This window comes from Spodoptera frugiperda, chromosome 13, assembly GCF_023101765.2.
Source record: "Spodoptera frugiperda isolate SF20-4 chromosome 13, AGI-APGP_CSIRO_Sfru_2.0, whole genome shotgun sequence".
Taxonomy (NCBI): Eukaryota; Metazoa; Arthropoda; class Insecta; order Lepidoptera; family Noctuidae; genus Spodoptera; species Spodoptera frugiperda.
In genome coordinates, this window is record NC_064224.1 from 7,126,228 (window position 1) to 7,198,316 (window position 72,089).

Below are 72,089 nucleotides of genomic sequence, written 5' to 3' on the forward strand. Positions count from 1 at the left end.
TTGATTCGGAGTTCAAAGCTGAAAATTACGCATCAATCATATTTGATACAACTGAAAAATATAAAAAGATATGTGAAGACAGTATGTTTTCGTGTAAATTGTGAGAGAAACATTGATTAATATTATGAAATAAAAATTATTTCTTGTAACCGCGCTCGCTATTTATAAAAAGACGTAATAATGCGATTGATCTATTTCAATAACAACATTTGTATCTACAAACTAACAAGACTTCTTTGATTTCAGTTAAAGAAAATACGTTAAATGACAATTTAAATTTATTTAACAACAAAAAGACCAGACGTTTCACTGACAAACAAAAAAAAAATCATCAAAAATAATAAAAGTAAAAATATATTCCAATTTAAATTCGGCCATCATGAAAATATAATATAATAGCTCGAATAACAAACGTTGGAATATGAAAATGTGAATGTGGCAAAACAAAATGTAATAAATATAATTAAATTAGGTGCAACAGAAATGGCGGCTATAGCGTTGTCACGCGTAACGCACGCCAAGAATTTTAATAACCAATTTGTATTTAACAAATCTGTTTCGAACAACGCCACCGTCGATTTAGAGTTCCATCTGTTTATTTTTACTTGTTTACTGTTTCATACTGAAGTTGTGAATGTATTAAGCTGCCCCTATTGCTTCTTTAGTGATTAAGTAAACAGTATTTATTTAAAATCCAGTGATTTCGTACCTATAACTTATACGCAAGAAAGTAATCTCGATTATCCCGAGATTTTATTAGTTTTTTTAAGGTCTTAGTCGCTCGTGCGGTTATGAATAGGCCCCCGCGTGTCTTGAAACCAGTCCAGTTATGTCGTACAACATTTACGTGGGTAGGTAAACCGTTGAAAATAATTAAATGTTTTCTTATACAACGCGTTATTTGTTACTGTTAGATTTTTTTCTAGGCTTGCTTGTCTCAATGACAATTTTAGAAAATAATTTTCTCTGAAGTGTGTTTTATCAGTTCAATACAGTATTATGAGATTACATTCGATTACTTTCCGATACTAATTTACTTCGTACATAATTAGGTACGGAACCACACATACAAATTAATTTCCCGCCGTCTCAAATCTTACTCAAGAGTCGGGAGCTAAATTACAAATGGCGTCTTCCTGAGTTAATTGAATGTTCCTTGGATAAATCAGAATTAATATGCGCGCTCTGAAACCGGATTGGATTGTTATTGCTCTGTTAGCTTGGCTTTGATGCGTTTGAGTAATGGAACGCACGCGCGCTCGTACGTCGCGGCCATAGAGATTGCCGCGCTTTTCTTTCTTTCTTTTTTCTAAAAATACAAGGCAGATTGTCTTTTTCCTAAATTGAGTTCTTATTTTGAATCTGCTGTCATATTTGTCTCCTTGTTATCGTTTGTTTGGGCGGACTGTTCGTTGTTAACTGTTGTTATTTATAATTTCAACAATAACAACAATGGCGCCCATCCAAAACGTATTTTATTAAATTGTACCAGTTGTTGTCATAATTACATTTGACCAGTTATAGAAGTATTAGGTTTTTCAGAAATTGGTGCCTAATAAGTATATCAAAAGTAAAACAATGATTAACAGCATAAATGAATGCCAAATAAAACGTCACTGAATGTAATTAGTGCATTTATTTTATTCGAAAATAGTGATCAGCCCCCACTGGAGCCCGTGGAGGTAATTTGTCACATACAAGCAACCAGACGCGTCACGGGCCCAAATGATTTATCGCCGTCCGAACAGACAAAGACTTCTCCAAATAGGCCCCCTCGTAAAGCAAACACTCAATTTAAAGGTAATTACTAAAGGAAAATAACCCCTAAAGAGTATGTGCAAAAAGATTATTTTCGTCGGCAAAAATTTCGGCGTAAGTCGAGTGTCAACGGGTGCGGATGTGTTCGGAGACATTCCTCGACTAATTGTATGTATCGCGGCGCACAGAACACATTTGTCAATTGTCGCCCTCCTCCCTTGTAACGGGACATAATTAGTTACTCAACTATTTCGGGAACGCTTTGACGGCTTATTAAGATTTCAAATTGAACACAAATTAGGTGTCATGCCTCCATGATTACTAACCTATGATTTGTTCTCGTTCGGGACATTGAAAAAGTCGTATGTCGACGCGTCGACAGTCTCGTTTTCCGGACATCAAAAAGCTATCTTTTAAACGGGATTTGTTGATTGTTGGGGCTTAAAAATAGATGATTGTTGTGTCAAACATGCTGTTATCTGAATATATCAACCAGTTCTAGTCAGCTGGTGCGGATTTGTTAGACAAATGTGTAGTTTTCAAAACATGGAATTAATAAAGGTACATTAACAACGCTAGTTTGTTTTCACAGGAGCTGGTCTATTCAGAAGACCCGGTGCTCTGGTGCTAATGGTAGTTTTGGTGAAGCAAGTACCCCACACTCCTTAGTCTCTCTTCAAAATCCTTTGAAAATTTCCCCTCATCATTGCAAAAGGGACTCAACATAACTAGTGAAAATCACCTCTCTGCTTGCCTTTTCGTGGAATCTGAAACGTAACGTTATGTTAAATAACTATTCACTAAATAAATCCCATGTTTACCAACACAAACACGTGTTTCACCAATCCAAACCTAATTAAAACACAATAATCTTTTTAAATTGAGCCAATGTTGCCACATGTTTAAATATCACCCAACTAATCAGGGAACGTCATTGATCGATTCAACTCGATTCTCGATTCCCAAGCAGTGCCATCTGTGTACAAACGAAAGATCTCTCGGTGACAAGCGTACAAATCGATCCGACGCATCGACTTTTTATAGAAACACTCGATTGTTGTGAAAACGAATCGATTAATTTGTGTTCAAGATGGAACGAAGTATTCGATTTTTCATTCGATACTTATTTTTTCTGATGAAAACAATGTATTGCTTCGAATTGCTTTAAATTAGTTTAATTTAGGTGGTAATCGAGTGATCGAGGAATGTTTTTCAAATTGCAAGCTCTATTTAATTTTGTTTTTGTATTACTTTAAATGCATCGTAAGTACATTATTGACAGTGGTGGGACAATTTCAACAATTGGATAAATCTATAACACATTTATTAACAACTTGTTCACGTGGCTATGTGTTTGGCCAGGGTTCGGACCTCAGAAACTTCAAAGTCGCAGAAATAGCGCATAATCTAAAATTAAACCCATAGTTTGGTATGTGCTTGTCTTTACAGGCTTACACTATTGTAAGGACGAGCATACGACGGAAAGTACAAATAACTATAATACATCTTCAGTAATCAACACTCGTGATATTTAAAAATGCCACAATCTAAGTAAAACCACTATAAAATATTGCATCAACCACAACCACACATACTTCCATCCTACAAATTACATTCGGTGCACCCCTATCCTTTTTTTTTTCAAATCCAATGCCTTTACACGGACACCGCAACGAATCCGAACTCCGGCCCATCAATTAGTGAATACTCTCACAACACAGCTATCGGTTCCCGATTTTTTTCAAAAACATACGGCTTAAACCCAGCACGAAACAAAACTAGGAAGAAATGGGAAAACGTTTGCTAGAGGTGGCGAAAAAAAGTAAAAAACACTAACCATAGACACTCCGGAAATCGTTATACCGCCGTTTTGATTGCGAACGCTTGTGATCCGTTCGATTTGATTGAAAAAAAAAAACATTCCTTTTTGTCTATGGATGCGAGGATGTGAAAAAGAGGTTTGATTAATCCATGCGATGAGTGTTGGTTTGTTTAATGTTGTGTTCTTTATTTTGTAACTGTAAGTTTGTTAGTTATTGTCAAACATTTTAAATAATAAACTTTATATCATAAGTACACTATGAACTTCATACATAACTGTTATCAAAGGAGTCCTACTTAGGTACATTATTATGATGTAACTCAATATGTCACTTAATATAGATGTTTCCCGATTTAGTTGTGGAAGTTGCAGCAGCATTGGACCAACTACAAGGTGGAACGCATTTCGAGAGTTTCGCTGCAAAAAGCTGCGGATACTAGCAAAGCTGAGAAAGGGAATGTGAACAACGTCGAGAATGCCTGAAAAGGCAGTGATTAGCTAATCAATGATTACATATTATGTCATTCGTACAGTACATGCATGGTCACGTTTTTTGTACCCTACTCTACCGGGGTAGGTGCAGCTCTACCTACCCCGGTAGAGCTGCACATAAGGACACGTAATGTAATTTGTAATTTGAACAGTACTTTTTTTCTGGCATACGCAAAAACAAAAATTTTAATGACTTATGAAACAATCGAACGCTTTGAAACTAATTATAATAAGGTAATAAGTTCAGCAAAGTACCCTCAATAAATTAATATGAGATCACTGAATGCTCGGTTAGCGCTCGTAGCGACATCTGTACAGTTTTAGATAGAAACATTGCAAACCGAGGGTCATTGGATCGGCATGGCAGTTACCTTGCGACCGACAACACTAACTGAGCTTTACATTCATTCAAATACAATTGAATAGATGGCACTACTGTTGCGTAACTGAAACTAATCGAATGACTTTTTTTAGGGGGAAATTCATCTCATGACTTGTCCCATTTGGGTGAAGCGAGAGGAAATCTTACTACTAAAAACCACCCCGTTCCTACTCCTACTTTTCGAACGGGAACCCCGGTAACCCGCTCGGTGGTCGACAGCTCCGGGTCGGCTAATCGAATGGCTGGACCGGTGCTGTGCAACTTGTACTCGTACTCGATCTCATCTCATTCGCACCGCTATATAGCTTAATATCGATTCCAACGGTTCCATAGTTTTACAGCTTAGCAATAACATCTGCGTAGCATAGCTACATAGCAAAAAAACTACATAGTAAAAATGGCTGCCGGAATCCAAAGACAACATGATAGCGTCTAAGAGAATATTAGCGTCGAAGATTCAGTTTACACCGTTCAGCCCAATTGTGTCGGCTAACAACTTAACTTGCGCTAATTTGGAATTATTAGTGTATTTTGTAAAATAAGACTGGCTTTTAAGTATAAAGTACTTTTTATACCTACATCTAGTCTTGGCTCAATAAAATTAATCATATAACTTATTGAATTAGGCCCTGCATTTTATGAATAAATCTTATATATTTTTTCTTAATTTACTGTATCTAGAATGTATGAAGTGTGGGAGAGCCATGCTTCGGTACGAATGGGCCAGCTCGGAGTGATACCACGCACTATTTTTTATTTTATTTTTTATTTATTTATTAAGGCTTACCAACTAAGATACATACAGACAATCTTAAAAATATGGGAAACAACAGTTAGTGTATGCTCTTAAATTAAAGGTATTTAAGGTAGGTTTACTATCCTACTAAAATTATAAATGGGAAAGTTTGTACATTATTTTATTTGTTACACCTTCACGTCAAAACGGCTGAAGGGATCGAGATGAAATTTAGATTAGTAGATGGTCTGGAATAACACAGGCCACTTTTTATCTAACAGGAACGCGGGCGAAGCCACTGGCAGAAGTTAGTGGTATATAATTGTAACATAGTACCTATAACAAAGCAAGTACCACAGTTACCGTAGGTAGATAATAATCAATGCAACACCGGTTTTGTGAATTAATAACGTTTATTAATAAATAGATCTGAATAATGGGATCACGATCTAATGTTTTATTGACGAATATGTAAACAAGAAACATAATATTATACTTAACCTCAGATTTTAATCTTCGATGCTTTTGTTTAAATCTTTTTTTTATGCAGGAGTAAAATCATCTTATGATTTCTCCCGCCTTGGGTGAGGCAAGAGGAAGTGTTTAAGTTTTTACTCTTTCTGAGTAAAAACCACACCGTTCCTACTCCTACTTTGCGAGCCGGAGACCCGGTAACCCGCTAGGTAGTCCGCCGCTCCGGTTCGGGTATAAGCAGGATCATAGGCTACTTATTTTTCGTTTGATCATGCGGAGGAAGCCGTAAGTAAAACATAAATTCTGTGTAACAGGAGTACCCGGAGTTTGGTGGAAAGCACAGCTTAAGTTATATCTACTTAAGATTATTAGGATTAACATAGGTAATTATCTACCTATAGAAAAGGGGGATTGCAATGTAAATACTTTTCATTGTGTACCTGTTTCTAGACTATAAGAGCTAATTTTACAGTTATAGGTAAAACTAAAATCCTTTCATTCTATAAATATATTCCAATTCTTCAACAACAACTAACTTTATCCTTGATAATGATTGCACAAATCTTTTACTACTACCTAACTAGCTAAATCTTAATCTTATTTTCTAGGACATAGAATTCAAATTTAATTGTATTCCTGTCCTAACAGTAATGTGCCACAGATAAGGTCTACTGATCTTTGTAATTGTTTTATTTTTTGTTTGTTTAAATTGATTAAGTATTGTTTATTCTGCCTATTGCCAGCCTATGTAGGTAAATTCGAGTATTGCTGACATCAGTGTGGTTTATTTTTTAGTACATAGGTAATAGGTAAGAAGTAGTACCTAACTTTTTTAGGGGTAGGTATAATCATCCAATGACTTCTCTCGCCTTGTGTGAGACTCTTACTGACAAAAATCCACCCCGTTCCTACTCCTGCTTTTCTAGTCGGAGCCCCGGTAAACCCGCTAGGTAGTCCGCAGCCCCGGATCAGGCATCAGCCCTACTGGGCCCCATCTGTGGTGGTCTGATGGCTACCTGGTACCTAATTAGTAGCAGTGAGTAGAAATAAATTCTTCAAAGCATAGAGAGACAAAGGGTTTTGAGCACCTACCGTTTACATTTGTGCCATCTTTAACCCGGAGCTAAGTATTAATGAGACTATTTTATAATAGGTCATAATATAATTTTTTTATTAATAAACATCTAATTTGAGACATCGTGCTCAAAAGTCATCACTTACAACCACTTATCCAGAGAAGCTACTAATCAATCAATGTTTTTCTATCAATTAAAATTACTATTTAAGTAGGAATGCTAAGAAAAAAGCCTAAATACTTTCTAAAAAAATCTCAAGCGTCTCTAGTAGATCGACCTTCATCTTGACCTTACGTAGTAATCACTATCACACTATCACTGAATTAAAACACAATTAAGTTGCGGATATTTTTTCTCTTAGAAAAAAAAAATGTGAAGGGAATCGGCTTATACAGTAATTTGTATATCACATTAAATCGATATGGCTGACAGCTAAGACGTCTGTGCCTATTCTAAGTTAAAGAAAATAAAACATTATTGTCTTTGTGTATATTTAAAAAGTGAATCTCTTTGTCTTTGTTGTTGCGGAAAAGGAAAGTGAGGGGCGTTCGATATTCAAAAAGTGTAGTATGTTCGATAATTTGACGGAGCATTTTAAAATAAAATGGCGCCAATATTTAGCGGCATCGTTAGGTAAGGTCCAAAAGTTTTAATAATGCGTATTTAATTAATTAAACTACTATAAAATGAATAAGCGAAATGTATATTGGTTCGTACCTAATTCTTAATTACTGCAAAAAATTACATTACTAGGTACTCTATTTATTTCCGATAAAAATATACACAAAAACATTTAATTTTGAGTAATAGAAAATAATTAAGTACCTACAGTATGATAAGTAAAATGTATTTTTGTAAATTAATAAATAAAAAGTTCTGCCTTTTACTCCAAAGAAGCTCTCAAATACTTAAAAATATAAAGTAACTTATTTCTAGACCCTATAGCCTCTATGTGCCTAGGTATATGACCTAGGTATTAAATAATTCCATAATAGTCAATACTAACACAGCTGTGGAATGCGGACTTTAGATTAAATCTATGTCTAAGAGCTTATAGCAACGACAAATCCTGTATGTTTGCCTAGTAGGTACTAGTAGTATGCTTTTAGGCACAACTTACCTATTGCCAAAAAGATTGGTAGTAGTTGTCTGTTTAAATAATAGCTTTTTTTAATTTGATGCAGAAGAAACTACGCCTGCTTTGTTTTCTATCTGCCAGAATATGTAATATACAGTATGTTAATATTAGGACTCACACCTTATTGTCATTAAGAGTAATATAACACGGTAAACTTATCTATACAATTGTTATTTCAACCCTTATAACACAATCTGGTTATAAAGCACCAACTTCTGCCAGCGGCTTCGCCCGCGTTCCCCTGGGATAAAAAGTTACCTATATATTATTCCAGACCATAATCTACCCTTGTTCCAAATTTCATCTCGATCCCTTCAGCCGTTTTGACGTAACGGAGTAACAAACAAACAAAGTTTCTCATTTATAGTATTGTAGTACGACTGTACTTCCTTAGATGTACAAAAAGCATTGTTTAATTAAGTTTGTAATACGGTGGACATTACGTAGCAATATATTGATGCTATACAAAAGGACACGCGCTCGGCAGCCTTGTAAATAATAATTATTGTAATCTTAACAACTACCTGTATTAGAATTAAACAGTGATGCTCAAACATTTCACACTAATTTTCGCACTCAGAGACATTTAATTATTACTGTTGGCAGTGGTGCACATTACCGCATGTAATACCACTGCACACCAACTTTTCACTATTTATTTTATGTTATAAGTTACATTTAATAGGGGACGAATCTAATGCTATATACTGGACACGCTAAGTTACTTCATATAAATCCCAAAGCTAATAAAAGATAGTTAATAATTATCGCGAGTTTTACTAAAACAATAATCAAGAATTAAAGTTTAATCACGTAAATATAGAATATTACCTACACGATTAGTTTCAAGCCACGACAGGGGCTCATGAGTTCGCGAGCAAATTCGTGACGTTCGCTACGTCAATCATCGTCGTAGTCGAACAGTCTCCTCAAACAGTTACGTGAATAAACTAAACAGTAACGTCATATTATACGTTATACCTAACAGATAGATTAGACTAATTTCGATATTGTATGGCAGTCATGAATCATTCTATAAATTAACTAAAGCTACATATACATATAAGTTGTTAAACTGACATGGTTACTAACATTAGAACTTTTTGCCCGCGTTTTGCCCTATGTCTCATTCCAGAGCAAAATCTATCCCTGTTCCAAACTTCATATCGATCCTTTCAGCCTTATCAAACAAACACAATCTCACAAACGTTCGCATTATCAATATTAGTAAGATAGTGAAGTAAGATGATTTGAAGCGAAAAGTTTGAGAATCGCTGCAATCGTGACAAGCAATAGGTCAAGTGGGAAGTATTGCATTAAATTAGTTGCTAACTGCAAACTGTTGTAGATAATCATAATTACATGTAATCTATTAACTGATCCATTTATTCATGTTTATAGTCATTTAAGTAGTTAGTTATTTGCCTGATTACCTACGTTAAAGTAGTAATAAATTCGTTAATTAGATAAAGTAGTTTCAAGTTTTTTGTTCTCAAAATCTAATTCGCCGTTAATGAAGCTTAGCTTCAATCTTTTAACTTGTTAATGTTACACTTTTTTTCAATCTGAAACGAATTTAATGAATTTTGATACAGACTACGTAGTGTCGACACAAGTAGGATGTAGAATCTTTTTTGCGAAAATAACTTCCAAAATGTAACTTTCAACTCTAGGGCAGTACCTACAGGTGTTTTAGATGCAAATATAGCAAAGGACGACATCGCATTTTTTGGAAATTGAAAGAATCGACTTAGTTTACTGGTTCCCTTTCATTAACCGTGTGTGAACGCGGATCCACACGAGTCACGATGTGTTTTCTTTTGTTGTTGACGAGAGGTTAAAGAGACATCCTTTTGGTTACAACTAATTAGCTCACACTTGAGAACTCACGACGAGGTCTATTCAATCGGTATAGGTACCGAACCTTCGCAAGATAAATATTCTTCTCCGTCTAACTCCGGTAGTGACTACACTACGCACTAGCGTATCGATAGGCAGCGCCGATCGCTTATCATCTGGTGAAATATTATACGCAACGTCACGCCTTTTATCCCCGAAGGGGTTAGCAGAGGTACACATTACGGCATGTAATGCCGCTATACAATGTACACCCATTTTTTACCATTTGTGTTATAAGTCCCATGTAATAGGGGGTGAGCCTATTGCCATACATTGGGCACAATTCCAGACTCCGTGCTACTACTGAGAAATATTCGAAAAACCGAAAAAAGCTCAGTAATACTTTGCCCGACCCGGGAATCGAACCCGAGACCTTTTCCGCCAGTCGCACTTGCTACCACTCGACCAACGAGGCAGTGATATATTATGTCTAGGTACACTATCAGTACGATATAATTATGTCTAGATACTCAACAGTTGTCTAAAGATTTTAGACACAACATTTAGACCTTTCAACAGCCAGTATTGTAAAAGCTTAAATTATGCTTTACAGCAAGCTACGGGAGTCTGTGTACGGGGATGTCAATGGGCTGGACGTCGCCCGTGCTGCCGCAGCTGCAGCGCTTGGCAAGCTCCCCTCTGCCGGCGGTGCCCACCCTGCAGCAGGAGTCCTGGGTGGCCTCGCTGCTCGTGCTCGGAGGACTTTTGGGTATGTACCTACATTTACAGCAGTCTTCTCGGGAGGCAACAATAATAAAGGTCAAAGTAAAATAGAGGTACCTCATATCTATGAGAGACGTGGAGCGTCCAGCAGTTATTCATTACCTAATCAGAAGTTTGGCTCTTAGTAATAACTTTATTAAAGTCTCAAAATTAACTGACATTTGAATCTCGTAGCTAATTGAAGTAAATATCTATTTTATATTATAGCTTTCAATCATAGATGACGGCAGAAAATTGACACGATATTTTCTTACATATCAGACATAATCTCAATTTAAGAGCAATCTCAATCAAAATTATATAGGTATTTGAAATCTAAAAGCAAAAAATAATACTTAGTTCAATACCTTAATTATTGATCTTGTTCAGCAATAAAGCTTGCGACCGTTCTATCTACTTGGGGAGTGGAAACTGTATTAGAGATCTATTATCTTCTATATCTAAACCTGAATACATAGGTACCTATGTATATACAACACATAGATTTTTTTTATGTTTAATGGGCCGACGTAAAAGATACAAGCACGATACAAGCGGGATAGATACAAGCACGATACAAGCGGGTTTTTCCAGAATAAAAAAAAAACAATTAACAGAACCCTTTACCACTACAAAATTGCAGGTCCTCTAATAACGGTCCCCCTGTCCCGGCTGGTGGGTCGGCGGTGGATAATCATGGGGTCAAACATACCCCTGCTGCTGGGCTGGCTGCTGGCCGGCGTCGCCACTAACCTGGCGACGCTGTACGTGGCGCGGCTCATGTGGGGCTGCGCCACCGGCATGATGTTCGCCACCGTGCCTATTTACATCGGGGAGATTGCTGAGGTTAGTAATGATTTGTTAAGTTAACTAAAATATTTTTATAGGTAATAATTATTATCGTGTGACGTACTAGATTACTAAAAAAAAGATTGCTGAGGTTAGTAATCATATTTTGTTAAGTTTACTAAAACTTTTTTATAATAACTATCGTGTGACGTAGTAAATTAACTAAAATATCACGGTTTACTCACGTACATTAATGGACACCACGGCATAACTTAGATACAGGAGCTGCGGATTACCTAGCTGGTTTACCGGGGCTCTGGTTCGAAAAGCAGGAGTAGGAACGGGGTGGTTTTTAGGCAATAAGAGTCTGACACTCCCTCTCGCCTCGCCCAAGGTGAAAGAAGTCATTGGATGATTTCCCCCCTAAAATTAAAAAAAGGTACATTATTGCGACGTAGCCGCGTCTGCGGACGCTGCTCATAATGAGTCATAGAGTCCCTCTATGACTCAAAACAAATAGATTTTTAGTGTATTAACTAAAATAGTCTAAATAGAAAAATTAGCATTTTACTAGCCATGTGTGGACGCAGCAACAATGACCTGATGAGGTTGAATGACCACACATTGTCTGTATATTAAGCCTTATCTTTACTTCAAAAGGGTAAAGGCTCTACTAGTTAAGAGTCCCTTTGTGACTCGAAACTAGTAGAGCTTTTCTCGGTATATTTACCTACGTGTTTAAACCAGTATTTATAGTTTTTTTTGTTGTCCCTTTATATCCCCGTTTCACAAACCTTTACATATTTTAGGACAAGATCCGAGGAGCTCTGAGCGCGTTTTTCCTGCTGTTCATCAACGTGGGCTTCCTGCTGGCGTACGCCATCGGCCCGTTCACCTCGTACTGGGGTCTGACGGCCACCGGCGGCATACTGTCCCTGCTGTACGTGCCCTGCACCTGGTACATACCTGAGACCCCCTTCTACTTGGTTTATAAAGGTAATAGTCTAATACTCTAACGCCACTTAATTTTAGAATAGTTCTGTCACTACAAATCACTACATAGTATAAAACAAAGTCGCTTTCTCTGTCCCTATGTCCATTTGTAAACTTAAATCTTAAAACTACGCAACGAATTTTGATGCAGTTTTTTATAATAGATAGAGTGATTCAGGAGGACGTTTTATATGTATAATACATGCATAATATATCACCATATTGCACCCATGCGAAGCTGGGACGGGTCGCTAGTTCTTTATAAAAACAGAGATAGCACAATATTTAAATACAACTTCAAATTAAATAGCATTTCAATGTACGGGCGTAATGTCTTAACATATTAATTCATTTTGGTTAGAGCACCGCTGGCCGACTTTTAACCTCTAAAGACAGAAATCTATTCAATGCTGCAAAAAAGACAGCTGTCCAGCAAAACGTACTGAATGTAACTTTTGCCTAGTTGTGTACGAGTCTCATATCATAAGACATTTTAAAAATCCAATATTATTTTACCCAATATTTCACACCACAAATGACCACCTTACATTACATTTTATTCTTTTAAAAAGGAAAAATGGAAGAAGCATCCTCTACCCTGCAGTCACTCCGCGGCACTTCGAAGGAAGCGGTGCAGGCAGAGCTGGACGGTCTACAAACAGTGGTCACGAGGGAGTACAAGGAACCGCCGAAGATCAAGGACCTGTGGGCCACCAGGGGCAATGTGAAGGCTTTAGGTGAGTTCAACACTGTCCTGGAAAGTATCCGGCTCCAGGTAGGGGCAGGAGAAGAAACTGGGCGGCTTTTAGTCAATAAGAGTCTGACGCTCCCTCCCATTACATCCCTGATGGGAGAAGCCATTTAATTTTTTTTACGTTTGGTGGGTGGACGTTTCGCCGCTATATCGTCTGATGGTAAGTGATGATGCGGCCTACGATGGAGCACGTCTGCCCATAAGCAACCTATTCACTCGGGCCTTGAAGACACCCAGGTTATAGTCATCAGGAAACACAGACTCCGGCAAGGAGTTCCACTCCCTAGCAGTTCGCACAAGGAAGCTTGAAGTGAAGCGCTTCGTGCGAGTGGGTGGGATATCTACCATGAAACGGTGACGCCTCGCCGATTGTCTGATTGTATTTATTTATTTAGTTAAACCTAGATCTGTTTCCATACCTATCCTATGATATAGTAATAATAGAGGATTTAACTAATCTCTATTTATAAAAATCAATTGCTGTTCGTTAGTCTCACTAAAACTCGAGAACGGCTGGATCTATTTGGCAAATTTTAGTTTTGAATTATTTGTAGAAGTCCAGGGAAGGTTTAAAAGGTGAGAAACAACAACGTTCGAAGCGGTACGAAGTTTGCCGGGTCAGCTAGTCTTCAATATTTTTGATTTGATGATTTTCTCCTTCAAAAAGAGGTGTAATGTGTGATTCGCAGGTATCTGCGTGTTCCTGGCGATGTTGCTGCAGCTGTCGGGCATCGACGTGCTGCTGTTCTACATGGAGGAGCTGCTCAGCAAGGTCGGCACCAACCTCTCGCCGTCCGACGGCACCATCATCATGGGGGTCGTGCAGGTAACCATTGTCCTACTAATCTATACTAATATTATAATCTATGTCTATCTATAATATATAATATTATAAAGCTGAAGAGTTTGTTTGTTTGTTTGAACGCGCTAATCTCCGGAACTACTGGTTCGATTTGAATAATTCTTTTTGTGTTGAATAGTGCATTTATCGAGGAAGGCTATTATAGGCTAAACATCACGCTATGACCAATAGGAGCCAAGCAGAGCGGGTGAAACTGCGCGGAAGTAGCTAGTTTATGATAAATATAAATGTTTGTATATATGTTTAATACCACGGCCTCACAGAAAACTGACGTAAAACAAAGCTTGGGGTGTGTGAGTGAGGTTCCCAGAGGCCCAATTACCCCCCTTCCCAATCTCTGATTCGCCAACAACTCTTCACTTCCTAACCCCCAAAGGCTGACAATGTATTTGTAAGGCCTCTGGTGTTTCGGGTGCTAATAGATGGATTGCTTACCATCAGGCGATCCGTTTGCTCCTTTACTAGCTCACTACTATAAAAAAGTAAAGGAGGCCCATAGTCCAGTATTGTTATGATGGTAATGTAACGATTTGTTCCAGGTAGTGACGAGTTGTATCACGCCACTGGTCGTGGACCGGCTCGGCAGGAAGCTACTCATGTGGACCACCTCTCTTGGACTCACCATCTTCTTGGTGAGTTATACTTGTAGTACGAGGTACCATTAGGTACAGTACAGTACCGTACCATTAGGTACAGGTAAACCCACCACAGATGGGGCCCAGAAGGGTTGATGTCTGATGCAAAGCTGCGGACTACCTACCTATCGGGTTACCGGGGCTCCAGCTCGAAAAGCAGGAGAACGGTGTGGCTTTAGTCTCCTCTCGCCTCACCCAAGGCGGAGAAGTCATTGGATGATATTCCCTCCACAAAAAAAAAACAAAATCATGGAGATTATACCAAAAACAAACCTCTATTTTATAGTCCAGAAGTGGATTCTCGTGGGCTGTTGATAATGCTGATAGGGAAACATATTTTTAGGACTTTGTACAACATTTTGTTCTATTATGTGCAGGTACATATTACTAAAATAATGTTTCCTTGTGTACGTGTCCTACAGACCCTGATCGGCGTGTACGCCCTGCTGGACTCGTACTACAAGTACGACATGTCACACATCGCCTTCCTGCCGCTCCTGTGTCTCATCGTCTACATGATACTCTTTACTTTAGGTCAGTATGTGACGTCACGCCTTTTATCTCCGAAGGGGTAGGCAGAGGTACGCTATAGGTACAATGTACACCCACTTTTCACCATTGCGTCTTAAGTCCCATGTAATAGGAGGTGAGCCTGTTGCCATATACTGAGCACGATTCCAGACTCCGGGCTAGTACTGAGAAAAATCGGAAAAAAACAATACTTTGCCCCACCCGGGAATAGAACCCAAAACTTGCAATCGCACTTGCGGTTGAACGTTCAATATTTAATAGCTGCAGTGATTGGCCAAAGACACCTCTTGCTACATTTGCGCCATGTGGAGAGCAAAAAAATCGTAGTCCCCATTGAATTAATTTACTTTTTTTAACTAGCAATACCATACTTTAAGAAGTACTTAATTACAAAGTTAAGTAAGTTATTTTGTGTCCAGGCGTGGGTCCGGTGCCGTGGATCCTGGTGGCGGAGATGTTCCCGGTGAAGACGAAGTGCCTGGCGGGCGGGATCTGCTCCTTCATGTGCTGGCTGGCCGGCTTCGTGTGGACCAGGTAGCTTATTCATAATTAATAACCTAATGAAACTAGCTTAGAATGAGAACCTCCTCCTTCTTGGGAAGTCGGGTAAAAAGAGTCTGAAGTAAAGATCGATGACTATTGAAACATCGCTTTACTAGTACATTCTGAGTCAACTGTACGTTATCTAGGCGTTTTTCACTAATTTCATTTTAATTAACAACTTGTGACTGTGTGTGACATTTTCCGAGTTATATGCACTATCTAAAATTATTAGACACCACAGAAAGAAAGTGGCACTGGCAGTGAAAGAAAACTTAAGCTTATAACTTCTAATTGTAAGATGGAAATCGCCAACCCATTGATCTCCAACGCATTAATCACCACGCTGGGTGCGTGCCCACGCACGAGAGTTGGTTTAAGAGTATCATGTTTGTTTTATGTTCAGATTCTTCCGCGACGTGGCAGCTTCGTACGGCATCTACACGGCGTTCTGGATCCTCGCCGTGTGCTGCGGGATCGGGTTCATATTCTCCGCCACGTTGCTGCCCGAGACTAAAGGCAAGACCTTCGACGAGATACAGGACATGCTGAACAATAACAATAAGTAAGATAATTATTTATTTCTAGTTTTAAGTTATGAGGTTAAGAAACGCGTTTTCTTGTGACACGATACACAACATAGGTACGTGTTTTCTTACAAGAAACGTACTATAAAACTAGAGTTTGTTTGTTTGAATGCGGTTATCACTGAAACTACTAGTTCGATTTGAAAAAATATTTTTGTCTATTATCCAAGTTTTACCCGCTGGTAAAACCGCGCAGCAGTAGCTAGCTAGCTATTTCATAAAAAAAATACTCTTCTTACTTAATCAGTTACCACAAAAATACATCATAATAATATTTGTTCCGAAGTACCAAGTGACTAGTGTAGTACTTTGCAAGTTTATCAATGAAACAAAATGTTGTCCTCATTTGATACTTAATTCGCAATAGTAGCAGTTACGCATGCATTAGGAGATAGGAAATACGAAGAAGAGTTTATAAAGCTTCACAATAATTTATTGTTCACTTCGATATTACTGTATATGTACATTTTTAGATAATGGAATGAATGATACATAACACAAGCTTATATGTTTCAGAACAAAGGAGGTCAAGCCAGTCGACGTGTAACACAATCAATAAATCTATTATAACTCAATAAGTATAAATCCAGATGTTATTCGAAATAAATTATTACAAAAAACGTGATACAATACTTTATTCTATAATCTTACACAATAATTTCATTATCATTAAGTATATATTATAGGGTAGGTAGTACAAGTTTATCTCTGGAACTGGAGGGGGCAGATTCTGAGTCCGATTACGTCTTTGCCTATTTCTGCGACGCCGCAGACCGGGCAGAGCTTGCCTTTGTGTTCGGGGAGGAAGCTGGCGCCGCATAGAGAGCACTTCTCTTCAGGTTTGCCTCTGTAGATGGGCTTGTAGCTTATACCGCATATGTTGAAGGGATTGTGTTCGTCGTACAAGAGTTGGTGCTCGTCCGTGAGAGATTTCTCGCAAGCTTGTAGGATCTTCCTGGCTTGTTGGGCGACTTCGGGGCGGGGGCCGAGTTCTAGCAGTCTGCGGGCGAAGGACGCGGCTGTCCTGTAGTTCTTGAGTTTGAAGAACATGTTGAGGGCTGTCCGGAGAGTCAGTATCTGGTGCACTGGCTGCAGCTTGCAGTGCGTGAAGTACGCCGCCATCTCACATGTGCGCTTCTGTTCTTCTAACGTGTTCTTCGGCATGGCTGTGGAATAAATTTAATTTATGAAACAATTTAAATCTTTGCCCAAGATCTTTAAAATGACAGGGAATATTCAGGTAATAATGTGTAGTAACTAAACAAGCCAATAATTTCCAAATTTTCGGAAGTAATTGCCATTAATAATGAACTATTTTATGTTATTATGTTATTATATCAAATAATCAACTTAAGACTCAAAGTTAAAACAATTATTCCAATTAAACCATAAATACTTAGGTATTTTTGAAACGTCAACAAATAATAATAGCTAGGTGCTCGTTCCAAAGTGTAGCTTAAATAAGAGTAAGAGTATACTTGTAAATAAGAGTCCATTATGACTCGAAAGTACACCTTTTCCCAAATAACTAAGTCGGTAAGCCACTGTTTTAATTAATTTAGTATGTCTCATGATAGTTATTACACAAAAATACCACGATTATTATGTACCTTTTCTAGCTGTTTCCATCTGCAACCCAAGCAGGTACTCCCTAGCAATGTTGAGTAGTTGCTGTGCCTCGGTGAGCTCTGGTTTGGTGTCGACATGCAGTAGAGGCACGGCCTGCGCGATGCGCTGCAACCTCTCCACTGCCTCCGTGAACTTGCCCGCGGTAGTCAGCTGGTAGCACTGCTGCAGTTGTGTTACTAGGTCGTTTAGCTTTGTGGCTGGAATATTACATATTTTGGTTAAATATCTACATAATAAGTACATATTAAGGTGTAGATATCTACTGAATTAAGTACTTGTATTGCGTTACATAAAGCTTTTATTCTTCCGATACATTTTATTTCACATACATTAATGTAGAGTTACATAAAGAGTTATAATAAGGTATGTTTAAAGTGGTGCTCCGTAGTGAACATGCTACTGAAATTCCAGAGTTAAAAATGAAATAACGTACTTCAAATCACTACATAGTATAAAACAAAGTCGCTATTTTTGTCTGTTTGTCCGTATGCTTAAATCTTTAAAATTACGCAACGGATTTTGATGTGGTTTTTTGTAATAGGTAGAGTGATTCAAGAGGAAGGTTTATATGCATAATATATCACCATTGTACCCATGCGAAGCTGGGGCGGGTCGCTAGTAATTATATAAGCTTAACGCTTGTCTTCCGACTTTTTAATAAAGGCTCATTAGAAAGCAATAAAAATGCCATGAAACAGTCAATTCCATTTCCTTTTTAGATTATTTTTTAAGTATTACCCAACACTAAAATATTTCCTCACATGACTAGTACATTTAAAACCAAATACTACTACAAACTCGCTACTCACTGACTACAGGCAGTAGGTCCCGTCCACTGGCCTCCTTCCAGTTGCGATGCAGCGTCGCGGGCAGCGGCGGCAGCGAGGCGAGCGCGCCGAACGTGAGGCGAGCCCGGCCGAACATGCCCACGAACTTGTCCAAGTACGGCTCGAAGTTCACTATGCCCACTTGCTCGTTCAATAGTCTGTCATATAATAAAGTATAATATACTTTATTACATTATAACGCTAACTTTGCATATATTATATGCAAAGTTAGCGTTATAATGTCAGCTAAAATATGTCGCCATGATCACGGATGAACTGTTCATCCGTGATCATGGCGCTTGCAACAGTGCCGAAATATCGGAAATTCATAGACATAAATAAACATGGTAAATATCCCGTCTCAAGTTCTAATGTTAAAGTTAGTGGCCATGACAGTTTATAAGGGGTATTTTATGACCTGGAATAAAACATAAGCTACTTTTTATTCCTCGAGAACGTGGGCAAAGCCGCTTTTTAACAAATAAATAATATTTACCTGAGTGCTATCTCGAACTGTCCGGTGGCGACATGGTCGTGTGCAGTGCGTAGTTTGCCCGCCAGGGCGGCGTTAGTGCCGCGGGTCGGGGCCACGAAGTAATCTGCGCTCTCCTCGCCGCCGTCTATATCCGCTGTAATATATAAATGATATTATTTATCTTACTTAACAAACTAAGTTTTGACTCTATTGCACATTGTTATACAGCTTCGTGAGAATAAATCTTGGCTATTATTTATAATAGATAAAATAGACTAATTATTACCAGTCTAATAGCGGCTACTACAATAGTAAGATGTGTAGGCTATATGGACCTACAGTTTAACTATACAATCCGACTATACAGTTAAAATTGCACCGTTAAATCGTAAAGGGCGTCGCAAGCATAATGAATAGAATATTTTTTTAAAACTTATTAGATACATCCAACATGAACTTTACACATATCAAAATAATGACTCTCAAACCAAAAATAAAAACCTTCAGAGCAGAGTTTGCATTGAACTAAAATGAAAATAAGAGCGCGTTCGGCGCTCTGATTGGTCAGTGGGAATGAACCAACCAATCACAGCGCCGAACGCGCTCTCGATCTCATTAAAAGTAAAACAAACTTGTACTAAGCCCTCTGTGAACAAGGACTTACCAGAGACAGGCGCCAGTTCCTCGGGCAGCTCGAGGTCCTCGTCGCCGACGTCCCAGCCGCCGTCATCGCACGCGTCTTCCATCACTTCCTCGCCTTCGTCGCCCTCACCCTGGGTATAATAGTGGTTTCATCAATAAAACTATTTAGTATTTAGATATCAGTATCTATTTTAGTTTTAATTTGTTTTGTCAGTTATTTTTTTATTACAGTACATAGACTATGCAGTCCCATGCTATAACAATAATGTGACTGCATGGTGGAAAATAGAGGGACGTAGATTGTAACGTCCCGCGTTCCCCGTAAAGAGTCATGCATTATGTTAAAGGAAATCCAGTTATAACATCTCTTTGTATTTGCTTCATGATATTTAGTTAGTTGTAGTATTGTGAATAGACGTCGCGGCGAGACAAACTAGACATGTATGACAAGGATTGGCCGCAAAAACCAGTGGCAGTGCAGGGAGACTTATATTCTACAGTGAGGAGATCACGTTTAAAAAACAGATATGTATAGTAGTTACATACATCATTAGAACTTAAAACGGGTTATTTACCATGTTTATTAGTTTTTGTGAATTTCCGATAGAAATATCCCGTTTTAAGTTCTATTGATATTTGTAGTGAGCATGTCAGTTTAAAAACGTGTATAGTGTTATAATTACTATTGTATGCATTGAAATTAATAGCATAGATACAGGCCACTCAGTATTTCCTTGTACTACATGTAATATGTTATCTGTGCAAATGAATAAAGTTAGTCTGTGTCAAACACTTCCTGGTATATAAATATAGTACCTTGTTGTCGTCGGCCAAGACGTCGTCGTCGTCCCCCCAGGCGCCGGCGGCCTCGAGCGGCTCGTCGGTGACGGCGGCCGACACGGCGCCCACGCTGCTCGTCTCGCCGCCCGCGCGGGCCGCGCCCGCTACCTCGAAGAAACTCCTGCAATACAACATGACATTCATTTATACATCTTTTTTTTTATTAATTCGTTTATTCACATAATACACACATATAAAACTACATACAATAATCGCCAAACTGTGAGCCAGTTTGTTAGCGATAATGGCGCTCTTTAATTTACAATTCTTATTCTTATATCCTTTATATTATTATGTACTTATCTACTTTAATACTGATAAAAGTTGCTACACTCTAGAGTTTTCTCCTGTGTAGAGGTTGTGTTTACAAACATACAAGTTCATATACACATGACACCCAAACCCGAAATAACCATTTGTGGATCACACAAATAATTGTTCCATGTGGAAATCGGACCCACTACACGTTGCGCGGTAGTCGGTTGCTCAGCCACCGCACCAATCGTGCAGTCGAAATCCATAATTTGTAATATTTTCAACACCAATTTGTCTTCTCGCGGGAGTAAGATATGAATTATGAACTAAACTCAATTATTGACACTGGCAGAGAGGTTTGAATACATCATACAATTTGTAAGTATATTTTGAACTACAGAAAGAAATATTAGCTTTACAGAATCAGTCATAATTAAACCTAGGGCCTAAGTAAAACTAGTCTGGTTTAAGGAAGTATGAACTCACTTCGACACTGCCAATAATGGCCAGTTGGGTTGGGCGCTTTGCACTGGTAGTGGTGGTCTAAGTAGCTGTGCATCGGGGTTCGGTTCCGGGATGGGCAAATTGGCTGCTTCCAACATAGCCTTCAACTGTTCAGCTTCTTCAAGCTGTTTGTGGTTGATTGCTGTTAGGTAGGCTAGAGAGATCTGGAAGAAAAAAACATAGTTTGAGCATTAATCACCACACTTGCTCAATGCGGGTTGGCGATTTCCAACTTATAAATTAGAAATTATAAAAGCCTAGGGTTCCTCATGAAGTTTTCCTTCACTGTTAGTCAGTGGTGTCTAAATATGCTTAGAAAGTACATATAACTCGGAAAAATTCACATTGGTACTTTGCTGTTGGTAGGTTTCGATCTCACACCCTCATGCATGAGAAGCGGGCGTCTTAAGCCTCCATGACATGTAAAATACATATACTAAATATACTAAAGATTCAAGTTTTTTTTAACATTGCCAACTGGCATTTTCTCCTGTGTCGTAGATGCGTTTAAAAACATACAAGTTTACATACACAATACACATAACACCCAGATCTGAAACAACAATTTGTGTATCACACAAAGAGTTGCTCCGTACGGGAATCGAATCAGCTACCGGATGCGCGGCAGCCAGTTGCCCAGCCACCGCACCAACCGTGCAGTCGAAAAAGTAGTGAATGCTCACCTGTCCAGCATTCTTCAACAGCCTGATAGTCTCCCGGGTGTCTCCGAGCAGTAGTGCACCTTGGAACTGTGCCGACACGTCCTTGCGTATCTCTGCGATCTTCATCATCTTGCGCAACTTGTCCAGGTTGCCGGTGATCAGGTACAGGAAGGACAGCTTGTCGAAGTTCTTCGTACGTTGGTAGCACATTTCTACAATCTGTTTGTGGATTAAAGTTAAGAATTGTTAAATAGAAACATGTGATTGAAATACATATAATTATATTTTTATCTTATTACTTATTAGAAGTATGTCTGAACGTGTTAATCTCTGAAACTACTGGTCTCACTGAATTGAATAATTATTTTTGTGTTGAATAGTCTTATTTATCGAGGAAGGTTACATGTTATAAAACGTTACGCTATAATCAATAAGAGCCGAGTAGGACGAATAAAACCGCGCGAAAGCTGTTACGAGACTCACGTAATAGAGGAGAATAGAGGATATTTGTTTGAGAAATGTAACCCCCACTAGTATTTTCTTGGAGTCGGAAATATGTTTACGAACACAGAAATTCATTCAGTAAACCTGTTGTCAATAATTGGGAATAGGGAGTGAACCTATAGCCTTACACAGGGAATATAGTGTGGACCCTGGCATACAGTGTCCGTAGAGGGACGGAGCTATGTAGGTTGTATAGCTCCGTCCCTCTTGCACTGCTCAGTGATCGACCATTCTGACACGATTGTAATAGCAGACTAAGGCCCCAGGTGTGTACCTGATGGTTCCCGGTGGCGAGCGCGGCGTGCGCCAGCTTGGTCCATGCGGCGGGCTCGTCGAGGCTCTTGGCGGCGTCCAGCGCCACGTCGATGTTCCCGCACTGCAGCGCCAGCGACAGCCGCGTGCGCGCGTCCTTCACGAAGTGCAGCGCCACCTCCGGGTAGCCTAAGGGGGAGGAGACGTACACTTATATTGTAGTTACTATACATCATCAATAACCTGTAAGTGACCACTACTGACCAAAGGTCTCTTCTCACACGAAGGTATGAGCAATGTATTATTGCTCAAACCTTCGTCGTTTTACCCAATTTAGGAATCGAAATAGAGCCGACTAGCAAATATACTTGGGCCCACCAAACGTTACCTACACTTCAATTGTTTTAAGTCAGAATTTAATTAAAACATTCCAAGACATTTTCCAAGGGGCGCAAACTGAAAATCGGTGTTAGGTGCTAAATGCGCCTAGCTTATGCTGAGTAGGCGACCTATGTAGTATTTATTTATTTATTTATTGGTGGCAACTATTAATTAGCTACTTTATGAAAAGCACTAAAATTAGCGTAGGCATAAATATCAACTAGGTGGCAAACTAGGTTTGCCACCTAGTTGATATTTACCATAAATGATATTTATCATATATCATTTATCAATAAATGAAAACAAATTAAATCAACTAGATGGCAACGTGCCTACGCTAATTCTAGTGCTTTTTATAAAGTTATATATAATATATAATTATATATAATACTAATTAATAATTGCCACCAATTGATGTTATTCCTACTTTTACTTTATTCTTCTTATATTATTGTACTACTGTGTTTTTATTAATGTTTATGTGGTACGAACCTTTCTCCTGCAGGTATGCGATGATGCTCTGTCCGACGAGCTTGGCAGTGCGCACCATGTGTAGCACCTGGTCGTACTGGCGGGTCACTAGCGCTAACTTGAACCTGGAATATAACCATACGTCTTATTATTACTTATCTTTAAATCAACCTATGATTGGATGGAAAAAAGTAGAGGTATAATGGCAAATGGCAGAATAGGTGTGCGAGAGCGAGTGCTCTCGTATTAATTAATTATATCATTGACGTTTATTAGAGAGCTCTAATAGACGTCAATGATATGAGATTAATATAAGCGTGGATATGACAAGCATTCCGATGTAGTCCACTAGTGGACTGTCTCAGACTGGCCTTTACCGGCTTATACCACATACCACAGTACCACAAAAAAGTGTAAAATCATTTTCTTTATTCTATATTTATCTTTATTCTATGACACATATAGAGTCAATCTGGAGGTGTAAAATTGTTTTAGTATTTTGTGGCAGTAAAGAAATAAATAAAAGTATGTACCTGTACTCCGTAGGGTCAATATTGAGCACCTTGGGCCTGCAGTCGCGGTCGAGGCAGACGACGCGCGCGGCGCCCTCCGTGGCCAACACGCGCACCGCGTACACCGGCACGTCCAGCGTACGGATAATACCGTAGTCGCTAAGGAATATACACTTACGTTAATGCTATAGCTTTTATTATTTACAAAAACAGAATAACAAATGCGAACATTACGTGTTAAAGTGCAAACCTCCAATTTTTTATGTAAGGTAATATAACTAATACGACCAGATCATTATTTTAGGAGTCCTATGTAATAGGAAGTGAGCCTATTGCCGTACACTGGGTACAATTAAGCAACTTCGCGTTTATATTGAGATAGCTTTGGTGCTTTGTCCAGGGACCTTGTTGGTGAATAGTGGCAAGCCAATTGCAAAACAAGCGTTTTATGTCGAAAATTCCGTAATATAGGTCAATACGTAAAACACGTGTTAAAGAGCAAAGCTCCAATTTTTAAGTAGGGTAATATATCTAAAACCGTCTCCGAAGTCTGAAAAATACTACGCTGAAAACCGCATCAAAATCGGTTCAGCCAAACGCGAGATAATCGCGCACTAATATACATACATAGACATACAGGTCAAACTGAGAACTTTTTTAAGGTTACAATTTGACAATTGTAACAGATTGTAAAACTGTTATGTAAAAATAGTGTAAGACAAAATATATGCAAGTGATGAATAGAGTGACAGATCTATCGCACATTCCCGACGAACCATTTATATACAATACTAAACTTTTGGTGCTTTTTCTTTACCTTTGTGTACACCCACATTAATTTTTGTTGATTTTTTTTTCTTATTTTATGTCGTGTGCACTGTTTGTGCCTGTTGTTGCTGTACCAAATAAATGTTATTTTCTTTCTTTCTTTATTTATTTCTAAAGTCAAATATAAAGCAATTAAACTCACCCATCTTTACAGCAATACTTGATATGATTGGCAGTGGTATATATGAACACGGGCTGTGGCGTGGAGTCATCGAAAGCTCCAGACTTGACTCTGGCGCCCTCTGTGATGGTACACAGTTGTTCCAGTTTCTTGGTACAGAGCGTCACCGTGTGCTTGCCCAGCAAAGCCACTAGAGACATGTCGGAATTCCATATGGCGTAGCGGCATTTTGAAACTTTTACCTGCGGGAAACGTATTTGATTAAATCGCGGTTTGATATATTTTTTTATTGGGACAAGTACGTCAAAACCTCCCAAACCGCTGCAACACCTGTAAGCCAGGATCTACAGTAGATACAACTATGAAAACACCGGAACACTGAAGTCCGGCGCGTCGCAGGGAAATGAATGACTGTCTTGAATCCCGCAACGAAATAAAAGAGGAGTTGAAAAAGAAATTGATAGCAGTTCGATGTACAAATAGTAGGTATACAACTAGTTTCTGCCAGCGGCTTTACCGACCGTTCCCTTGGGATAAACAGTAATCGTAATTGATTTGATTTAGTTCAAAATATAAAGAGATTATCTAAGGAACTTATAACTTTTATTATACTAAAGTCGACAGAATATTAAGCGCGCCATCTATCGGCGTCATTAATCAAACTATCTTCAAAATGTGACACTAGATGGCGTTAAATACAAAGTAACATTACACTCAATACTCACAGAGGCAATAGTCCTCTTCTGCTGTACATCGAGCAGTTGCACGGCGTCTGGTTCCCGCAGCAGTAACATGCCGGTGCCCGCGTACATGATCTCCTCGCATGTCGGCGTGGATATCTTCTTGGATACCTCGTTCTTCAAGTTCTTGATTACCAGCTGGGAATGTTTATTGTTTTGTTAGTATTATTTATTGGTTAAATTTCTGTTTGATTAATTGTCTTAATATAGGTAGGTATAAACGTTATGTTTGGTGGTTCGATTTTTGACCACTAATCAATCTGTATGATATTTTTAAGACCTGTTTACGAGCAATAAGAGCATAAAAATATAGACAGACTAGCTGACCCGGCAAACTTCGTACCGCCTCCAAGATTTTTTTTCACCTTTTAAACCTTCCCTGGACTTCCACAAATCATTCAAGACCAAAATCTGCCAAATCGGTCATGCCGTTCTCGAGTTTTAGCGAGACTAACGAATAGCATTTGATTTTTATATATAAAGAAGAAGAAAGAAGAAGATTATTGCAGAAACTGATATGACAAAGAATCTTAGTGAGGGAATTTTCTTTTAAATTTTAATGTGTTACTTTCTGAGCGCTTATTACCCATCTTATATTAAAAGCAGGACATATTTGTTTTGTCACAGTACACAATCACATTATGGCATCTCCTCTTTGTACGTCCTTCATAATACAATACTAGTAGAACAAACCTGATTATTCTTCTCTAGCGCGGCGAACCTGTTCCGGGCGACCCAGACGGCGGTGGTGGCCTGTCCGCGCGCGGGGTCGGCGGGCTGCGCGGGCGCGGCCTGGTCCTGGTCGCGCGGCGCCGCGTACAGCTCGTACGTGCACGACTCGCCCGACCGCCACGTCACCAGCACGCACCACTCCGCGTGGTTCAGGGACATACTGCCGGACACCGGAATGTATGGGTCATGATATGGTAACAACATTCAAAATCTATTTAGGTGGCGTGGTTCAGGGACATACTGCATATACACCATCATATATGCCATTATTTATTTAATTCAAAAGTTACAACGGTAGACAACCAATAGGCTACTTTCCTACTAGTCAAATTCAATACTTTTTTCGAAACGTCAAAAACGATATTTTCTATGAACTTTGTATGAAATAGTGCGTTATGACGTCATAAGTTTTTGACGTCAAATAGCAGACTTATTTCTAGAAATTTAGCTAGAAATAATCGAAAATTAAATAGTTCATCAAATTTATGAATGAGAGTGTGATTACTTTTTAATATTTTATTGTATTGAAAAGTTGTAATAATTTATTTTTGACCGAGGATAGTACCCAATTAAAGCAACTTACATACATAACTAAAACATAATTAAACAGGAATTAACAGCATTCATAAGTTCGCCTCGCAGTACTTCAGGTATTCCGACAAAATCTCCTTCCATCCATCCACGAACAGGTCATTTATGACATGGTACGGACATTCAAAATCTATTTAGGGCGTCAGTTAGGTTAATGAAAAAATATTAGACACGTTTCTATTTCGTCACGCGATATTTCAAATCTATTGATTTCTCTTCGAAAGTATTTGTATCCGTAAGAAAATAAATAATAATACGTGTCCAATATTTTAAAATAGTATACAAGACAGGGATCTTCTTTGGTTTCAATTTTCGATATCGATATAAACTTACTAATATTTCTTGATTTATTCCAATTTTATGATTATTTGCAAAAATAAACATATAAACAGTAAATCTAGCAAGATCTGGAAATTGCTTACATCTCGCGTGATCTCGCATGAGCCCCAATCTCACGAAATTTGCATTCCCTAGTTATTGTTATTTTCTAAGGTACCTGTAAGGCTGGTTACGGCCACCTCCTTTGATCTGCATCACGGGCGCGTCGCGATTGGTCGCCATATCCAACTTGCGCAGTTGTCTGGAAAATTTAAGTAAAATTAAGTAAAAGCAACCCACAATACTCTAAGGACATCATAACAATCGATTTTTAACCTTACTGTTTTGATATAAAGTTAAAAATCAGTTAAAATATGCAAGGCATTTTAATGTGTGATCTACATGTTGTTTTAAATATTAGCCTCTAGCATGACTCGAAACTAGTCGAGTACCTCGTCAAACAGTACCTATCATGAGTAAGCCGATAATATAATAATTAGACTAGAACTTTATGGATAAATGTTGCCTGTTTAAAAAATACTTAAATGGTACCTACCTGTCCTTGATATAGAAAAGCATGTTATTATGCACGGCGTAGGCAGGCCTCTCTCTCTGCAGCTTGAACAACACCATACCCGCGTCGTGGCCCGCGGCGAATAGATTCAATGTCGGGTGGGCAGCTAGTACCCAGTATCTGAAAGTAAAATAACAATCAACTTAGTAAAATATACTTTTTTTAATAATAACTATTAAAGACATAATTTTAATAATAAAAAATGTAGTTCGCTTTGCGCGACTAAATTATGAGCCCCATTAACGTTTGATATCAGTCAAGAATCCTCGAAATAATTCAACTGCATATATGATTATAATATAATAATATTTATCTAAACTGTATGTTTTTTTTAACGTTGATAAGTCTGCGTTTGGCCACCAACCAAACGCAGACTTATTGCAAAGTTACTAGTTTTTTTAACATCAACATCCTAAATTGCAATAAACTACAAAGAAAGAGTACAATATATATAACATAAAGAAATGAATTCCTCTATTTATTCTGAGTTTGTTTCGGCATTTCTTCTCAGAGTAGTCCAATAGCCGGCCTCATCTAGCTATTTGAAATATTGACGTGTAAAAGTGTTTTTTTATGACCTATTTACAGAAATAAATATCATTTATCATTTATCATCATTTATTACCTCTCATGTTCCCTCCGGAAGGAGTGCAGGCAAGTCCTCTTGGTCATGTCCCAGACCCTGATGAACTTGTCCTCGCTGTTGGAGAGGATCAGCTCGTGCCTGGCGTGGAACAGCACGCAGGAGACGTTGTTGTAGTGGCCGCGGCACGTGTCCACCTCCCAGGCCTTCGGTGGTAATTCAAAGTTAGTATCGTAACTAACCGACCGACCTAACTGCCGACTTCATCTCAATTTTTTTTATAATATTTGACGTGTAAAAGTGCTCTTTTGTAGCCTATTTACAGAAAAATAAAATAATTTCATCATTGAAATGATGATGATTCATCATAACATCGTCATCGCTAAGGCATTTTAATCAGAGCTATCCTTATTATCAATTACTTTCAAACTCATATTGATGTGTTTACGATGCGTTGTTTTGGTGACTTAGCAAAAGTACTTTTTACTATTTGTATTCAGTTACAAGTTAAGTAATGTATAATTTAAACTTTAAAAGGGACTATGACCTCTGAGTTTGTTTCGGCATTTCTTCTCACAGTAATACGTTAGGAAATGTCGGCCCCATCTAGTTATTTAACCTATTTGTAAAAATAAATATCAATTATCATTAATTTGAATAACTAATGTAATGTTTGTAAATATAGTAGTTTTTAATAATAAAAAAAAAAAAACTGGCAATCAAACACAGAGATTTCTGGTTGAGCAGTCGTCATTCGTTATGTACTTAATGGCAAAATCAACTTGAGCCAATACGAGAAGCATTGTAGGTTCCCAAAATCGCATATATACATAGCGTTATCAATTACGTTTTATTTCATAAACCATAAAATTAAAAATTTAGCTTACCTCAGTTAGTATCACCCAATTAGAATTACCATTATTATGTAATATGTACACTTTCGAGTTAAAATTTCATGAGTCGACCTAAAAACCTGTTAGAAATGCGAGACAAGACCAACGACCTAACAAAAGGAAATCGATCACCTTCCAAGTCCACCATGAAGTTTCTCATGCAAAAATGCTATTAACAAGACAGAGAAATACAAGCTAAAACCAGCATTATTAACTTATGTTATAGAGGCAGTTTTGGCTTGCATCAGAAAAGACAGCAAGAACCTTGAATGAAAAGGATGTAAAGACCTATGATGAATGAGCGAAACCAAACCTTCTGTAGAGAAAGAGAGGGTTGTTTATCGAATGATAGGAAGAGAATCGACTGTTGTAATGTTCCCAGAATCCGTTGTAGTGGCCAGTGGTACCTTGGCATCGTTCATCCTCCAGAGTTTGACCTGTCGGTCGTCGGCGGCCGACACTATAAGCGGCAGGCTTGGGTGGAAGGAGGCCCAATTCACTCCTCGGTCGTGGCCCTCCAGCACGTGTTTGACGACAGCGTCCGCCTGCAATATCAGTTGCTTTCAGCAACATTGGTGATGTGTTATAACATCAATATGTTACATACATATATAATTTATATTTCATGCAAACCTTCTAGTAGCCTAGAAACCACATACTTACCAACTTTACGACTCTCTCTCTTTCTCTTGCAATATCTCTAGGATCGAACCCAGATATATAGTTAACATTGCTTCAACATTATTTTACTACAATATACAATGTGATAGGGGTGGGACTTCTAACCCGTTAAGGCTGAGTACTACATCTAATTTTATCGACAAAAAAAAATGGGGGGTTGAACCCCTAATTGAAAATATTGAAAAATAGTGATTTTTTCGGTAAAAATAATTCACAAATGATTTTTTTTTCTCACCAAAACATTATCAAACATATGAAAAAAGTAATGAATTAGTTAGCCAAGGTTATTAGCTACCGTTTGTTGTTTTTTTTTGTTTCTACGACCCATACAATCTTTGATATCAAAAATAGTAAAAAATATATATTAAAATAGCCATAATTTTTAGGGGAATTCGACCCCTTCGACCCCTTTGTCGATCACATTGTATAGTAAAATAATGTTGTTACTATATACAATATATAGTAAAATAATGTTGTCTATACAGGATGAAAACAGGACGCTCCTAAACGCCACAAACAGTTGATGATAAAAGACGACTATTATTTAAATAAAATAAGGAATTTAATGTTTATTTTATGTAATACTAGTACTTAAGACTTAATGAATAACCCGAAAACAAAAACGATTAAAATTATAAAAACACTAACAAAAATATTTGCGTTTTTCGGGAGCATTCCGTTTACAACCTGCATATCATGAAAAAAATTACAATTATAGTATCCAATTTACTTTTGAATGGCAATTGAAGAGCCCTTCATAATTGTTTGTAAAATATTTCACTTAACCACTCTAACGTCCGGCCCGCGCGACCGTTTATCTCTCTAACGTCCAGCCGCGCACGGCATCCGAACCGCGCGCGACTCGCAAGTTCGTCGTAACAAAAAACCTATATAGCTACTGAACCGTAATGCCTAGAATAAAGAAAAGAATACTTACCAAAAAAAGATTGAAGAATACTGATCAATCTTAACGATTTTTTTAAATCTTTAGTTAATCTTTAAAATACAATAAAACGGGTTAAACATGAAACACAGAAAAAAAACAGAATTATTTCTACCTTTTTAGAATATACGGCACAACTGTTGCATATTTTATCAATAAAATATTTTTACAACAAACTAGACTCATTACCCTTTCTTTTGATGTATATATGATTATATTCGGTTAACTCTAAGTATTGTAATTAAATCGAAAGAAAACACTACTCGTAATTTTACACATCAAAAAACCTGAGGAACACATTGACATTATTATGGAATCTTCAATGAATTTAGTATATTTCTCTTTGAAAAATGTATTATTTTGCTTATTACGAAATGTATTTCGATATTTTATATACTATTGTAATGCAAAGTATGTAAAATATGTATAAACAAAACTAAAAGTGGCCAACACCAGACCGGCCATTTTTTTCGAAACAACAATCGTTTGAAGTTAAAATTAGACTAGATTTATCAGCTAAAACTGTGATATTTATACATCATCGTAAAGCACAAATCTTCTAGTTTATTTTGATGTATAACACTTGCAAGATGAATTAAACAAAACTGTAGTATTTACGACATAATTGTTGGAACTCACAAAAACACTTCAAAAACGAGTCAACTAACTTTAAAAAATTATATTTTGTTTGTCAAAGCATATTACAACGCCATGTCTTATTTTTTCGTCGAACAATTTATTCAGCTGTATAGATAATCAGTCAAAACTCACCAAACAAGACCGTATTTTAAACTAGAGGGAGTTCACTTTGGATACTATAGTATCCATGGACGTATGACGCTCCTTTTTTTGGATACCGTGCTATCCATGGACGTTAGAGTGGTTAAATCACTGGGTTATAAAATATAGCAATAAGCATTTAACTTTCTTCTTTACTGCTATAAAATATACAATGTGATAGGGGTGGGACTTCTAATCCGTTAAGGCTGAGTGCTACATCTAATTTTATCGCACATTGTATAAAGATCGCATTCTAAGAAAGCAAGTAATTTAAACTGTGGTGTTTACACACAATATAATATTATATTTAACACATAATATAATATATATTTTACTAGCTTCCGCCAGCGGTTCGCCCGCGTTTCCGTGGGATTAAAAATTAGCCTATGTGTTGTTCCAGACCATAAAATTCATAATTCCAAATTTCACTGAAGTTGTTCTAAATTTTATCCCATTATGTTCAGCTGTTTTAACATGATTGAGTAACAAACAGACTCAACTCACTAACTTTTGTGATTGATAAGTGAAATAAACCATATCATGTGTTTCCTTTGTAGATCATGTAACAATGATAGTGAGCTCAAAATCGGGAATCGAACCCGTAGCACGTCATTTTACAGACGAGAAGATCACCCAGCCACTGCATCTACATGCAGTCAAATTTGTATATTTATCAGTTTCAAATTGAAATTATCACAATAATCAGCCATCAGTTTGTATGTTTGTAAACGCACCCACAACACAGGAATAAATCCTAGTGTGGGGCAAATTATTAAGAAAAAGATTCTCAAATTATTAAGAGAAAGTCTTACATCCAATTAGAAATCTTAAGTGGCTGACTTTAAATTTCTGAAAACTTCAGATAATATTTAAATCCTGTTTGTATTACCTGTCCAAATAGGTCCGTAGCCTGCGGGTTCCTCAAATGTTCAGCAAGCCCTGTGGGTCCTGGAGCTACACTCTTCTTTCTAAGACCTGAGAAGTCCCAAACTCTAACAGATTGGTCCAAAGAAGCGGAAACCAGAAGGTCTTCTGTCGGGTGGAATTGTGCGCACATCACATAATGATTATGGCCAGTGAGGACACTGATGCACTGTCTGGATTGCCAATTCCATATTCTTATAGTCTGAAAAAAAAAACAATATGATATTAAACCGTACCTTTTCTTTAGTTTCTTTGTATGAGATTCTTATATGTTTTCATACATATAAAGTTTTTTTAGGGTCAAAGAATTTATTTCAATTATGTAATCTTAAATAAGGCACTTGTGAAATATCAAAATGAATTGTTTGTAAGTCTGTCTGTCAATGAAATTAGATAAGCATTCCATATAATCTTATATGAATCCAATAAGAATCTTATATGAAAACCCCGGTGCAGTTTGATTTATCTTAACCACTCTGCTCGGCTCCTATTGATTGTAGTCTTATGTTAACTTAAACCTTTCGTTGATAACCCCAACACAAAAATAATTATGCAATAAAGTTCAACAAACCTGGTCATCGGAAGCACTCAAAATCCATGGATATTCGTGATGGAAGAATGTTGTGCGAATGTAGTCCAAATGTCCCAATAGGGTAAATAGACAACGCCTCTGCTTGTAGTTCCATACCTGCAAACATAAATAATGTATTTAATATGGTAGATGAATCATTTTTATTTTTATGTCCATCATATTTTTTTAATTACATTTTGTTTATTTTCTTACAGAAACAAAATAAATACTTTCGAAGATAGTACTACTTATATAAATTTGAAACACTGTGTGACATCACTTCTAGGTAACGTTTAATACTAAGAAATGATATAGATAGCTCCCACTTCTAAACTTTGATTCATTTTATGTAATTATTGCTAAAAAAATGTTTTTTTGTCTCAAGACAGAAGTCTTGAAGACAAAACAAAAACATTTTTTTCATTACCTTATTGACGGACTAAATAGATTTTTAACTTTCATACCCGTTATCATCCTATTATACTATTTTCTTGTCCAAATTGATTTTATGAGCAATAATAATTTCTTGTTTATGTTTTTCTTATTAGTAATGGTACAAAAAAGTTTTATTTACAAAGAATTTTATATGTATAGAAATGTAATACATAGAAATTTATATAAACCAAACTATGAAGTGTAATTACATCATAAAAGACAGGTGGTCTAAATAGGCAGTCTTCCTAAATGGATTCTACTATATTTATGTACAATCTAATTAGAATCATCTTGAAATTATAGTTAAAGATGTGAATAAACAATTATTATAGGTAAATGTTGCTATTTATGTTCAGATTTCACTAACCATAGCATTGCCTTTTACATTAGCAATTCTTTTTTTGGAAGGTGCATACTCCAGATCAATGTATGTAGCACCACACTTATGTGTTAGTAACTATAGTAGCATAACATTAGCTTTCCCTTTTTACTTATTAGGTGATATTTCATAATTAGAATTTTACCATTCCTATACACAGATCAATCAGACATTTGGTACAAATTACACCATACAATAAATTATAATCAAATTTGTTCGCAACTATTTAAATTATGGATATCAAATTAAAGGGCTTAATTGGCAGAATAGAGCTCATTAAAACTCTTTAGTATTAACAATGTTTTTATGTGTTACTTGTTAGTGTTAGATAGGTCTAAACCTATGTAACCATGGTATTGGTATTCAACCACATGAGGTATAGTATAAACAGGTGTTCTCATCAGCTTTAAGTATATCTAAGGTTATTAAAACATTCCTAAATACGTGCAAAGTTATCACTGGCAACAATTAATAATAAACGATATATCTAATATGTTATACGTGTCATAAACATGACGAAACATACACGGAACAAATTGCACTAAAAATGCACATCCTGCTTACAAACCTTGATCTTATAATCGTCTCCACCGGATACGAAGAGTGGTTGTTGGATGTGGAAGCATATTCCACGTACAGGACCATCATGCTCATCGAATTTCTCCAACAAAGTACACATACGATAATCCCATAGCTGTATCACGCCATTGTGTAAACTAGCCAAAACCCATGGCCGCTTCGCATGAAAGGATATACCTTTCACCCTCGCCGACTTAGTTTCAAACTTTGTAAGCATATCTCTAGTCTAATTTAGAGATATAAGCAAAAAATCCCATAAAATAAAATCCTTCCACACAATCAAACGTCAGACAACCGGCTGACGTGACACGTCCAACAAAATTAGAGGTGATCACCTAATAATAATACTATGTGAATGTTATATTTATCGTAATAACTAACTAAATAGTGATGAATTCATTATTAGACTTTAAATCGTTAAGAATCAACTACATGCAACGACGAACTATGTATATTAAAATATAAGAGCACTGTAGCATTTTTCTTTCCTTGACGAGACGAAAATGTGATGTGAATATAAAAATTAAACATAATCGGTTTTAAGCTGAATGTCGAAGTCATACTCTATTCCTCTTTATGGCAACCCTGTCTACGTCAAGTGTCAAAGTCAAATCGTCATGCTATGCTGTCAAAGTCGCTAAAATTGTTTACCAACACAGTTTCACATTTTATTTGATTGCTATCCAGTATTGTAGTATATTGTGATTAAAGTTGCTAGTGAATGAATGCAAAACATTGATCGTTATACATTACCGATAACTTTATATCAATTGTTGGTTAATTGCAAGAGATTTGAAATAAAAAATAAATATAACCTCAAAACTATATCATGTCTACAGAAAAGTTAAAAGAAACGGGAAAACTGTGCATTCCAGGCATGCGCCTAAGTCTATCAAACAAGGAGTTTGTGTCTGGACCAGGAACGTATGAACTCAGAGGCTACATTTATGCTACCTTGTGCGGGACTCTTAAAATGGAACAGGATGAAAACGAGGTAATTAAGTGTATATAACTAGTAAATATTATTGTAGCTGCCACAGCGTGCGGTATATCGTCGTGTATCCGTTGTTTCTGATTATTACCAAAATCCATACAGTAGTTTCACCCGATTCTTTAAAGATTGAAAAATTAATTATATGTAGTAGATTAGGCCCAGTAAAATATTGCTATTTAACTCATCGATGTTTTCAGGTAACAGTGGTATCAGTAGAGAGTCCACGGACACCTAGTATTCTACCTAGGACGGGAGATGTAGTCACTGCGAAGGTGACAGTTGTAAACCCACGAATGGTCCAATGTGTAATACTATGTGTCGGCTCCTCAGTACTAGTGAGGCCTTATCGAGGGATCCTGAAAAAGGAAGATATTAAAGCAACAGAAAAAGATAGAGTGGACCCATACAAGTGTTATAGACCTGGAGATGTCATCTTGGCAAGAGTTGTATCCTTTTTATGGTTATTAAGTATTTTAACTAAAAATCCCAGTTTAACTACTCACATATATTAATGGAGAAAAGCTCTACTAATTTCGAGTCACAGAGGATTCTTTATCATGAGGGGTGCGCAGACTGAGCAACGTCACCTTGTCTGCACATGCTGTAGAGCTTTTCTTCATTAATTTACGTGAGTCAATGGGACTTTAAGTTAATTTAATATGCCTCACGATAGTTATTATAAAAATATTATGTGCTTTGTTACTTTTACTGTAATCTCACTTAAGTATTAAGATTTTTTTTTAAGTTTTAACCTGTTGCTTGAAAAACCTGTTAAATATATGTAACAAAATAATATATGTATGTAGACCTATCGATTGTTAAACTCCTTATATGTGATAAGTAAAACTCCTTGTATATTGTTTATTATAAAACGTCAGTTGATTGCAAACCATTTATAGCGTTTTATTAGGTTATGGGCCCAGATACGAAATAAAATTATATTTTCACGAACTTTTAACTTCGGTATGTTTACTAAGTAATTAGTCGACATTTTAAACTGACCAGCTATGTTAGCCAGCTATTTGAAACGGCACAGAAACTGAAAGGAACTGGTTTTGAAATTAACGACCAATGGATGGGATTGCTCATGTTAGTTGGATTACTGGAGAAGTTTGTGAGGCATCCGTGGTTCAGGACGCTATAAAGACATAAGTGTTGGATATGAGTTTTGCAGTTAAGTCGGAAGGTGCATTCATCGCTGAAAAAAGCATCATATATATGGCGGCGGTTACAGAATTCAAACAATCACAGTACGGCGGTAGCAGCAGAAACGGAAACCGAATATTCGATGACGAGCACTGTCAGTGGTGATGTTGGTAGCGCTGGTAATAGCCATAGTGATACAACAACAATTCCAGTGCAAGTACTCATATGGTTTCCAACAAGAATTTTTTGTCAGAATGTTTGTTATCAACTCAAGATTAAGGAGATTGTTGAATGCTCAGGAGACTCTTACAGATTACATGAATCGGAAGTAATAGTTCACCAGGAATTTACTATCAGTGAGTAGAATATGAATTATTCAACATGGTTGTTTGGTTTATAACTCACAGAATGATTGTATTGGCGAGCTAAAGATTGTGTGAAGAGTGAGCAAGTGTTGACAGCTGCAGTAAAAGTATTGAATAATACTTGGCATAGACGTTTCGGTGTAAGTTTTGATGAGAAGTGCGGCTCTAACAAAGCCAGTTGCACAGTTTGTTGCGAAAGGAAACAAACTAGGTTACCATTCCCTCAAAGTGTTAGCAAAAGTCATGAAGTCCTAGAACTGATTCACATTGTCATGTGAACCAATGGAGAATATGTCACTAGGTAAAGCCAGATATTACCTATTGTTTATAGATGACTTTAGCAGGATGTACACAGCTTATTTTCTGAGATGGAAAATTATTTGAGGAAATGTGGTATAGTTCATCAGAAAGAAACAGTTATACACCAGAGCAATATGGAGTAAGTGAAAGGTACAACAGATTGAGTTGAGAAAACTCGTTGTTTCCTATTCGATGCTCAGTTTGAGAAATGTCTATGGGCAGAGTCTGTAAACACAGTCAACAGCAAGTATTAAAAGTAGTATTAAAGAGAATACAACTCCTTATGAATTGTGGACGGGCAGAAAGCCAAAGTTGTAAATATTTGGCAGTCCAGTTATGGTCCACGTAAACAAGAAAAATAAAAAATGAGATAAGAAAGCAAAGAAGAAGTTCCTAGTTAGATATTGTGAAAATATCAAGGGCTATCTTTTGTATGATCCAGTAGCACGAAAAGCTGTAAGTGATATATTAAATTGTGCGGAAAAAGAAAGTTAACAGTAAAGGTGAAATGCATTATAGAGCCAGGCTTGTGGCTAAGGGATTTACCCAGTTGATGAGGTTTTTTCACCAGTTTTACCAGAGTTTTGTTAAATAATATTATGTTTTTTTAAAACAGATTATAATATTGTTTTAGAGAGAATTAAGATTATTTTGTTAGGTCAGGGTGTTAAATATATGTAACAAAATAATATATGTATGTAGACCTATCAATTGTTAAACTCCTTATATGTGATAAGTAAAACTCCTTGTATATTGTTTATTATAAAACGTCAGTTGATTGCAAACCATTTATAGCGTTTTATTAAAACCAAACCATTATTCTAACATGTTGTTGGTTTCACATATTTTGGTGTGATATGTTTGTTTATAAATAAATATACGAAACATGAAGGCATGATCAACTATAAAGAAAAACTATATAAAATTAAATACCAATATAATATCCTTAATAATAAAATTTAGCTCCCTATGACGGAAATCCACTGGTACCACCTGTCAACAGCTGAGAATGAACTAGGAGTGGTAATAGCGACTGCAGAAGGTTCCCCTCAGGGTATCAGCATGTTGCCTATAAGCTGGTCGGAAATGCAGTGCCCTAAAACACTGGTAAAGGAGTCCAGGAAAGTTGCAAGAGTCATACCTGAAAACATAAACCATGCTTTGTTCCCAGTCAAAGATAATTCAACAACAGAGTTAGAAATACAACAAGATACATAAATATAATCATATTGTTTAAAGTTATTGTTTTATTTCAGTCTTATTTTGTCCTTTTAACTGTTTGTTGGGCAAGTGCTTTCAAGCATTATTGCAGAGTAAGGGACCTTATATCCAGTTCCTGGGTTAGGCAATGACATTTGATACATATAGTTTAGCACTGGTGGACATGGACTCGTTTTTCAAAGTCATTGTCAAAATTATTTATTTCAAATAGACTAAGAACGCATTTTTGAACGTCAAAATGTTTTTATATGGAAAGATGCATGCTATGGATGGCTTTCCTACTATTGATACATAGCATACTCAAGCTGAGCTTCTTCCTCACACAGCTACTATGCGGCGATGCATCTTTACAGCACATCTTACTCGCACAGCTACATAACTTAGTATCAGTGGAAATGGTCACATAGTTTCACAGCTTAGCTATTACATCTTCGTAGCATAGCTATATAGCACATCTCTGGTGGAAAAGCACCCTTACAACGTTGCTATACATAGCAATAGGCTCAAAAATTACTAGCGGATAAATATTTACATATCTGTCTACCCCTTCGAGAATTAAAAGACGTCATATTATGTATGTTGCAAGCGCGTGTTTACGTACCTAGGCATATAATTATTTTGTGATTTATGTCTACAGTTTTAAAATTGAACTGGAAATTGAAAATTGAACTGCAATTTTATTACTAAACTTATTATTCTTCAGATAAAAGCGATATTTTTATTTTATTTATTAAAAATTATTTTTAATTTTAACCGTAAATAGTACCTATTACCTATGTACCTATAAAAAGTACCTTTTTTAAGGGAGGAAAGAAGTCATTGGATGATTATCCAATGACTTCTTTCGCCAGGGCGAGGCGAGAGGGAGTGTCAGACTCTTACTGACTAAAAACCACCCCGTTCCTACTCCTGCTTTTCGAGCCGGAGCCCCGGTAAGCCCGCTAGGTATTCCGCAGCTCCGGATCAGGCATCAGCGCTACTGGGCCCCATCTGGCATTTTAATCAGTACCTTTACTAGGCGAGTTTGATTTACTCTTGTTTAATTATCTTTTTGTTTGAAGGGGAGAATACGAATACCTCAAAAACTCGTCCGACCCTAGGTGAAAAGTTCGTCCCAACTCCTACTCCTTGCTGGTCACGGTTTAAAAAGTTACCTATAAAAATATATTTTATTGCCAATCGCCAATAAACTCGTAGAGGATTACAGTGGGCATTACAAAATATTTTATTTCAGTGAACTGTTTGCTGCTCGTAAGACGTTTAAAACTATGACTTGTATTATTCGTAATATTATTTAAGTAGATAATAATTATTAAGAACTCATATTTGTAACTTTCTAGCAAATATGTAAGTAATTAGCAGTCCGGTTGATTACATTTACATTACCTACATAATATAATATACATAGGTACCATATATATACATACTACATAACATAATACAGAAAACCCTGAGTGTGATGAGGATGGCTTCATCAAAGTTCAAAAGAAGTAGAAGAAGCCTACTTCTCGCAAGCAGTGCGGTACTGGACTGACCGGACCTAACATGCTGCTGCGTCCAGCTGTGCCTAAGACGCTGCTGTATGTGTCCCAACTACACCGCTCCACGAAGGTTGAGGACGTCGTGGAGTATGTGAAAGTGTACCTTGAGAGTAGTAAGGTTGGAATCGCGTCAAAATACCAACTTTAAGTCGTTTGTGGTGCGAGTTCCTACTCAATACCTCGATAAGTTCCTCAAGGCAGAATTTTGGCCGAAGGGTGTCATATACCGACGTTTTCGAGGCAGGCTACGTGACACCGAGCAGCGTAATACGACGCCACGCATCGTCACATCGTCTGACCTTAATAATTAATAGCATGATTATGTATTTATAGTATTTGATATGTTTTAGTGTATTAATATTGACCTACGTTGCTTGATGTAACCCAATAAATAAATAAAAAAAAAAATAATAAACTCTACAATGGCGATGCGCGAGGGCAGTCGCTCGGTCTAAATCTCCGATAAAGATAAATATCATTTATTTGTTTTGACTTCAGTGTTTCGGTGTTTTCATACTTGTATGTTGTATCTACTGTACCTAGATTCTGATGAACGGGGGTTGTAGCGTGGCAGGCATGTCAAAAAAATTCTTAAAAAAGTATTAGAGATACCTACCTATTTACTTTTCTATGTTTTTTGCAGGTTTAGGATGAAGATCTCTCAACTAATTGCGTTGTTTTATCTTACTGCCAGTTTTAATATAGTCGTAAGTTCAATTTTACTAGTGGTCGCCTAGTGGCCGAAATTCGACCATATATGATTTAATTTACAATACCACTTAACGTACGTTGAAGGATAATTTTTATATAACTCAAACTCTTTTATAAAACTCTTTTCATATGAGACGTGAGAATATCATCGCAATGTCTATCGATTTTGACGTTTTGTCAAATACGATCAGATACTATGCATGTGTGTGTAATGTTTTATTTATTGATTTAATGTACTTTATAAGCATTATTTTTGAAAAATATTAGCGCTATGCACTTCTCCTACACATAAACTATAAATGTACCAAATTTTATGCGGCCATTAAAAAGCGGTCCAAAGTTTTTGCATCACGTATTAATATATAGATGTTTGATGTTAGTGCACTAAATGTACAAACTAGTTTAATTATCTTTTAGGAAGTACTATATATTTTTTTATTCATTTTTAAACATTGAAGACTATATAAAAAGCAGTACCTAGCCCACCAGTAACGGAAAAATGCAAGCTTCCGGAGAATACGCGCTATGTCCAGATAGACTGCTTTCTGTATTAAACTCTTGACCGAACCATCTAACATTAGCCTACTCAGGTGCTGGTCGAGGGTTTTGGCTATGAGGCGGTTAGCAGATACAAATTATTACTTTTTTATTTTATCGTCACGCCTTTTATCCCTAAAGGGGTAGGTAGAGGTGAACATTATGGCACGTATGCTACTATACAATTACCGATGTAAATTGTGAATAGTGGGTGTAACCGTACAACATAGGTTGTAACTGTAAGTCCCATGTGTGGCCTATTGACTTTCTAATTCTAATGAAACTTATTATTTTATTTCAATTAGATGGTAAGTACACATACCGACCAACTGAATAGTTTGTCATGCATTTATTAAGGTTTTCAAGTTGAAATAGTTTTTTAATTCCTAATGTTTAAAAAAAACAGTACAATCGAACCCTAAACGCGGTGCTTAGCGGCTGTTGCCTGGTAGTCCAGCCACTGTGTCAACCGTGCCGTGCAGTCAAACCTATAGGTATTATTGGATCTTGATACAGTGGGATACCCTCTTGAAAAAACACATACCTAGGCCGCTTTTTTATCCCACGAGAACGCGGGTGAAGCCGCTAGCAGAAGCTAGTGATAAATACTTTAAATAATTTTTGATTTTTTTGGCATTCTGTCTGATTAACGGGTCGCTCGCTCTCTATGCGCAGTTCTTCATCCATTTCTATCATTTTTGTATTTGTGACACTGCACGGAATGAATTCGAATGTTCGCGGACAATAGCCGAGCGCGGGGAACGGGCACGAAGGAATGAATTCGAATGCTCACGTTCGTTCGGCCAATTCGGCCGCTCGCGACTGCTCGAGCATTCTCGGGACTTCCCGCGCAGTCGCACGGTTCCGTTTGTGGAATTCGCCGGAATTTCCGCGGCGCCGCGGCCATCGGCCGGCCGGTTCATGCGGTAATAAGTGTTATAGTTATGCAAATAAAGTTCAAATTCATAGTCTTTTTTTTTCTTTTTAAATAAACGTTGCCCCACATTAGTATTTTCTCCTGTGTCGTGGGTGCGTTTACAAACATACAAGTTCACATGCACATGACACCCAGACCCGAAACAACAATTTGTGGATCACACAAAGAGTTGCTCCGTGCGGGAATCGAACCCGCTACCAGTTGCCCAGCCACCGCACCAACCGTGCAGTCAAATATATATATAGTACACTGAAACTGCGCTTCGCTTCGTTGCCCTTCGTGGTTCTTTCGGTGTGAGTTGAGCCTAAAGGAATAGATCCTGTACCAGTCAGGCGCACGCTGGTAACGGCCACGTCGGCGTTATTTTGGAATCTTCCATTTTAATAGTGCTGGCGGTTTTTTTTCTTTGACCCTGAGTATCCCAGACGATCCCAGTTAGTTTAAATATCCAATTTACGGACCTCCCACTGTAGTTCTAAAGCCAGTCTACTCTATTTCTACTCGTCACTTCGTATAGCTTTCCGGGTCAATCCTTCTCATAGGCGTCAAGCTCATCTCACCTTCGCGTTCCGGGCCTGCCACGGGCCGGGATAGTGGTGGAAAAATTAATGAGACCTAAAAATGGGTACTTATAAGTTTCTTAACACAACTGTAAGAATATTTAATCGAATAAATTAATACATATACTTTCTGTTCTTTTTTAATATCAGGCCCAGGTTGTAAGTACCTTTATTTTTACAAGATATTACGTTGTATGTAATCGTAACGTATCTATACATCTGTTTACCTAACCCCTGCAACCATTCGGGTGAAATTTGGTAATTTGATCGGTAAGACCCCAAAAAGGGGTAAGGACTTTAATGTACCTATAAATTACACGGCATTACCGAATGAATGCGTGCACATAACAGCTAAAAGTAACAATACGCTAAACGCGATCAGCTGATGGTAAGCAATCGGCACCACCCATACCCAGAAACACCGGAAGACTTACAATTGCGTTACCAGCCGTTTTATGGTAGACATTTGTGAATTGGGGACTTGGAGATGACGTTGTGGGAGAATTGGGCCTTCGTTGTTCTAATTCACACGGCGAAACACAACACAAGCGTTGCTTCTCGTCAGTTTTCTATTCGGCCAAAATACCACTCCGGTTTACTTTAGTCAGCACTTATGTCGGTTCAATCGGTTGTTCAATACTGTTCACAACTATTAGAATACCTCGTCTGATTGTTAATCTAATACACATATTGTTTTTTTTAATCAGGACGTAAGTACTTATATTCATTCAAAATATTACATTGTAATCGTTGCCTACAAATCTCTCTACCTGACCACTGTAACGATTCGGGTGAAATTTGGTAATACGATCGGTAATTTAAGACCCAAAAAAGATTCAGGGACTTAAGATGTACCTATAAATTCCACTGCGTGCAGTTCACTAAAAGTAAGAGTACGCTAAACGCAATCAGCTGATGGTAAGCAATCGGCACCACCCATACCCATGGGCACCAGAAACACCAGAAGAGTTACAATTGCGTTACCAGCCGTTTTATGGTAGACATTTGTGAATTGGGGACTTGGAGATGACGTTTTGGGAGAATTGGGCCTCCGTTATTCTAATTCACACGGCGAAACACAACACAAGCGTTGCTTCTCGTCAGTTTTCTATTTGGCCAAAATACCACTCCGGTTTAGTCAGCACCTATGTCGGTTCTATCGGTTGTTCAATACTGTTCACAACTGTAAGAATACCTCGTCTGATTGTTAATCTAATACATGTATTGTTTTTTTTTTTTTTGAATCAGGAGGTAAGTACTTATATTCATTCAAAATATTACATTGTAATCGTTGCCTACAAATCTGTCTACCTGACCACTGTAACGATTCGGGTGAAATTTGGTAATACGATCGGTAATTTAAGACCCAAAACAAAGATTCAGGGACTTAAAATGTATCTATAAATTCCACGGAAATAGCGAATGAATGCGAGCACCTCACTTAAAGTAATGATTTAATAATAGACTAAATGCTATCAGCTGCTGGTAAGCAATCGGCGTCATCGATACCGATCGACACCAGAGGAATAACAATTGCGTTAGGTACCAGCCTTTTTGGGGTAAAAATTTATCAATTGGGGATTTGGAGTTTCCGAAGAGACAGAATTGAGCCTATATATATTCTTATAAGATATTACGTTGTCATCGTAACGTATCTACACCTGTCTACCTGACCCCTGTAATGATTCGGGTGAAAGGTAATTTGATCGATAACTTAAGAAGTTAAAACCCAAAAAAGATTCAGGGACTTAAGATGTACCTATAAATTCCACTGCGTGCAGTTCACTAAAAGTAAGAGTACGCTAAACGCAATCAGCTGATGGTAAGCAATCGGCACCACCCATACCCAGAAACACCGGAAGACTTACAATTGCGTTACCAGCCGTTTTATGGTAGACATTTGTGAATTGGGGACTTGGAGATGAAGTTGTGGGAGAATTGGGCCTCCGTTATTCTAATTCACACGGCGAAACACAACACAAGCGTTGCTTCTCGTCAGTTTTCTATTCGGCCAAAATACCACTCCGGTTTAGTCAGCACCTATGTCGGTTCTATCGGTTGTTCAATACTGTTCACAACTGTAAGAATACCTCGTCTGATTGTTAATCTAATACATGTATTGTTTTTTTTTAATCAGGACGTAAGTACTTATATTCATACAAAATATTACGTTGTAATCGTTGTAAGTAAGGCAACGATTACAACGTAATATTTTGTATCGATCGTATTAACGATCGGTAATTTAAGACCCAAAACAAAGATTCGGGGACTTAAAATGTATCTATAAATTCCACGGAATTAGCGAATGAATGCGAGCACTTCACTAAAAGTAATGATTTAATAATAGACTAAATTCTATCAACTGATGATTTAATAATAGACTGATGATTTAATAATAATAGAAAGTAATGATTTAATAATAGACTAAATTCTATCAACTGATGGTAAGCAATCGGCGTCATCCATACCGATGGACACCAGTAACACCAGAGGAGTTACAATTGAGTTACCAGCCGTTTTATGGTACACATTTGTGAATTGGGGACTTGGAGATGACGTTGTGGGAGAATTGGGCCTTCGTTGTTCTAATTCACACGGCGAAACACAACACAAGCGTTGCTTCTCGTCAGTTTTCTATTCGGCCAAAATACTACTCCGGTTTAGTCAGCACTTATGTCGGTTCAATCGGTTGTGCAATACTGTGTACAACTGTAAGAATACCTCGTCTGATTGTTAATCTAATATATATGTATATTGTTTTTTTAATACCAGGACGTAAGTACTTAAATATTCATACAAGATATTACGTTGTAGTTGTAACGTACAGGTATACATCTGTCTACCTGACCACTGTAACGATTCGGGTGAAATTTGGTAATACAATTGGTAATTTAAGACCCCAAAAAGGGGTAGGACTTTAATGTACCTATAAATTCCACGGGATTAGCCAATGAATGCGAGCACTTCACTAAACTTCACGATGGACACCAGTGGAGTTACAATTGCGTTACCAGCCTTTTTGGGGTAGAGATTTGAAGATTGGGTATTTGGAGTTTACAAAGAGACAGAATTTAGCCTCTGATAACCTTTTTTTGAGGGAGGAAAATCATCCAATGACTTCTCTCGCCTTGGGCGAGGCGGAAGGGAGTGTCAGACTGACTGACTAAAAACCAACCCGTTCCTACTTCTACCCTTCGAGCCGAATCCCCAGTAAACCCGCTAGATAGTCCGCAGCTCCGGATCTCCCGCCCAATCAGGAACAGGAACTTACCGAAACTCCCAGGTCCGGTAAGCACCTGCGTCAGGCGGTAGGTGCGAACGCTGTTGCGCCTTTCTAACCCCTTCTCAAAGAGGGGACTTACCGCTGCAATGACAGCGAGCCCAACCCTCGGTTGCGACAGTTATTGCTGCCATTACGCCATGAGATCGCACCGGAGCTCGGCCCGCCACGCTCTGATCTGGCGCGGCAGTGGAGTTTCGCTCCGGCGACACGCGTCGGCGCGCAAACTGATGACGCGCGCGAGCACCTTCGCCTCCAAATCCCACGGTGGTAATCCGGCAAGGAGTTTCGCCGCCTCCCCGGAGATCGTGCGATATCCACGGATCACCGGGATGGCCATGGACCGTGAGCAGCGCCTGAGCTATCCGCCGCATCAGGCTCGGAGCCCACATAGGGGCGCCGTAGAGGGCCATGGACCGCAAGATCCCAGTGTACAACCTCTGGCAACCCGCGTACAACCTCCGGAGATCTTACTAGTGCTGGCGTCTTATTTTCTTTAACCCTGAGTATCGCAGACGATCCCAGTTATTTTAAATATCCATTTTATAGACCTCCCACTGTAGGTCAAAATCCAATCTACTCTATTTCTACCATTACTTCCTATAGCTTTTCGGGTCAATCCTTTTCATAGGCGTCAAGCTTATCTCACCTTCGCCTTCCGGGCCTGCCACGGCCCGGGATAGTGGTGGAAAAATTAATGAGATCTAAAAATGTGCACTTAAAAGTTTCTTAACACAACTGTAAGAATACTTTATCTAATAAATTAATACATATTTTATTATTTTTTAATAGCCGTACGTAAGTACCTATATTCATACAAATATTATGTTCTAATCCCTGGCTACAAATCTGTCTACCTGACCACTTGTATCGTTTCGAGTAAAATTTGGTAATACGATTGGTAATTAAAGACCAAAAACAAAGATTCAGGGACTTATGTATCTATAAATTCCACGGAATTAGCGAATGAATGCGAGCACTTCACTAAAAGTAATGATTTAATAATAGACTAAATGCTATCAGCTGATGGTAAGCAATCGGCGTCATCCATACCGATGGACACCAGTAACACCAGAGGAGTTACAATTGCGTTACCAGATTTTTGGGGTAAAAATTTGAGGATTGGGGATTTGGAGTTTTCGAAGAGACAGAATTGGACCTCCGATAACTTAATTCACACGGCGAGACCAAACACGAGGGTTGTCAAACGTAAATTTTCTGTTAGGTCATCGTATCACTCCGGCTGAGCCGGGACTCACCTCGGTTGTTCAATTCTGGCACTACTATAAGAATACTTCATTTGATTGCTAATTTAATACATATTACTATGTCCTTTTTTAATATCAGCGTGTAAGTACCAATATTCATACAAGATCTTACTTTGTAATCGTTACGCACTTACACGTCTGTCTAATCTACTGCTGCTATTGCTCTTATACATATACGCTGCTATATATTTATTGCACAATGTACAGACTTAAACGACTATTACATAACCCTGTTAGGCCGTAGCAATTTTATTACAATATGCAATATTATATAATAATCTTAGGTGTTAAATATAACTACACTTTTTATAACAAACTTATTAACTAGTTATAAACTTATTATACAATTATAACTTAATATTACAATTTGAATTTATTACCTAATCTATATATATATAAAACTCTTCCGTTACTGAGTGACTGACTGACTGACTGACAGTCGAAACTACTGGTCGTAGACAGCTGAAATTTGGAATGCAGGTTCCTTGGGATATGTAGGGGAGCACTAAGAAAGGATTTTTGGAAATTCAACGAAAAGGGGTAAAAACGTTTCTATGAAAAATCTTATTCCTTGGGTTTATAAACTTGAAACTTGGCATGAACACGTACATAGGCAAGTAAATATGTTTGACATTATAAGTTTTTTCAAACTACCCTCCAATCGTGATTTAGGGGGTGCGATTGGGTGACTGATTTATTAACGCACAGCCGAAACCGCTCGGTATAGGAGTCTGAGATTTTGAACAGAGGTTCCTTTAGTAACATAAGTGAGCACAGTGAGTGAGGGATTTTTGAAATGTCAACCCCCAAGGGGGGGAAACGGGATAAACTGAGCCGGGGCTGCGGGAAAGTTCTAACGAGATACCGTGGCCCCGAAACTCTCCCTCTAACCTGTTCATACTGGTAAATAATAAAAAAACTAAAAATATTGTTTACAAGGAAATCCTGTAAGGCCTCTTCGTCCTATAAATCCTGTTTTTTTTTTTCTTTTGAGACGATGATTTTGTCTCGCTTTACTTTTTCTTACTTTACTTACTTTTTTTTTTTACTTTTTCTATATAGATTTGTATGTATACTAACATTATAAAGAGGAACAATCTATTTTTTTATATGTTTGTTTGTTTACACATGTAATCGATAAACTCCGAAACTACTGAATCGATTTCAAACATTCACCATTAGAAAGCTACATCATCCCTGAGTAACACAGGCTATATTTAATTCCAGTTGTAACAAGATTTCAGCCTGTGGAAGAAAAAGCCCTGTCGAGATCATTAAAAAACGCTATATATAACCGAATTAGACGTGGGCGAAGCCGCGGGCGGAAAGCTAGTCTCTTATATACATTATAATTATATCAAACATTTTAAATGGGTATATTAAATTAAAAGGAAGTTACAGTTTTCTTATAAATATTTTTTTTATTTCCAGATAATTTTGGCTTCTGATGTATGATTTCATAATAAGTAGTCATTTTAATCTAGCTTGAAATATACATAATGTTTTAGTGGACCGTATTTTCTTTTACTCTGAGCAACCCAGACGATCGCAGTGATTTTTTTTATAATCCATATTATAGTCCTCCCACTACGGGGCAGAAGCCTCTTTACTCGGCGCTTCGTTTAGCTTTCGTTGCCAATCCTTCTCATAGGCGTCAGGTCCATCTCGCTCGCCATTGTCTGCCGAGCCTGACACGGGCCGAGATAGTGCCTATTTTTAGGCACTTGTTAGTTTCATAGCTGTAAGAATACTTCATCTGATTGCTGACTTATTACATATTGTCATGTTCTTTTTTAATATCAGCCTGTAAGTATCTATTTTCATACTTATAATAATTATTATACCTATATTCATATTCAACAAATGGAGGATACGTCCTATTCTTTCGTCTCACTAGTGCTGGCGACTTATTTGTTTTCACTCTGAGCATCTCAGACGAACCCAGTTATTTTAAATATCCAATTTATGGACCTCCCACTGTAGGTCTAAAGCCAGTCTACTCTATTTCTACTCGTCACTTCGTATAGCTTTTCGGGCTAATTTCCCAGCGCCTTTCGGGCCTGCCACGAGCCGAGATAGTGGTTGACGTTAAGTGGACGGGAAAATAAATGAGAGCTAAAAATACGCACTGAAAAGTTTCATAACTGTAAGAATACTACTTTATCTGACAAATTAATTACATATACCTATTATTATTTTTTTAACATCAGCCCGTAAGTACCTATATTCATACAATCTCTTACGTTGTAATGACTAAGTACCTACACATCTGTCTAATCTAATACCTCTTTTTTAATATCAGACTTTAAAGGAATTAATGACGCGTCCCATCCAGTTCATTCGGTTGTTCAAAACTTTTCACAACTGTAGAATATCTCATGTGATTACTAATCTAATACATATATTGTTCTTTTTAACATCAGGAAGTAAGTACCATACAAGATATAACATTGTAATCGTTACGTACCTAAATATATATAAATCTGTCTACCTGACCAATGTTACGATTCGGGTAAAAGTTGATAATAATATATGATAGATAACTTTTTTAATATATCGCCAATCTGGTCGCTATATGTCCGGCTGGGGCCAAAAAACAAAAAAAAAGTCTAAGTTAAAAGTACCTTTAACCGACGAGCATGCAAAGGACTGATGACTGTTGATGAAGCGAAAGAAGTCTGTAAGAACCGTGGTAATTGGCGTTCCATTGTCTCTGCCTACCCCCATGGGAGACAGGCGTGAGGTTATGTATGTATGTATGTATGATAGATAACTTGAGACCCCAAAAAGGATACAGGGACTTAAGATGTACCTATAAATTCCACGAGACTAGTGACTGAATAGGAACAGTTCACTAGAAGTAATGATTAAATAACACGCTTAATACTCAGCTGTATACCAGGGTATACCGTGCCACGAATGTCGGAAGCGACCACGTCCTCGTAATCGCTAGAATAGCAAGACTGGAAGGACTGGACACTGGTTACGAATAAGGGTGGCTGGAACTGAGACAGTGAGAATGGTTGAGAGAAGAATCATCATCCTCAAAAAAAAAAGCGTAGTAGGAAAGTTATATGCCAAAATATTGATTGAAAGAGATAGATGTGACTGAGAAGAAAATCTGGTATGTGCAAGCGGGATTTTGTTTACGAGAGACGGAAAGTGTGATGAGGATACTGAAAGCAGGAAATAGTGTCAATGTTGCTTCACACTCAGTAATGTCCAGTAAAATGATATCCAGCAACCTTTGCTATTTATGGTAGTGAATCATAGGGTGTGGCAGAAGAAGCATGAAAGCAGGATTAATGCGGTGGAAATGAGACCCTTGAGAAGTATGTGTGGAGTAAAATTTTGTGATCGAGTGTTATTAGAGAAACGTGTGGCTTGAAAAACGATGTAGTGACAAGGATTGAAAAGGGAATGTTACGATGATTTGGCATGTAGAAAAAATGAATGAAAGCAGATTAACGAAAGCAATATACAATGCGAATATGAAGAAGTCGTCGGTTGAGGGCCCTTGGCGGACATATAGAGACCAGATTGGAGATCTATTAAAGACGGGCCAAAATAAAAGTACCCTTAACCGACGAGCAAGCATGAAAAAACTGATGAGTTTTGATGATCATCGATGAAAAGATATGTAAGATTCATAGCAATTGGCGGCCCATTGTCTCTGCTTACCCCCATGGAAGACAGGCGTGAAAATTTGGTAATACGATCGGTAACATGAGACCTCAAAAAAGGATACAGGGACCTAAGATGTTCCTATAAAATCCAAGGGATTAGTGAACGAATGCGAGCACTTCACTAAAAGTAAATCATTTAACACCACACTAATTGCTATCGGATGATGGTTAGCAATCGGTACTACCAGTGCCGGCGTTAGGGGGGGGGGCGACATGGGCCGATGGCCCAGGGCGACAAAGTCTGGGGGGCGCCAATAAAATGAAAAACGACTACTAACACTTGATATTGCTTCCCTCAAGTGGGCGCCACAATATTTTCGCCCGGGGTGTCAGTGGCCCTTGCGCCGGCACTGGGTACTACCCATATCCATAAACACCAGAAACACTAGAGGCGTTAAACTTGTGTAACCAGCCTTCTTGGTGAGGAGATTTAAGGACTGGGGATTAGGAGACTACGGGAGGGGAGAACTGGACCTCCGATAACCTAATTCACACAACAAAACACAAAACAAGCGTCGTCTCACGTAAATTTTCTGTTAGGCCATAGTATCACTCAGGTTGAGCCGGGACTTATGTCGGTTCTTTAATACTGTTCACAACTGTAAGAATACGAGTACTTCATCTGATTGCTAATTTAATAAATGTATTGTTCTTTTTTAATATCAGCCTGTAAGTACCTATATTAATACAAGATCTTACGTTGTAATCGTTAAATACTTAAACATATGTCTTATCTACTACCGCTATTGTTCTTTTTTAATATCAGACTTTATTCATAAGAGCCAATCCTGCGCTTTTTGAAGCTAAAGATATGACATAAATAAGAAAAAAGCAACACGCGTGCTTCTCCAAATGCCTGTGCCTAGGTTAGAGTTATTTAGACGGAATTGTGTTTACATGGCTCCTCTTATTTAAAATACCTTACCTAAATCTATAACGGAACTTCCTTATAAGAATTTTTGTATTGTATTAAAGAAATGGTTAATTAAGGAAAATTACTACTCAATACAAAAAATAAATATAAATCTTTTGGTTATATAATTAGAAATAAATAATAGCTTATGTACCAAAAGCATAAACTGTATTGTTAATTAATTTAAAATGTCTATGTCTAAACTTAAATATACTTGTACCTACCTAACCCATTTGCATGCCAATAATGGTAAATGTGCTGATCTGATTATATTGTAATGTAACACCTATGTCATATCACCACATTTGAGCAAATAAATAAATTTGAATTTGAATTTTGAATTAGAGAAATGGCGGATATGTCCCGTACCAACCACGCGCACGCTGACACCGTTCACTTCGGCGTTATTTTGGAATCTTCCGTCTTGCTAGTGCTGGCGTCTTATTTTCTTTTACTATGAGCATCCCAGACGATCTCAATTGTTTTTATTATCCATATTATAGTCCTCCCGCTGCAGGGCAGAAACCTCTCGACTCGTCACTCGGTATAGCATTCATCACGCTATCGTCTTCCGAGCCTGGCACAGGCCGAGATAGTGTTTGACGTTGAGTGGGTGGAAAAGCAAATGAGAGTTAAAAATCGGCACCCATAAGTTTCACAACTGTAAAAGTACTTTATCTGATAAATTAATACATAAATTGTTCTTTTTTAATATCAGCTCGTAAGTAGCTTCATATATTATTGTACATATAAATTCCACAGGCATAGTGAATGAATGTGAGCACTTCACTAAACGCCACCCGGTGTAGCCATTGCGTTATCAACCTTTTGGTGAAGAGATTTGAGGATTGGGGATTAGGAGACTGAGGAGATTTGAGGAGGGGGAGAATTGGGCTTCCGCTAACTTAATTAACACGGCGAAACCCAACACAAGCGATGTTTCATGCCAGTTTTCCGTTAATTCCTAGTATCACTCCGGTTGAGCTGGCACTAATGTCGGTTGTTGAATACTATTCACAACTGTAAGAATACCTCATATGATTAGTAATCTAATACATGTATTGTTCTTTTTTAATATCAGGAAGTAAGTACCAGTATTCATACAAGATATTACTTTGTAATCGTTACGTACCTACACATCTGTCTAAACAGCGGAGTTTGAAGAATTTGAGCATTGGGATTTAGAGATTACGGAGGGGGAGAATTGGGCCTCCGGTAACATATCTCACATCAAACACAACACAAGCGTTGTTTCACGTCAGTTTTATGTTAGACCTAAGTATCATTGATAACATCTATTGGGCCCGCACTTAGGTCGGTTATTCAATACTGTTCACAACTGTAAGAATACCTCTTCTGATGACTAATCTAATACATATTTTGTTCTTTTTTAACCTCAGGGCGTAAGTACCTATATTCACACCTACTCGTAGCTTCATTGACGGACAGACTGACAGACTATTATTAATTGTTTTATTTGTTGACGTTTCAAAATTACCTAAGTAGTTATGGTTCAATTGGAATAAATTATTTGACTTTGACATACAAGATATTACGCTGTAATCGTTACGTAACTAAACATCTGTCTAGCTATATCTTTAGAACTTAAAACGGCATATTTACCATGTTAATTAGTTTTTGTAAGTTTCCGATATTTCGGCACTATTGCAACCGCTATGATCACGGAAGAACTTGAGTATATGCGAGTGGATCTTTTTAAAGAGGCAAAACAATCTACCCTGTTATTTGTTCGCTTTTTTGCTAACGAAACCGCTACCACTGTTACTTGTATCACTCATACCTCAATTTACTTTTCGACACGCAAAACTAACTGTCCGTCCGCGAACTTTCTTCTTTCCAAGCACCTTTGCGGGTTTCACACAATTGGACAATTGGATTCCAAGCTTTAGACAGTTGAAGTGGTTTTAAGTTCTAATGACATCACTAGTGACCATGTCAGTTGAAAAACTTATATCTGTCTACCTGATCAATGTAACGATTTGGGAAAAATTTGATAATATGATAGGTAACTTAAGACCCCAAAAAAGGATACAGGGACTTAAGATGTACCAATAAATGCTATCATCTGATGGTAAGCAATCGGCGCCACCAATTCCGATGGACATGGCCGTTAAGCTGTACATAATATTTAAATTAAGACCTGTGTATTACCTTAACATGCAAATAGAAATTTTGAGTTTGAGTTTGGACACCAGAAACACCAGAAGAGTTACAATTGCGTTACCAGATACTGTAGGGTAGAGATTTGTGGATTGGAAATGACAGAGAGGGAGAATTGGGCCTCTAGTAACCAAATTCACACGGCAAAACACAACACAGAGGTTGCTAAATTATTACTGTATCGGCTTACTCACGTAACTTTTTGACGAGGAACTCGACTAGTTTCAAGCCATGCTAGACGCTCATATTCTTGAACAGTATTCCGTGACACACGACGCGCTGCTCCTGGCGACTGAGTTTCACGCCCATCGCGCCCTCTGCCTAGAATCACGCGCACTTGCCGGCGCGAGACGCTGTTACACGTTATATTTGTCTACGGGCAGCTGCGTTGATGTTGGGTTGCTTCACATCATTTTTCGATCGGCCAAAGTATCACTCCATCTGAGCGCGCTCTTAAGACGGTTCAGTCAGTTGTTCAATACTGTTCACAAGTATAAGAATATTTCATCTGATTGCTAATCTAATACATATTATATTGTTCTTTTTTAATATCAGGAAGTAAGTATCTATATTCATACAAGTCATTTCATTGTAATCGTTAACACATCTGCCAACTTGAACATGACCACTTAACAGTGGCCAAGTTCGATCACGATTCGAGTGAAATTTAGTAATATGATAAGTAACTTAAGACCACTAAAGAGGATACAGGGACTTAAGATGTACCTATAAATTCCACGGGATTAGTGAATGAATGTGAGCACTTCACTAAACGCCACCCGGTGTAGCAATTGCGTTATCAACCTTTTGGTGAAGAGATTTGAGGATTGGGGATTAGGAGACTGAGGAGATTGAGGAGGATTTGAGGAGGGGGAGAATTAGGCTTCCACTAACTTAATTCACACGGCGAAACCCAACACAAGCGATGTTTCATGCCAGTTTTCCGTTAATTCCTAGTATCACTCCGGTTGAGCTGGCACTAATGTCGGTTGTTGAATACTATTCACAACTGTAAGAATACCTCATCTGATTGCTAATCTAATACATATATTGTTCTTTTTAATATTAGGAAGTAAGTACCGCTACGAATCTATAAATCTGTCTACCTGAACACACTGTCACGATTCGGGTAAAAGTTGGTAATATGATAGGTAACTTGAGACCTCAAAAAAGGATACAGGGACTTAAGATGTACCTATGAATTCCACGGGATTAGTGATTTAGTGAATACCGAATGCGAACGGTTCACTAAAAGTAATGATTTAACAAAACGCTAAATACTATCAGCTTATGGTAAGCAATTGGCGCAACCTGTACCCATAGACACTAGAAACACCAGCGGAGTTTGAAGAATTTGAGCATTGGGATTTAGAGATTACGGAGGGGGAGAATTGGGCCTCCGTTAACATATCTCACATCAAACACAACACAAGCGTTGTTTCACGTCAGTTTTATGTTAGGCCTAAGTATCATTGATAACATCTATTGGGCCCGCACTTAGGTCGGTTATTCAATACTGTTCACAACTGTAAGAATATCTCTTCTGATGACTAATCTAATACATATTTTGTTCTTTTTTAACCTCAGGGCGTAAGTACCTATATTCACACCTACTCGTAGCTTCATTGACGGACAGACTGACAGACTATTATTAATTGTTTTATTTGTTGACGTTTCAAAATTACCTAAGTAGTTATGGTTCAATTGGAATAAATTATTTGACTTTGACATACAAGATATTACGCTGTAATCATTACGTAACTAAACATCTGTCTAGCTATATCTTTAGAACTTAAAACGGGATATTTACCATGTTAATTAGTTTTTGTAAGTTTCCGATATTTCGGCACTATTGCAACCGCTATGATCACGGAAGAACTTGAGTATATGCGAGTGGATCTTTTTAAAGAGGCAAAACAATCTGCCCTCTTGCTACCACTGTTACTTGTATCACTCATACCTCAATTTACTTTTCGACACGCAAAAGTAACTGTCCGCCCGCGAACTTTCTTCTTTCCAAGCACCTTTGCGGGTTTCACACAATTGGACAATTGGATTCCAAGCTTTAGACAGTTGAAGTGGTTTTAAGTTCTAATGACATTACTAGTGACCATGTCAGTTTAAAAACTTATATCTGTCTACATGACCACTGAAACGATTTGGGAGAAATTTGATAATATGATAGGTAACTTAAGACCCCAAAAAAGGATACAGGGACTTAAGATGTACCAATAAATTCCACGGTATTTGTGAAACACTTCAATAAAAGTAATGATTTAACAATACGCTAAATACTATCATCTGATGGTAAGCAATCGGCGCCACCAATTCCGATGGACATGGCCGTTAAGCTGTACATAATATTTAAATTAAGACCTGTGTAATACTTTAACATGCAAATAAATATTTTGAGTTTGAGTTTGGACACCAGAAACACCAGAAGAGTTACAATTGCGTTACCAGATACTGTAGGGTAGAGATTTGTGGATTGGAAATGACAGAGAGGGAGAATTGGGCCTCTAGTAACCAAATTCACACGGCAAAACACAATACAAAAGTTGCTAAATTATTACTGTATTGGCTTACTCACGTAACTTTTTGACGAGGAACTCGACTAGTTTCAAGCCATGCTAGACGCTCATATTCTTGAACAGTATTCCGTGACACACGACGCGCTGCTCCTGGCGACTGAGTTTCACGCCCATCGCGCCCTCTGCCTAGAATCACGCGCACTTGCCGGCGCGAGACGCTGTTACACGTTATATTTGTCTACCGGCAGCTGCGTAGATGTTGGGTTGCTTCACATCATTTTTCGATCGGCCAAAGTATCACTCCATCTGAGCGCGCACTTAAGACGGCTCAGTCAGTTGTTCAATACTGTTCACAAGTATAGGAATATTTCATCTGATTGCTAATCTAATACATATATTGTTCTTTTTTAATATCAGGAAGTAAGTATCTATATTCATAAAAGCCATTTCATTGTAATCGTTAACACATCTGCCAACTTGAACATGACCACTTAACAGTGGCCAAGTTTGATCACGATTCGAGTAAAATTTAGTAATATGATAAGTAACTTAAGGCCCCTAAAGAGGATACAGGGACTTAAGATGTACCTATAAATTCCACGGGATTAGTGAATGAATGCGAGCACTCCACTAAACGCTACCCGGCGTAGCAATTGCGTTATCAACCTTTTGGTGAAGAGATTTGAGGATTGGGGATTAAGAGATTACGGAGCAGAATTGGGCCTCCGATAACCTAATTCACACGGCGAAATCCACCACAAGCGATGTTTCACGTCATTTTTCTGTTAAGTCATAGTATCACTCCGGTTGAGCTGGCACTAATGTCGGTTGTTGAGTACTCATTAGTAATCTAATACATGTATTGTTCTTTTTTTAATATCAGCAAGTAAGTATCTATATTCTTACAAGATCTTACGTTGTAATCGTTACGTACTTACATATGTCTAATCTAATAACCTTACTGTATTTTTTAAATATCAGTCTGTAAAATAAAAAAAAGGTTATTTAAAAAATTAAAAAACCCGACTGCTATCTTTATAATATGAAAATGAAAAAAACCCTAAAACAAGAAAATGAAGCAGTCGGAACCCATTTTTGAAAGCCAGCCGTAAGTCTTCATATTTACGTAGTCCGGTTTTTTAGTTTTTTAAATTACCTTTTTTTATTTTATTTTCTTTTAGTTTATATAATAACCTATAATATGACACACACGAGTCGTTCAGGCTAGAGAGTGAGCAATATTTGATTTGGCACCAAAAATCCGCCATTTTTTTTTATTATTTTGATATACCTATCCAGTGTCATTCTCACAGTAAATACGAATCTAACGACACCTCACAAGCCAAAATCCGCCAGGCTGCCGTTTAGGCTGCAGAGCGTGCCAAACAATTATACAAACATACATACTTTCTAAAAACATAACCCTCCTTCTGGCGCAGTCGGGTAAAAAGGAATGAATGCCGCATCCCGTCAAAGTTACCTATTTTATTCGATTTGAGCATGATTGTGTCTATGTGATAAAAGGCATATCAATCTCATTATGTTGTTTGTTCATAACTGTAGCAATACTTTATCTGATTACTAATGCAATATAATATTGTTCTTATTTGAAACATTAGAAAGTAAGTATCTGTTCTTAATCTTATGTTATAATCATTAAGTATACAACTATTTCCCTGACCACTATAACTATTAGGATGAAATTTGGTAATATGATAGGTAACATGAGACCTCAAAAAAGGATACAGGGACCTAAGATGTTACTATACAATCAAAGGGATTAGTGAACGAATGCGAGCACTTCACTAAAAGTACATCATTTAACAACTCACTTAGTGCTATCGGCTGATGGCTACCAATCGGTACTACCCATATCCATAAACACCAGAAACACTAGAGGCGTTAAACTTGCGTTACCAGCCTTCTTGGTGAGGAGATTTAAGGACTGGGGATTAGGAGACTACGGGAGGGGAGAACTGGACCTCCGATAACCTAATTCACACAACAAAACACAAAACAAGCGTCGTCTCACGTAAATTTTCTGTTAGGCCATAGTATCACTCAGGTTGAGCCGGGACTTATGTCGGTTCTTTAATACTGTTCACAAATGTAACAATACGAGTACTTCATCTGATTGCTAATTTAATAAATGTATTGTTCTTTTTTAATATCAGCCTGTAAGTACCTATATTAATACAAGATCTTACGTTGTAATCGTTACATACCTAAACATATGTCTGATCTACTACCGCTATTGTTCTTTTTTTATATCAGACTTTATTCATAAGAGCCAATCCGGCGCTTTTTGAAGCTAAAGATATGATATAAATAAGAGAAAAGCAACACGCGTGCTTCTCCAAATGCCTGTGCCTAGGTTAGAGTTATTTAGACGGAATTGTGTTTACATGGCTCCTCTTATTTAAAATACCTTACCTAAATCTATAACGGAACTTCCTTATAAGAAATTTTGTATTGTATTAGAGAAATGGTTAATTAAGGAAAATTACTACTCAGTACAAAAAATATATGTAAATCTTTTGGTTATATAATTAGAAATAAATAATAGCGTATGTACCAAAAGCATAAACTGTATTGTTAATTAATTTTAAATGTCTATGTCTAAACTTAAATATACTTGTACCTACCTAACCCATTTGCATGCCAATAATGGTAAATGTGCTGATCTGATTATATTGTAATGTAACACCTATGTCATGTACCATACATGTCGGTTGTTGAATACTATTTACAACTGTAAGAATACCTCATCTGATTAGTAATCTAATACATACATTGTTCTTTTTTAATATCAGGAAGTAAGTACCTGTATTCATACAAAATATTACTTTGTAATCGTTACGTAACACATCTGTTTAACTAATATATTTATTTTCAATATCAGACTTAAAAGGAATGGATGACGCGTCCCTTCCTGTTCAGTCAATTATTTAATACTGATCACAACTGTAAGAATACTTCATCTGATTGCTAATCTAATACATATATTGTTCTTTTTAATATTAGGAAGTAAGTACCGCTACGAATCTATAAATTTGTCTATTTGAACACACTGTCACGATTCGGGTAAAAGTTGGTAATATGATAGGTAACTTGAGACCTCAAAAAAGGATACAGGGACTTAAGATGTACCTATGAATTCCACGGGATTAGTGATTTAGTGAAAACTGAATGCGAACGGTTCACTAAAAGTAATGATTTAACAAAACGCTAAATACTATCAGCTTATGGTAAGCAATTGGCGCAACCTATACCCATAGACACTAGAAACACCAGCGGAGTTTGAAGAATTTGAGCATTGGGGATTTAGAGATTACGGAGGGGGAGAATTAGGCCTCCGGTAACATATCTCACATCAAACACAACACAAGCGTTGTTTCACGTCAGTTTTATGTTAGGCCTAAGTATCATTGATAGCATCTATTGGGCCCGCACTTAGGTCGGTTATTCAATACTGTTCACAACTGTAAGAATACCTCTTCTGATGACTAATCTAATACATATTTTTTTCTTTTTTAACCTCAGGGCGTAAGTACCTATATTCACACCTAGCTTCATTGACGGACAGACTGACAGACTATTATTAATTGTTTTATTTGTTGACGTTTCAAAATTACCTAAGTAGTTATGGTTCAATTGGAATAAATTATTTGACTTTGACATACAAGATATTACGCTGTAATCGTTACGTAACTAAACATCTGTCTAGCTATATCTTTAGAACTTAAAACGGGATATTTACCATGTTAATTAGTTTTTGTAAGTTTCCGATATTTCGGCACTATTACAACCGCTATGATCACGGAAGAACTTGAGTATATGCGAGTGGATCTTTTTAAAGAGGCAAAACAATCTACCCTGTTATTTGTTCGCTTTTTTGCTAACGAAACCGCTACCACTGTTACTTGTATCACTCATAACTCGATTTACTTTTCGACACGCAAAACTAACTGTCCGTCCTCGAACTTTCTTCTTTCCAAGCACCTTTGCGGGTTTCACACAATTGGACAATTGGATTCCAAGCTTTAGACAGTTGAAGTGGTTTTAAGTTCTAATGACATTACTAGTGACCATGTCAGTTTAAAAACTTATATCTGTCTACATGACCACTGAAACGATTTGGGAGAAATTTGATAATATGATAGGTAACTTAAGACCCCAAAAAAGGATACAGGGACTTAAGATGTACCAATAAATTCCACGGTATTTGTGAAACACTTCAATAAAAGTAATGATTTAACAATACGCTAAATACTATCATCATCATCATCATCATCAGCCTATAGCAGTCCACTGCTGGACATAGGCCTCCCCAATTGTTCGCCACTTTGCTCTATCACTAGCGACTCGCATCCAGCTCCTGCCAGCCATCCCGCGCAGATCGTCACTCCACCTCGCCTGGGGGCGTCCTACACTACGTTTACCGAGACGCGGTCTCCACTCCAGGCTTCGCTTACCCCAACGGTTGTCGGTCCTGCGGCTAATATGGCCGGCCCACTGCCACTTCAGCTTGCTGATCCGGTGGGCTATGTCGATCACCTTGGTTCTCTGCCGAATCACTTCGTTTCGAATGCGATTCCGGAGAGAGACACCGAGCATAGCCCTTTCCATAGCCCGCTGAGCGACTTTGAGTTTGTGGACCAGTCTAGCCGTAAGTGTCCACGTTTCGGCACCGTATGTCATTACGAGTAGGACGCACTGGTTAAAGACTTTCGTCTTTAGGCACTGTGGGATTGACGATGAGAAGACTCGACGGAGTTTTCCGAAAGCTGCCCAACCCAACTGAATCCTCCTATTCACCTCATCCTCAAAGTTTTTTGTACCTAACTGCAACGTTTGCCCGAGGTAGACATATTTCTGAACAACTTCGAGGACGGCTCCGTGAATCTCAATCGGTTCCGGTAGAACATGTTCATTGAACATGACCTTGGTTTTGTCCAAGTTCATCCGTAGGCCGATGCGTGCAGAGGAGTCAGCCAGGTCGTTCAGCATCCCTTGTAGGTCCTGCAGCGTTTCTGCCATTATGACGATGTCATCTGCGAATCGCAAGTGAGAGATGTGTTCGCCATTGATATTGATGCCACGTCCTTTCCAGTGCAGCGTCTTGAACATATCCTCCATTGCATTAGTGAACAGTTTCGGGGATATGACGTCCCCTTGTCTCACTCCTCGATGCAATGGTATGAGACGTGTTTGCTGATTCTGTACTTGGACGGACATAGTGGCGGCTTCGTAAAGACATCTCATCACTTGGATGTATCGCCAATCAACCTGGCATCGCTGCAAGGACTCCAGGACAGACCAGATCTCTATCGAGTCAAAGGCCTTCTCATAGTCCACAAATGCTAGGCACAGGGGCTGATTATACTCTTCGGTTTTCTGTATAATCTGCCGCACTGTGTGGATGTGGTCTATGGTGCCGTATCCGCTCCGAAATCCAGCCTGCTCCGGTGGTTGGAATTCGTCGAGTCTTCGCGCAAGACGGTTCGTGATCACTCTTGAGAACAGCTTATAGACGTGGCTTAGAAGCGAAATGGGTCGATAGTTCTTCAGAAGGCTTTTGTCCCCTTTCTTGAAGAACAAGACGACCACACTTCTGCTCCACGCCTCTGGAGTTCTCCCTTCAAATAGGACAGCGTTAAAAAGCTTTTGGAGCTCCCTCAGTACGGGTTTGCCTCCAGCTTTTAACAGCTCTGTGGTAACGCCGTCCTCTCCAGGGGCTTTTCCATTTTTAAGCTGCCCAAGAGCAATCTCGACTTCGCCAATGCTGACTTCTGGCAGGTCTTCGGTGAAATGGCGCGTTAATGTAGCTCTAGAGTCCTCATTTTCGGGATCAGGACGAGATGCATGCGAAGCGTATAACCGGCTATAGAAGTCCTCTATTTCCGAAAGAACCGCCGGCTTAGAGGCAACAACTTCTCCAGTTGCTGTGGTCAGTTTCGTCAGGTGGCTTCTGCCGAGAGATTGTACGAACACCTTAGACCCCCGATTCTGCTCGATGGCTTTTTCAATAGAAGCGGTATTAAAGCACCGGAGGTCGTGCCGCACGCGTTTGTTGATCTCCCGGTTCAGTGCTCGTTTTCCTGACGAAGTGACGGGTGGGTTTTCACGTCGTTGCCTCATCAACCCCAGGGTCTCCTCGGAAAGTTTAGACTTCCTGCCCTTACGTCGCATGTTACAGAATCTCGTACCTTCGTCCCTGAGGACTCGAACTACATTTTCTAGGTTCTGGTTAACGTCCGTTGTGGTTTCCAAGGCAGCAAATCGGTTTTCCAGATTAAGCTGAAACGTTTCAGATCCAGTGATGGTTTGGAGCATAGTAGGTCGGAGCCTGGACTTCATCAAACGGACACGTTCGGCTTTAAAGTCGATATTCAGAGTGCCTCGGACAAGTCTGTGATCACTGCCGGTGTTAAACCTGTTGATCACGGAGACATCTCTGAATATGTATCGCCTGTCCGCTATGATGAAGTCGATCTCATTTTTTGTCATAGTGTCGGGGCTCCGCCAGGTCCACTTCCTTTGAGGCTGCTTTTTGAAAAACGAGTTCATCAAGAACAGCCCCTCCCTTTCGAGGAAGTTGACCAGCATCCGCCCCCTATGGTTTCTGGCTCCAAAACCATGGGATCCTACTACCGATTCACTGCAATTCTGTACTCCCACTTTAGCGTTAAAGTCTCCCATGACAACATTGTAGTGGGTCTTAGTAGTGAAGTGGAGGGCCCTCGATATGTCATCGAACATTTCCTCCACCTCATCATCTGAATGTGCCGAGGTCGGTGCGTACACTTGCACCACCTTAAGGCTGTACCTCTCGGTGATCTTGATAATGAGGTACGCTACCCTGCTCGACACACTAGATATTTCCACAACGTTATCAGAGAGAGACTTATTGACCAGAAACCCGACGCCACCTTGGGATTGTTGGTCTCCTCTCGGAAGTACATTAGGTGGCCGGACTCTAGGGTTACGGTGTCCTCCCCTCTCTTCGGACTTCGCTTAACCCCAGAACGTGCCACCTAATCTTCCCAAGCTCCACCTCCAGTTGCGCCAGATGCGAGTCAAGCCTTAGTGTGCGTCCGTTGTACGTCGCCAGGGTCAATTTGTTTTGGTGGCCTCCCATAACCCGGGGATTCTTCGCACCCCTGCCCCGCCGCTACCATGACCGCCACCGTGGCCAGGCCTAGCGGGGCCGCCGGGAACTAGGGGCCGCGGCCTTGTTCTTTTTAACATTGGGGGGAGTTGCCCGTAATCGCCACGCTGGGCAGGCGGGTTGGCGATCGCAGGGTGTAAACTTCTCGCACCAGTGATGCTGCTGCCCATCACTGGCCTGTAATTTAGTTTACGCCTTAGTAGTGATGGTTATCCCGCCATCAGTCGGTCGCCAGAGCCTCGTTTGCTAATCGGCAGGATGCACCACGGGCAGGTGAGGTTGGCATTTGGGCAAAATGGTGGTAGTTCACCCCTTACACCCCTAAATACCCCTAAATACTATCATCTGATGGTAAGCAATCGGCGCCACCAATTCCGATGGACATGGCCGTTAAGCTGTACATAATATTTAAATTAAGACCTGTGTAATACTTTAACATGCAAATAAATATTTTGAGTTTGAGTTTGGACACCAGAAACACCAGAAGAGTTACAATTGCGTTACCAGATACTGTAGGGTAGAGATTTGTGGATTGGAAATGACAGAGAGGGAGAATTGGGCCTCCGGTAACCAAATTCACACGGCAAAACACAACACAAACGTTGCTAAATTATTACTGTATCGGCTTACTCACGTAACTTTTTGACGAGGAACTCGACTAGTTTCAAGCCATGCTAGACGCTCATATTCTTGAACAGTATTCCGTGACACACGACGCGCTGCTCCTCATCGCGCCCTCTGCCTAGAATCACGCGCACTTGCCGGCGCGAGACGCTGTTACACGTTCTATTTGTCTACCGGCAGCTGCGTAGATGTTGGGTTGCTTCACATCATTTTTCGATCGGCCAAAGTATCACTCTTAAGACGGCTCAGTCAGTTGTTCAATACTGTTCACAAGTATAAGAATATTTCATCTGATTGCTAATCTAATACATATATTGTTCTTTTTTAATATCAGGGCGTAAGTATCTATATTCATACAAGCCATTACGTTGTAATCGTTAACACATCTGCCAACTTGAACATGACCACTTAACAGTGGCCAAGTTCGATCACGATTCGAGTGAAATTTAGTAATATGATAAGTAACTTAAGGCCCCTAAAGAGGATACAGGGACTTAAGATGTACCTATAAATTCGACGGGATTAGCAAGTGAATGCAAGCAATTCACTAAAAGTAATGATTTAACAATACGCTAAATGCTATCGGATGATGGTCAATCGAAGACAACTATACCTACGAACACTAGAAACACGAGAAGAGTTACAATTGCGTTGTCAGGCTATTTTGGGATTAAGGGGGGGGGGGGGACAGAATTAGGCCTCTGGTAAACTAATTTACTCGGCGAGGCACAACACAAAGGTTTTTTCTCTTAAGTTTACTTATACGCCAAAGTATCCAGCACTTGTCGGTCGTTCAATACTGTTCACAACTATAAGAATACCTCATCTGATTACTAATCTAATACATGTATTGTTTTTTTTTTTTAATATCAGGAAGTAAGTGATGGTAAGCAATCGGCACCACCCATACCCAGAAACACCGGAAGACTTACAATTGCGTTACCAGCCGTTTTATGGTAGACTTGGAGATGACGTTGTGGGAGAATTGGGCCTCCGTTATTCTAATTCACACGGCGAAACACAACACAAGCGTTGCTTCTCGTCAGTTTTCTATTCGGCCAAAATACTACTCCGGTTTAGTCAGCACTTATGTCGGTTCAATCGGTTGTTCAATACTGTTCACAACTATTAGAATACCTCGTCTGATTGTTAATCTAATACACATATTGTTTTTTTTAATCAGGACGTAAGTACTTATATTCATTCAAAATATTACATTGTAATCGTTGCCTACAAATCTGTCTACCTGGCCCTTGTAACGATTCATTTGAAATTTGGTAATTTGATCGGTAACTTAAGACGCCACCCGGTGTAGCCATTGCGTTATCAACCTTTTGGTGAAGAGATTTGAGGATTGGGGATTAGGAGAATAAGGAGGGGGAGAATTGGGCCTCCGATGACCTAATTCACACAGCAAAACTCAACACAAGCGATGTTTCACGTCAGTTTTCTGTTAATTCCTAGTATCACTCCGGTTGAGCTGGCACTAATGTCGGTTGTTGAATACTATTCACAACTGTAAGAATACCTCATCTGATTAGTAATCTAATACATGTATTGTTATTTTTTAATATCAGGAAGTAAGTATCTATATTCATACAAGATATTACGTTGTAATCGTTATGTACCTACATATCTGTAATCTGATAATCTGATCTGTATTTTTTTTTGTTACATTTTAAATACATACTTATATTATTAGATTTGAGCATGATTGTGTCTATGTGATAAAAGGCATATCTCTCTCATTATGTTGTTTGTTCATAGTTAACTGACTATTGTTAACAATACTTTATCTGATTACTAATGCAATATATCGTTATTGAAACATTAGAAAGTAAGTATCTATGTATATCTTTTTCTTAATTTTATGTTATAATCATTAAGTAAACAGCTGTCTTCCTGATCACTATAACTATTCGGATGAAATTTGGTAATACGATAGGTAACATGAGACCTCAAAAAAGGATACATGGACCTAATATGTACCTATAAGTTCCAAGGGTTTAGTGAAGGAATGCGAGCACTTCACTAAAAGTAAATCATTTAACAACTCACTAATTGCTATCGGCTGATGGCTACCAATCGGTACTACCCATATCCATAAACACCAGAAACACTAGAGGCGTTAAAATTGCGTTACCAGCCTTCTTGGTGAGGAGATTTAAGGACTGGGGATTAGGAGACTACGGAAGGGGAGAACTGGACCTCCGATAACCTAATTCACACGACCAAACACAAAACAAGCGTCGTCTCACGTTATCTGTTAGGTCAAAGTATCACTCAGGTTGAGCCGGGACTTATGTCGGTTCTTTAATACTGTTCACAACTGTAAGAATACGAGTACTTCATCTGATTGCTAATTTAATACATGTATTATTCTTTTTTAATATCAGCCTGTAAGTACCAATATTAATACAAGATCTTACGGTGTAATCGTTACGTACCTACACATGTCTAATCTGCTACCACTATTGTTCTTATTTTAAATAAGACTTTAAATAAATGGAGGACATGTCCCGTACCAGCCACGCGCATGCTGACACCGGTCACGTCGGCATTTTTCTGGAATCTTTCGCCTGACTAGCGCTGGAGTCTTATTTGTTTTGACTCTGAGTATTCTAGTCTATCCCAGTTATTTTAAATATCCATCCTCTCTCTTTACTCGTCACTTAACATAGTTTCGGTGCCAATCCTTCTCATAAGTTCGTTTCCCATCGCCTGCCAGGCCTACCGCGGGCCAAGACATCGGTTGACGTCGAGTGGGTGGAAAAATAAATGAGGTCTACAAAGAGCAGTTGTAAATTTAATTTTAAAACGTCCATTTGCTTTGAGAATTTGTCTCTGCGAGAAAACGCATTTGAGTCTCATTATGGCGGTTGTTCACAAGTGTAACAATACTTCATCTGATTACTAATGCAATATTTTGTTCATATATTAAATTACATTAGAAAGTAAGTACCTATGTACATCTATATTTAATCATATGTTATAATCATAAAGAACACATCTGTCTACTTGACGACAGCAAAGATTCGGGTGAAATTTGTTAATATGACAGGTAAATTATTACCCCAAAAAGGATAGGGACTCAATATGTACCTATAAATTCCACGGGTTTAGTGAATGAATGCGAGTACTTCACTAAAAGTAATGATTTAACAATACGCTAAGTGCTATCAGCTGATGCCAAGCATTCGGCGCCACCCATACCCATGGACACCAGAGAAGGTATAATTGCGTGACAAGCCTTTTTAGGTACAGATTCGAGGGCTGGGGATTACGCAGGGAGAAACTTGGGCCTCCGGTAACCTAATTCACTCGGTGAAACACAACACAGGCGTCCTTGCTCGTCAGATTTCTGTTCGACCAAAGCATCACTCCGGTTGAGCCGGCACTTATACGGCGTTCAGTCGGTTGTTCAATACTATTCACAACTGTAAGAATACCTTTTCTGATCTAATACATATATTGTTATTTTTTAATATCAGGAAGTAAGTACCTATATTTTTACAAGATATTACGTTGTATTTTCGTATAATGCTATCAGCAGATGGTAAGCCATCGGCGCCACCTATATCCATGGACACCAGAAACTCCAGAGGAATTATTAAAAGGATGAATTACTATGTTCGGTAGTTATTTTTTATTTATTCACTGATTACTCCATCAATTGTAGACCGGTTTTCAAAATTATTTTTTATTCAAGAGGTTATTACTCCTGAGAGGATCCCATTTTCACTAAGTCAGAATCTGATGATGAAATCCTAGTAAAACCGAGAAGAACTTTCGAAAATTGGAGGAGCGAGTAATGCGTCTATTATGTTTTTCAATAAAGATTTATAAACACTACAATTTATTATGGGTCTGGAGTCGACTTGATGATGGAGTTTACAGGCAGACAAGGGGACTCTTAAACGGCGTACAGTAACTTAATTGTGTTTGGGCTTGATTATTTTGTGTTGATAAGAACTTTACACCTAGATGAAGTGAGATTGGCGTTGAGTCTGATGACGAAGATGTGTAATTGTTAAGGGAACTCCTCAACAGTGTACAGTAACTACCTTGTGTTCGGGCTGGATTACTTTGTATTGATTAGAATGTTGCACCTATGTGAATTATAAGTAGCAACAGAGGTATTCGTAGTATTATACTAAAGATAAAAAAATAAAAAAGAACTTCAAAAATCCAAAAACGTATAATAATAGTAGCCTTTTCAATGCAGTGTTTTTATTAGGGTCGACGTTTAAGTATTTAAAGTTTACGGAGGTACAAAAATGGACGTCCGGTTTCCTAATCCATACGGTGAAACACAACACAAGCGTTGTATCACGTCAGTTATATGTTAGGGCAAAGTATCACTCCGGTTGGGCCCGCACTTAAGTCGGTTCAGTCGGTTGTTCAATACTGTTCTTAACTTTAAGAATACCTCATCTGAATGCTAATCTAATACATATATTGCTATTTTTTAATATCAGGGCGTAAGTACCTATATTCATACAATATATTATATTGTAATCGTTACGTATTTACACATATGTCTACCGGACCACTATAACGATTTGGGTAAATGTAAGTAATATGATAGGTAACCTAAGATCGCAAAAAGGATACAGGACGATGTACCTATAAATTCCACAGGATTAATTAATAAATGCGAGAAAAAGTAAATCATTTAACAACACGCTAAGTGCTATCAGCTAATGGTAAGCAATCGACGCAACCCACCAGACAAACTACTCATAGACACCAGAACACCAGAGGAGTTACAATTGCTTACCGGCCTTTTTGGGGTATCGATTTGAGGATTGGGCATTTCGATACCTTAATTGGCAAACCAGCCAACTCCACTTTTATCAAAAATGTTTATTTTCGCATAGAACAAAAACATCGTATGGAACAAAAAGAATTTAGATTTTTAGATTTCACCCATGTTCGTCCCACTGCAGGGCAAAGGCCTCCCTAACTTCCTTCCACTCCTCTCTGTTTAAAGCTTTTTGCGGCCAATCCTTGTCATAGCTGTTGAGTTCGTCCCGCCATCTCCTTTGGGCCTGCCGCGACGTCTGTGGACGTTGAGCGGACTCCACTCAGTAGTGGGTTTTGCCCACCGCTCGTCTGACATGCAGCAAACGTGACCAGCCCAATTCCACTTCAAGCTGGCGGCTTTACGACTAACGTCGATGATTTTAGTCATGGAGCGCAGCGTGGTGTTTCTTAGTCTATCCGACAGTCGAACTCCTAAGATAGATAAGATACTGCGTTCCATGGCCCGCTGGCAAACCTTGAGTCTGGACTTCTGATGTTGTGTCAAAGACCAAGTTTGAGCGCCATGGGTTAGGATAGGCAGAATACAGACGTCCATGAGTTTCTTCTTAAGTGCTAATGGAAGGTTTCCTTTCATTAGGTCCAATAGCTCTTCCAGGCGTTTTCGGTGCGTCTAGCAACTTCTCTTTCTTGTCTCGCCTGGAAAGAGACTAGACGGCCCAAATAGATGTATTCCTGGACGTATTCTATTTCTGCGCCATCTACTAACAACAACAAAAAGTATGTTAAAGTTTAAAGTGTCTCCTGAAAAATTTGCTCATAAGGAGTTAACTCGAATCGATTTGGAGATTACGGAGGGAGAGAATTGGGCCTCCAGTAAAATATTTCACATGGCACACAACACAAGCCTTGTTTCACGTCAGTTTTCTGTTTGGCCATAGTATTTCTGCGGTCCGCAATTTGGTCCGTTCATTCGGTTGTTCAATACTATTCACAACGGTAAGAATACGAGTACTTCATCTAATTGCTAATTTATTACATTTATTGTTGTTTTTTAATATCAGGAAGTAAGTACTTAAATTCATACATGATATTACATTGCAATCGTTACGTACCTACAAATTTGTCTGACCCTTGTAAAGATTCGGGTGAAATTTGGTAATATGAAAGGTGACTTAAGACGCCAAAAACAGCATACAGGGACTTCAGATGTACCTATAAATTCCACGGGATTAACAAGTGAATGCAAGCACTTCACTAAAAGTAATGACAATTAATGACAATTAACAATACGCTAAGTGCTATCAGCTGATGGTAAGCAATCGACGACACCTATGCCCACGAACACTGGAAACACCAGAAGAGTTACAATTGCGTTGCCAGCCTATTTTGGTAGAGATTTAAGACTTGGGAATTTTGAGATAACGGGAGCCCCCCCCCCCCCTCCCGTTAGTAAGTTACCTGAATGGCCAAAGTATCCCGCACCGGTTGAGCCGGTACTTTGCGGTTGTTCAATACTGTTCATAACTATAAGAATACCTCATCTGATTGCCAATTTAATACATATATTGTTCTTTTTTAAAATCAGGAAGTAAGTATCTATATTTATACAAAATATTACGTTGTAATCGTTGTCTACAAATCTGTCTACCTGGCCCTTGTAACGGTTCGGGTGAAATTTGGCAATTTGATAGGTAACTTAAGACCCCAAAAAAAGTATACAGGGATTTAAGATGTACCTATAAATTCCACAGGCTTAGTGAATGAATGCGAGCACTCCACTAAACGCCACCCGGTGTAGCAATTGCGTTATCAACCTTTTGGTGAAGAGATTTGAGGATTGGGGATTAGGCGATAACGGAGATTATCGGATTACTCCGATAACCTAATTCACACGGCGAAATCTACCACAAGCGATGTTTCACGACATTTTTCTGTTAAGTCATAGTATACAGTATACAGTCATAGAATACTTCATCTGATTGGTAATCTAATACATATATTGTTCTTTTTTAATATTTAGGGCGTAAGTATCTATATTTATATCAAGCCATTACGTTGTAATCGTTAACATATCTGCTAACTTGAACATGACCACTTAACAGTGGCTAACTTTTTGACGAAGAACTCGACTAGTTTCAAGTCATGCTAGACGCTCATATTCTTGAACAGTATTCCGTGACACACGACGCGCTGCTCCTGGCGACTGAGTTTCACGCCCATCGCGCCCTCTGCCTAGAATCACGCGCACTTGCCGGCGCGAGACGCTGTTACACGTTCTATTTGTCTACGGGCAGCTGCGTAGATGTTGGGTTGCTTCACATCATTTTTCGATCGGCCAAAGTATCACTCCATCTGAGCGCGCACTTAAGACGGCTCAGTCAGTTGTTCAATACTGTTCACAAGTATAAGAATATTTCATCTGATTGCTAATCTAATACATATTATATTCGCCAAGTTCGATCACGATTCGAGTAAAATTTAGTAATATGATAAGTAACTTAAGGCCCCTAAAGAGGATACAGGGACTTAAGATGTACCTATAAATTCCACGGGATTAGCA

At 38.3% G+C, this 72,089-nt stretch overlaps 3 protein-coding genes and 1 long non-coding RNA gene across 5 annotated transcripts in view; 3 read left to right on the forward strand and 1 right to left on the reverse strand.

Moving 5' to 3' along the window:
• The first annotated feature begins 7,133 nt into the window (after positions 1-7,133).
• Positions 7,134-16,800, forward strand: LOC118270807 (facilitated trehalose transporter Tret1). The gene is made up of 11 exons (XM_050698152.1): positions 7,134-7,373; positions 10,331-10,486; positions 11,123-11,325; positions 12,078-12,264; positions 12,834-12,998; positions 13,705-13,841; positions 14,417-14,509; positions 14,935-15,046; positions 15,463-15,577; positions 15,990-16,148; positions 16,687-16,800. The coding sequence occupies exons 1-11, from the start codon at positions 7,310-7,312 to the stop codon at positions 16,715-16,717; spliced, it is 1,422 nt and encodes a 473-aa protein (XP_050554109.1). The 5' UTR covers positions 7,134-7,309; the 3' UTR covers positions 16,718-16,800.
• On the reverse strand, positions 16,789-35,114 carry LOC118270806 (coatomer subunit alpha). Of its 2 annotated transcripts, none has more exons than XM_050698151.1 (21): positions 34,786-35,114; positions 33,404-33,520; positions 32,798-33,034; positions 29,912-30,049; positions 28,654-28,817; positions 28,011-28,148; positions 27,633-27,716; positions 26,507-26,705; positions 25,799-25,951; positions 25,095-25,315; positions 24,146-24,283; positions 23,634-23,737; positions 22,783-22,949; positions 22,026-22,223; positions 21,325-21,506; positions 20,560-20,704; positions 19,766-19,874; positions 19,123-19,255; positions 18,609-18,784; positions 17,781-17,996; positions 16,789-17,336 (listed from the first exon to the last, which is right to left on the reverse strand). In XM_050698151.1, the coding sequence occupies exons 1-21, from the start codon at positions 35,011-35,013 to the stop codon at positions 16,873-16,875; spliced, it is 3,711 nt and encodes a 1,236-aa protein (XP_050554108.1). In that variant the 5' UTR covers positions 35,014-35,114; the 3' UTR covers positions 16,789-16,872. The 2 variants fall into 2 exon arrangements, with proteins under 2 accessions (XP_050554108.1, XP_050554107.1); XM_050698150.1 differs by having other exon boundaries at positions 29,912-30,064.
• Positions 35,115-35,389: 275 nt separating this feature from the next.
• On the forward strand, positions 35,390-38,839 carry LOC118270363 (exosome complex component CSL4). Its single transcript, XM_035585929.2, has 3 exons — positions 35,390-35,790; positions 35,988-36,236; positions 38,565-38,839. Exons 1-3 carry the CDS (start codon positions 35,626-35,628, stop codon positions 38,817-38,819), a joined length of 669 nt encoding a protein of 222 aa, XP_035441822.1. The 5' UTR covers positions 35,390-35,625; the 3' UTR covers positions 38,820-38,839.
• Positions 38,840-66,412: 27,573 nt separating this feature from the next.
• Positions 66,413-72,089, forward strand: part of LOC118270665 (uncharacterized) — a 21,616-nt gene continuing 15,939 nt past the window's right edge. The window contains exons 1-3 of the long non-coding RNA XR_007705884.1: positions 66,413-66,599; positions 67,159-67,716; positions 68,254-69,006. This is a non-coding gene — a long non-coding RNA (uncharacterized LOC118270665). The remainder of the gene's footprint in view (positions 66,600-67,158; positions 67,717-68,253; positions 69,007-72,089) is intronic.

Bases quoted from the DNA above. Each gene is read 5' to 3' on its own strand.
- LOC118270363 (XM_035585929.2), top strand. From the start codon at position 35,626: ATGTCTACAGAAAAGTTAAAAGAAACGGGAAAACTGTGCATTCCAGGC. The intron at 35,791-35,987 runs GTAATTAAGTGT...CGATGTTTTCAG, and splicing joins TGGAACAGGATGAAAACGAG to GTAACAGTGGTATCAGTAGA. The intron at 36,237-38,564 runs GTATCCTTTTTA...AATAAAATTTAG, and splicing joins ATGTCATCTTGGCAAGAGTT to CTCCCTATGACGGAAATCCA.
- LOC118270806 (XM_050698150.1), bottom strand. From the start codon at position 35,013: ATGCTTACAAAGTTTGAAACTAAGTCGGCGAGGGTGAAAGGTATATCC. The intron at 26,706-27,632 runs GTACCTTAGAAA...GGTGTCCGGCAG, and splicing joins GGCCGTAACCAGCCTTACAG to TATGTCCCTGAACCACGCGG. The intron at 17,337-17,780 runs GTACATAATAAT...TTTATTCCACAG, and splicing joins GATGGAAACAGCTAGAAAAG to CCATGCCGAAGAACACGTTA.
- LOC118270807 (XM_050698152.1), top strand. From the start codon at position 7,310: ATGTTCGATAATTTGACGGAGCATTTTAAAATAAAATGGCGCCAATAT. The intron at 7,374-10,330 runs GTAAGGTCCAAA...TATGCTTTACAG, and splicing joins ATATTTAGCGGCATCGTTAG to CAAGCTACGGGAGTCTGTGT. The intron at 15,578-15,989 runs GTAGCTTATTCA...TTTTATGTTCAG, and splicing joins GCCGGCTTCGTGTGGACCAG to ATTCTTCCGCGACGTGGCAG.